Source organism: Epinephelus lanceolatus, chromosome 1, assembly GCF_041903045.1.
Source record: "Epinephelus lanceolatus isolate andai-2023 chromosome 1, ASM4190304v1, whole genome shotgun sequence".
Classification (NCBI taxonomy): Eukaryota; Metazoa; Chordata; class Actinopteri; order Perciformes; family Serranidae; genus Epinephelus; species Epinephelus lanceolatus.
The window spans coordinates 20,607,985-20,664,537 of record NC_135734.1 but is presented as its reverse complement, the minus strand read 5'-3'; the positions used below and the strand labels follow the sequence as shown (position 1 = coordinate 20,664,537).

Here is a 56,553-nt window from a genome sequence, read left to right as displayed (position 1 = left end):
TATGACAGAGCAGGCTAACAAAATGCTTTACAGGCGATCTGTAATTTGTGTTCATGGGTCAGCCCCTATTTGACATGAATCCTCATGTACATCAGCATCATATCAACAGACCTGTCCCCCCTCAACGATATAGGCTAAATACATTTTATTTGACTATTAGGTTAATGTTTTCAGAGGAAAAAATACAAGACAACAGCTTTCATTAAAGATCAGTCACTGACCACCAGTCTCTGTGATGTGACAGTCCAATTGCTCAAAAACACTTAAATCAGCACATCAGATCTTAATAAACAAATTACTCAAGTGTAAAATCTTTACTGATGTACATTGTATAGTTCATTGAGAACAAAATGACATAACAATGGTCAATGGAAACCAAAATCATCAACCCAGTGAGGACTGGATTCAAAGTTGCACTGAAAATCCAAGAATGGTGCCCGTGTGTTTGTATGCACTCCTGACAATGAATGGGCATGCTCCTGATGAGTTGGCGGATGGTGTCCTGGGGGATCTCCTCCCAGACCTGGATCAGGGCATCAGTGAACTCCTGGATAATCTGTGGGGGTACTTACTTGGTGGCATCACATGTACCAATACATGACATCCCATAGATGCTCAGTTGGATTAAGGTCAGAGGGATGAGAGGGCCAGTCGATGGCATCAGTGCCTTTGTCTTCCAGGAACTGCCTACACACTCTGGCCACATGAAGCCAGGCATTGTCCTGCACCAGGAGGAGCCCAGGGCCCACTGCCCCAGCGTAAGGTCTGACAGTCGCTCTAAGGATTTCATCCTGGTACCTAACAGCAGTCAGGGTACCGTTGGCTATGACATGGAGGTCTGTGTGACCCTCCAAGGATATGCTTCGACAGACCATCACTGACCCACCACCAAACCTGTCATTCTGGATGATGTAACAGGCAGCATAACGTTCACCACGGTGCCTCCAGACTCTTTCACGCCTGTCACAAGCGCTCAGTGTGAACCTGTTCTCATCTGTGAAGAGAATTAGGCACCTGTGGCAGACCTGTCAATTCTGGTGTTCTCTGGCCAACGCCAATCCAGCTGCATGGTGCTGGGCTGTGAGCACACGTCTCCCACTACAGGACGTCAGGCCCTCATGCCACCCTCATGGAGTCTGTTTCTGACAGTTTGGTCAGAAACATGCACACCAGTAGCCTGCTAGAGGTCATTTTGTAGGGCTCTGGCGGACTATCCTCCATGAACCACACGTATGGATGTGCCATCCTGGAGGACTACCTGTGCAACCTGATTGGGCTGCAGGTACCGCCTCATGCTACCAGTAGTGACAAGGACACTGGCAGAACACAAAACTAGACAAGACCATTAAAACCATTCCCTTTTTAGGGGTTGTCTTGTTTTCGCCTCTCTGCATCTGTTGTCACTTTCATTTTTATTGTATTTTATTACTTTTTATTTACATACCTCTATTTCATACTCTTATTCCTATTTGTATAATTCTCTATTCTTTACATCAGAGCGATTGTAGTGAATCACTATTTCCCCTTGGGGATCAATAAAGTATTGCTGGTTCGGAAATACTGAGCAGCTTATAAACATAAGAGTGAAAAACGAGAAGATGTTTACAAAAGTAAAAGACAAGAAATGTCATAGATAAATCTCGGGGATAAGTTTTATTCCCTGTTTACGTATTATTTATCTATTTATTAACTTATGTATTTATCTAATCATTTATTAATTGTAATGACAAAAGGAATGCTTGATGTAGGTTCAGTTGTGAAGGAGTACTACAAACAGAGTGACACTCCCTGATGGAGTGGGAGTGGGTAGATTCCAGTTCTGGAAACCAGTACCACTACAAACAGGCAACAAAACCAACAAGGGAACGGCAATAAACAGGCAGCAGGTACAGCAACTCGTGACAGCTTTAACAAACTAGCAAAGAGTGTGTGGAAAAGGGCCGGTTATAAACTGCAGGGCTGATCAGGGGAAGTGGATACAGGTGAGAGAGTAGGCGGGGGAATCAGGTGAGTGCAGTGATGATGGGGGAAAACTGAGCATGTGTACAGATGAGTGGGGCAGTCAGGTGACGGGACAAGGAGGTTAGTTATTGCGATATGCTCAGCCCTTACAACCTTAATATTTTAAGTGAGACTTATGTATGTTCGCTTCAAAGCCAGATTCTAAACCTGAGGCTTTGTAGTGAAAATGTAAAAATGTAACTTAATGTTTTTATAGAGGCATTTAACTAATGTGTTTCCTTCACACCTTACACGCAACAAAGAATAATATATAGCGAGAAAACTGTATAGTTATGCCGCCGCTTGCTCACAGAACATCAGATGATGGGGTGCACATTCGAACACACAGGATCCAGGAAGCCGTTTTAACATTTTATTGCTTGAACAGTTCTATGCTTTTGTCTGTTAACTTCAAATAATACATACAGGATTAACAAAGGAAAACATTTTAAAAGTGAAAAGTCCATATGCACATACATCAGTCTTCTCTTTGTTTTACCTGGCATGTTTGGAGGAAAAAAGAGAGTCACAGGCCTGAAGGGTGGAGTTTGTAACCTTGGGGTTAGTGGTCTAGTCAGGAGTGCAGGTGGTGTGGAGACCAAATATTACGTTGATGTCTCTCAACGTTCTGTGTTGTTAGATCTTTTAAATAAAGTTCTTGTGAGGGAACTAGTTAGACCTGCACCTTTCCTCATCCCTCCAACACGTCAGTGAAGCTGAATACGTCAATTATGTGCTCAGAGCACAGACTGTATAAAAATAGGCTCAGAGCAAACATGTCTGCCACAGACTGATTGAGAGGCAGCTTTTGTGGGTTCATACATGATGCTGTCTTCAAACAACCAAAAACAAAACTCTACTACTTAACAAAACAAACCTGCTCTTTTTTGCTCCGTCACTGTATATACTGTATACATATGTGGCATGCCATTCAGGAAATAAGAATACTGAATGAAAAAGTGAGAATATCAAGTACATGTCTAGAATAATTTATGAAACATGAGCTAAATTAATGGAAAGGCTCAAAAAAGTTAACGAGACGTTGATTTAAAATCTAATAATACACCAAGAGCTGCTTTTTTAAACTTTAACTAAGAGGAATGGCTATGTCAAAAACATAAAAATCTTCAAAAGAAATTTAAAGAATATAATAAATCAGCAACTTCTTCTTCCAGGAGTCTGGTTTTAAGGTTTTCACTGTGGCTGTGTTGTGTTGAAGTTGTATATGTTCATACTGAATTCAGTCAGCAGCATGCGAGCCTTTGACAGGCGCTTGAGGCGATTCTGAAGGTGTTTTCTCTTGGTTTTTATGCCAGAGTCCTCTTGAAGCAGGGACTCTGTTTTCTCCTTGTCCTGAAGCATCTGCAGCATCTCCCGCCGCAGCTGGACAGCAGACTCCTGCAACATCTGGTAGCGGATCACCAGCGGGATCTGGTCAGCCAGACGCTGGCCAGCAATCTGTGGTTTGGAAAGGAGAGAGAGCTGTAACACAAAGCTACTATCTGTATCTGTCTGTGTCACAAAAGTATCTTTATTCATATCTGTGTTCAGATTATACCATAAATGGACGTGGTTTTTGCTGGAAGTTGTGAGAATTATCTACTTTGCTTCATTTTCTGTATTCAGTTGTTTCCTACTGCCATTTAAACTCCTCATTCATATATCTACATGTTTAGCTGCCAACAAAACACTGGTTTAACCTAGAGTTGCTCCGATACCAATGCCAATGTCGCAAATGCCTCGGATACTGCCTTAAATGCTGGATCTGGTATCAGGGAGTATGCAAGTCTATGCACTGATCCAATATCACATAATTTATGTATATACTTTAAAGTAGTTTTACACCCACATAAAATGGCAGTTTTCCCAGAAATCAATTCTTCTTTGCTGCCCTAAAACAGCAGTCTACACAGCAAGTCCATCTGTGCAACCACTGGCAACCACTGTTTAAGAGTGGCGAAGAAGAACTGATATCTGGTAGATAGTGTAACGTTAGCTGTAAGCAAAATGTGAATGTAGTGTCACTCTGTTAAGTTTTAATCCTGGGAACACCTAGCGGACTGGTCCTGATGGCCTAAGGTGTCTAGAGGGTCCTTAGTGAGGAAGCAAGTCAGAGATGTGCTTAAACCTTAAACCATTTATTGATTTATAGACAAGGAACAATAGTCTGAAGTCTTGAGACACTGATAGCCAATGCAGAGATCTGAGAACTGGTGTAATATGCTCAGCTTTGTCTGGAGTTGACAAAAAAAAAAGAAAGAAACTGGTGTGCAGTCGGAGTTTGTCCAGATTAAAAATCAATATTTTTAAGGTATCTAAAATATTTGTGATATATTGAATGCCTTGAGGCACAAAAATAACAGCCCAACACCTGCCAGAAAAAATGTTAGCATTTTACATTCCTGCAAACCACAGATTTTTTTCATTTGCACATCATAAGTAGCGGCTACGTTGAAAACTTCAACATGCTTCAACAACGCTGTGGTTAACATGTGGTTAGGTTTAGGCATAAACATCACTTGGCTATGGTTAGGAAAGATCATGTTTTGGCTTAATATACTGGTCTTGGAGAAACAATCCCTGCTGGGAAAGTAAAAATCTGGGGGAAAAAACAATCGCTTTTTGTGCCAGTATATCAGCAGGAAACGCAGAGATGTTTCATTAATAAACAACTGCTTTCTGTGGCGCTGGAAAAACAGTAACAGTTCCCTGAAAACAAACACACATTTGGGGGCTAAAAAGCCACTGAAAACACAGCAATGACTCGCTAAGAATTAGTCTGCAGCTTGGCAGGCATCTTGCCCATGTGTTACGCCATCCATCATCCCCTCCACCTCCAAATAACAAAGTCAGCTCATATACTATGTCACTTTAGAAGCACTGACATGATACAATGTGCAAATGTAACATTGTCATGGTTTGCAGAAACGTACAATGCCAACGCTTTCTTCTGGTGACGGGGCTGGAAATATGCACAGCGTGTAAATTACACTTACTTGGTAATAGGATTTAAGGTGTTTAATCATCTCTTTCAGGGTGGCCCCGCTGCTATTATTGCTCACAGTGCTACTGGTGCTTGTCTTCACTGGTGTACCATTAAAGACAGTCAAACAAAGCTGTTCCTCTTCCCTCTTCCGCTTCCCTAACTTCTTGCTGTATGTGCCGTCCTGAGTGTAAATAATCAGCTCCATCTTAAACTGAGTCCGCAGCATGGAGTCTGCGGCAGTCTCCTTCTCCTGTGTGATTTCTTCGATCTTCATCTGAAGGACATAAAAAAACTTGTCAGTAAATAGCGCAGTCATATGTGTATAGTAGCAATGGGCAATGAAATGATACCTTAGCTGTTTGGATGAGGTAAGGGAATCCAACAAGGCTGCTCTGTGCCAACCCAAACAGCTCTTTCTTCACAATTTCTAAAAAAGAAAATACAAATCACACAAAACAAAATTTAATAATAACTTGAAGGTCTAATGTATTCAGATGTCTTTCAGTCAGTGTAGTATCATGATCAGACATACCTGCTACTTCCTTGAGTTTCTGGATCGCAGGCCCTTCCAGCTGTTTGATCTGCTCCTTGACCATTCCCTCAAAGGTCTTGTAGTTGATGAACCCCGGCAGTTCTCGTCCACGGTACTTTCGTTCAAACTGAGCCACCTCTTTCTCAATATTCCAGTTGACTGCGATAGAAATGAATGTGTGAAAGCAAAAGTATAAAGAAGATCAACGCTTAGTTAGTACAGCAGTCTGGAGCAAAACTTGCATTTTTCACAGTGAGAAGGGAAAAAACAAAAAAACAACAACAATATTTTACTACCTTGCTGAATAGTTTACAGTTTTGTAGTATGGAAACCACAGCAAAGACAGCAAAAAGAGGTGTAAAGATCACATTGCTAATGGACTTACAATTGACTCCAGAGCGCTCTATGATCTCTTTCCATGCCGCAAACTCTTTTCTAAGACTGGCAAAGATGTTGACCCTGCCTCCAAAGTGGAGTTCCTCCCCTGTGGTGAGGCTGATGGCATCCTGAGTAAACGCCGACACTCTCTGAAATATAACAGGTAAAAAAATAAATTAAAAAAAGAGCAGGTTGTTTTCAGACGCTCAAATCGAGGAGATGCAGTGGTCTGTAGGCATCAGCTGGTAAACTCACATCAATGAGGTAACCCAGTCTCTCAGTGGCGTCACATGGGGGTCCATTGCCATATCTCTCCAGCTCTGCCTGAGTCTGCTCCAGTTTCTTTGCTATCTGCTCTCCCAGTTGAGGCAGAGATTGCTGCAAAATAAGAAGAAAATAAGAAAATCCAGGCAGAGGGCAGAGTCTCTGCAGATAAACACACCACAACACACTTCTAGTGGGTCATAAGTGATGGTTGAGAGGGATTACTTCTGTATGACTCTATACATTGTTTTCAAGGAAAATCCCGCACAGAATACCTTTAAGGTGAAACACTATGAAGTATTCACCTTTATGTGATGCACCAGCTCAAGGGTGAGTCTTTCCGCCAGCTCAGGAACAGTGGCATGGCCTTCATCGTAGAGAATCCTATAGCAAAAACAAAATGTTACTGAGTAAACGCCTCACGGCCTTTCAAACTGCAAATCACTGTTTGCATATCACCTAAAAGGAATGAACTTACTGGAAATATGCATTGTCTTTGAAGAAGGCTTTCTCTCTTTCTAATGCTTCATTAAGAGACACCTTATCTGTGATCTCCTGCTGACCTCTGCACCTGACAATCATGTAGCCCTTCTTCAGGGGGATGACTTCATTATGGACAACTTTAACCACTGTCTCTTCTGTGCCTTTGTCCACCAGGTCGGGCTTAGTCAAGATACCTGAAAGAGAGTCCACTTTGAACTACAACAGCACAAAAGTATTAAAGTATTTAAGTATTTATTTTGAGTTACTAAAGATCCTGGTGACCTTTCATAAAAATCCAAACTATTTACCCAGAGTCCTCTCTCCATCAGGATCCACCTCCTGTGCCATCTTCAAAGCTTCTGTGGTTGCTATGTCAACGTTGCATGGAACAACCACCAAGCTGATGGTTTCTTGTTTTCTGATGAATTTCTGGATCAGGGCCTTTATCTGAGAGTAGTGATTCATATTATATCAAGTATAAATACAAAGTTATGAACTGTATAACTATTAAAGCACCCTTGTGTTTAGGACTGTTATTAGTTGTTGTTATTATGAAATCAAGAACAAATACATCATAACAAGACTTAAAATCTATAGCCACGCCCAGTGAGGTTGTATTAAAGACAGAAATGCTCTCCTCTTATCTATCTAACAGAACAGAATGCTTTTTTGTCATTACACATAGTGCAATAAAATTAAAGTGCCACATCTGATCAGTGCAAATTTACATACCCATACACACACCCACTTAAGAAGCAACATATAAAATCATATAAAAACCTATAAAATCACAGATCTACTAAAAAACACTTAATAAATAATTAGAGTTATAAAAAATGGGCACTGTGGCAGAATATTGCACCTATTAGCTAATGTGAGGTGGTTCAGCTTGGGAGCATTCACAGTTCTAATGGCCCAGGGGAAGAAGCTGTTTTTGAGTCTGTTAGTCCGGCTTTTGAGGCTTGCATAGCACCTTCCAGAGGGCAGCAGTGACATTTCCAGTTGTCTCTCTGTTACGGTGCTTTTTTCTAGCTCTTTTGATTGTGTGTGCAGTTTATGGAGTGAGTGCTGAATCGTGTTGCCAAGCGAGATACGTCTAACAGATCTCAAGTAGTTAAAATCAATCAAGTATCATCTCCCCCTCTAGCTTGTCATATGGGAGTTCCACATGGCAGCATTTTGGGCCCTCTATTTTTTCTCTTTTATATCAATAGCCTTCCGAACGTGTGCAAATATTCTAATTGTTTACTATATGCCGAATTTTTCTTTCTGATCCAAACCCTGACTTCTTCAGTGTGTTTTGGGGACACTTAACGAGCATACTGTACCTGGTCTCCAATGTTCTCTGGTTGTCCCTGTACAGCCACCCTGGCGATGCCAGGCAGGTCAATGAGTGTCAGGTCTGGAACATCAGGAGAGGCAATGTCCAGGGTGATGAGGTCACTACTGATCCCCGACCCCTTCCCAGCAATTTTATTCTGGGCTGAACAGAGAGAGGACATGATGCGTGATGACTACAAAGGATGGGTGTGCTTCCTTTAACCTCCTCCAACACTTGGCCTTCTGTTAGTGACATTTAAGAGTGCCATAAACTGTACCTGCTCTAATCTTTTTCTCCACATGTGCAGGGTCTTCTATCTCTTCCTTAAAGTTCTGGTAGCTTATCTTCCCGCACCACTTCTCTCCTTCTTTCTCTCTCTTCATCTTCAGTTCAAGAGGACATCTTGTCACAATGCCTGAATTACAAAAGAGTGAAAAGAGAAAGGAAGCTGGGAACCAGTGTACTTGATTACATCAACAGAAGCAGCAAGATATCTCAGATATCACAGAAATCACTTCCAACAAAAAGCTGGATGTCTCATTAAAATGTCTAAGCAACACCTTAAAGTTTGACAGGTGTGTCAAAGGGACAATTTAAATTAAATTAAAGTAAAAAAGCTGGCATATGCATTACATGACAGTCATATGAATGCCATTTATAATCTCCTTAATTCTATACTGTGTGAAAATATACCTGCAAATTATAAGGTCTAAAAAAAAAGATTATTGCTTGGGCCTTTAAATAATTACTGTAACTCCAGGCAGCAGGTTATGTTTTTATTATCCTCTGTGTTTATCTCTTCATATTATGGTGGACAGTTGCCATTGGCGAATGATCAGGATTTCACAACAATGCCAAACAGTTTTTATAAGTTCTCACGATATATTTGCACAAGTATGCCATTATTCCTTTGTTTGCGTTCGCCACTATGCTCATGATTTCATACGACACACCATCAAATCAATGTGTGATAAACAACAACTGTTTTTCCCTCTTTTGTTTTCTGGATTTAAGGAAATAACTGATGTTGGGAAATCAGTTTGTTTGTTTTTTTTGGCTTGACTGTGTTTTTAATGACCTTAATGAGACTTTGATTATCCTGTGCAAGTTATGTGAGAGTTTGTAAAAGGATGTTTTGATATAGTTTGCCACCGTTAAACATGGTCCCCAATGATTTCACTTAAATTTTTTGGTTTCTTCATTTACCCTGGAGGCATGCAAGAACACATGTGAAGTATTTTTTTTAAAGCTCTGATGGTGTTTTTTCCTTGTGGCGTAATTGCTGCCTGGCACTTTTTATTGGAGTCTACAAGTTGGGGTGTATTTATATCTACTATAAAACCAGTCAAGGTTTTGAGAATTACGTTTCCCAGTTAATAGGAGTCACCTTCACTGTTAAAATTACATTATAAAAACAGAAATGTGTCTTTCCAGAAACAATGTCCTAGTTACGGTTTTCACTGGAACTTCTGAAGGGTAGCTGTACACAGTTAACAAATTAGGGCGCTTCTGCCTCCAGTGTGAACCCAGCATTATGCCCCATGGCCAAAAATCAGTGAGTGCAGCTTTAAATATAAGCTGATATAGATAACAGATGGTAATCGTGGAGAAATAGTGTAATACTGCTATTACACTGTACAGACAAGCTGATTGAGTTGACAGACAGACAGACAGATAGACAGATAGATAGATAGAGAGATAGATAGATAGATAGATTTGTCTGTCTCAGTGACTACAACTTACCACTTCCTCTTGGCAGAGCCACCCCTGACAGCGCCTCCAACACGGAGCTCTTCCCGGAGCTCTGGTCTCCTATCACGGCGATAGCAGGTAGCGCCAGGTCCTTCTCTACACCCAGGGAGCGGAGACGGTCGATGAGGTCGATGCAGGGACGCACCTTCTCCTCATACTGTTGGTTCAGAGTGGCCATGATGATGATGACTTTTTTTCTCCTGTAAAAAAAAAAAGGAAATAAAATGTATCTGACTACAATTACTGCTCCTGTCACAGGTATGCCTAAGTCTACTGCACAATGGCACTATTTCTCAATGTGCAGGATGCAAATAGCACCGCCCACGGGACAACAAAACTTAATTTAAGTTTCGTTTCCTTGTCTTTCATTTCTCTCGCTGTGTTTTGGTAAGGTGCTGTCTTTGTACGTTATTTCATGAATGGACCACTTCCTCTTGTGTCAGATGTTTTGGTTTGGAGGTTTTGTGCATAAACCTAAACCCAGCTCAGGGTCAGTATCTGAGGTCCCTACTGAAAATGCAATTTACACACTTTTTCTAACGTCAAACACATAACAATCCCTACCATAACTGACTAAAAATTAATTTTAAAAAAAGGCAAAACTAACACAAAAAACAATCACCACTTTCTATCTTTACCTTATAGATACTGTGTGTTGATTTATAGATAGTGTATGTTGATAGTATTCATGTTGATCCAGTGTCCATAAAATAATTTTTTTTGTGTGATCATTAATAGTTATACAATAAATAATCAGTCCCCCTTCATTATAAGCCATCAATGTTACTAAGTTATTACTATAGTGCTTTTATCGATCAGTTAACAGTTACTAATAAGTTGTTCAGAGATGGATTGATATTGATCCAGATGCTGTAGAACAGCTGACCTAATTTCCCAGAAGGTCAGAGGTCATATGGTCCATTGAAGGAGTCTACATGATGAACTAAAGAGCTAAAGAGACAGAGCAGCTGCCCTGCAGATATAACCTGGAAACCCAAAAGTTGTTCAAATCAAAGTCTTAAATCTGATTTACAAAGCAATGTTAAATTATTTATTTGCCTCTGATGAGGCCATGACAACATGCAAACCCTTTATAAGTGGTGACGCATTAGAAAGTCATATATTCAACTCACTTTTACCCATGACTGTGAGCTGTGATTGTTGAATGTTCAAACACACGCTCAGTTGCACCTGTAATGTCTAAATAACAGTATGAGGAACAGAGTAATTATATGGAGGTGGGTAATGTAGCTCCATCAGTAGGGTTTTGAATCTGTTCTTACTATATGTGATTCAATGACCAAATCAAAGACAACAAGGGCGTAAACATCCAGGTATTTTTGTTTATTATAGTAAATACCAACTTTTCAAAAGGCATCGTAACATCCTGTTAAAGGTGTAGTGATTATCTACCATCTCCTCAGTGACGGTCCTAATCTAAACACTCTACATCCCAATGTCCTCAAACAAGATGACAATAAAGTCCCAATATCCTCAAACAAGATAATAAAGTCCCAATGTCCTCAAACAAGATAATAAAGTCCCAGTGTCCTCAAACGAGATGATAATAAAGTCCCACTGTCCTCAAACGAGACTACACGCCAATGTCCTCAAACAAAATGACAATAAAGTCCCAATGTCCTCAAACAAGATAATAAAGTCCCAGTGTCCTCAAACGAGATGATAATAAAGTCCCACTGTCCTCAAACGAGACTACACCCTAATGTCCTCAAACAAGATAATAAAGTCCCAATGTCCTCAAACAAGATAATAAAGTCCCAGTGTCCTCAAATGAGACGATAATAAAGTCCCAATGTCTTCAAACAAGATAATAAAGTCCCAATGTCCTCAAACGAGATAATAAAGTCCCAGTGTCCTCAAACAAGACGATAATAAAGTCCCATTGTCCTCAAACGAGATAATAAAGTCCCAGTGTCCTCAAACGAGACGACAATTAAGTCCCAATGTCCTCAAACGAGATATTAAAGTCCCAGTGTCCTCAAACGAGACGATAATAAAGTCCCAGTGCCCTCAAACGAGATGATAATAAAGTCCCAGTGTCCTCAAACAAGACAATAATAAAGTCCCAGTGTCCTCAAACGGGATGATAATTAAGTCCCACTGTCCTCAAACGAGACTACACCCCAATGTCCTCAAACAAGATAATAAAGTCCCAATGTCCTCAAACAAGATAATAAAGTCCCAGTGCCCTCAAACGAGATAATAAAGTCCCACTGTACTCAAACAAGATAATAAAGTCCCAGTGTCCTCAAACGAGATAATAAAGTCCCACTGTACTCAAACAAGATAATAAAGTCCCAATGTCCTCAAACAAGACAATAATAAAGTCCCAGTGTCCTGAAACGAGATAATAAAGTCCCACTGTACTCAAACAAGATAATAAAGTCCCAGTGTCCTGAAATGAGATAATAAAGTCCCACTGTACTCAAACAAGATAATAAAGTCCCAGTGTCCTCAAACGAGATAATAAAGTCTCACTGTACTCAAACAAGATAATAAAGTCCCGGTGTCCTCAAATGAGATAATAAAGTCCCAATGTCCTCAAACAAGACAATAATAAAGTCCCAGTGTCCTGAAACTAGATAATAAAGTCCCACTGTACTCAAACAAGATAATAAAGTCCCAGTGTACTCAAACAAGACTACACCCCAATGTCCTCAAACAAGATAATAAAGTCCCAATGTACTCAAACAAGATAATAAAGTCCCAGTGTCCTCACACGAGATGATAATAAAGTCCCAATGTCCTCAAACAAGATAATAAAGTCCCACTGTCCTCAAACGAGATAATAAAGTCCCAATGTCCTCAAACAAGACGATAATAAAGTCCCAGTGTCCTCAAACAAGACGATAATAAAGTCCCAATGTCCTCAAACAAGATAATAAAGTCCCAGTGTCCTCAAACGAGATAATAAAGTCCCACTGTACTCAAACAAGATAATAAAGTCCCAATGTCCTCAAACAAGAAAATAATAAAGTCCCAGTGTCCTGAAACGAGATAATAAAGTCCCACTGTACTCAAACAAGATAATAAAGTCCCAGTGTCCTCAAACGACATAATAAAGTCCCACTGTACTCAAACAAGATAATAAAGTCCCGGTGTCCTCAAACGAGATAATAAAGTCCCAATGCCCTCAAACAAGACAATAATAAAGTCCCAGTGTCCTGAAACGAGATAATAAAGTCCCACTGTACTCAAACAAGATAATAAAGTCCCAATGTCCTCAAACAAGATAATAAAGTCCCAGTGTACTCAAACAAGACTACACCCCAATGTCCTCAAACAAGATAATAAAGTCCCAATGTCCTCAAACAAGATAATAAAGTCCCACTGCCCTCAAACGAGATAATAAAGTCCCAATGTCCTCAAACAAGACGATAATAAAGTCCCAGTGTCCTCAAACAAGACGATAATAAAGTCCCAATGTCCTCAAACAAGACGATAATAAAGTCCCAGTGTCCTCAAACGAGATGATAATAAAGTCCCACTGTCCTCAAACGAAACTACACCCCAATGTCCTCAAACAAGATGACAATAAAGTCCCAATGCCTTTCAACGAGTACTTCCTACTTTACAGTGTCTTAGCTTGTTACTGTTGCTAAAATTGGTAAAAAAAAAAATTGTTGACATATCAAACTACAAACATTATTAATCATAAATAACCAAGCATCAACAATAAAATGTGATCAGGTTTTGGACCTTTTCCACTTTTGTGTCAGGATCAGCTGCAGACGGACTTGGCAGGGATAGCTGCCATCTTGTTTTTACATGGATTAGTGTATTGTGCTCTTACTACCACTAGATGGCACAAAAAAGAGTCCATGAATGAGGTCTAAGTTAAGCAGAATGAAGTATAAGGTGCAGTAAACCCAAAAATGTGATGTCATTATATGAGGACCCAGGTCTCAGGAGGATACTGTCGCCTGGGAGGTGCACCACAAATATACAGCTAAGATATACTTATTTTGTGTAGTATTTGCCAGTACCTGTGTGCACTATTGTGAACACCAATGCTCAGTGTTGCAGCTGGTCATTGCGGTGCTAAAATCTACCATCTTAGGTGGAGATGTATGTGTGCGGAAATCTTCTCTACCAGTTTGGACTCACTGATGTTTCCAGCACCTTGCCTAGATAATGCCGGTGGAGCTGTGGTTGTCCTACATATATGCTGACAATAACATGACACTAGTCATCAGCCTCATATGAAATAAAAAAGAAAAAAGTCAAGAAAGAAAAGTCAATACACCCAAAACACAATTTAATGAGAAGAACCAAGCTTTCATAATGAGCATTAGAAAACAAAAGAACAAAACTAATGTTTACATTGTCTCAAATGTATTTTACTGGCAAAGTTTGTGGAAGTGAATTTAAACATCATCAGAGATCATAAAATCATCATTTCAGATAAATGTTTCTTCATGATGTCTCCTGGGGAAAAGTATTATGAACTGAGCAAACATCCTAATATTATGTTTGATAATCCTTGTTTTCCAGAGCGTAACTATCTGGATGATACATACAGTATTTCAACAGTCACAATGGCTGTGCATAATCCATTCTGTCCTCTGCATGGATCTTTAGATGTGTGTTTAAGTTGCTCTTCCTTTTGAAGCTTTTCCCACACATCATGCACAGATGGGGTCTTTCCCCTGTGTGTGTCACCCTGTGAGTCTCCATGTCACCTTTTCTATTGAAGCGCCGACCACAGTCGGTGCACTGGTATGGCCGCTCCCCCGTGTGGATTCTCATGTGCAGAGTCAAAGCTCCACTCTGTCTGAAGTTCATGCCACATTCCTTACACTGGTACGGCTTCTCTCCTGTGTGGATCCTCACATGATCCTTCAAGTGGCCCGACTCCTTAAAGCGTTTGGCACAGATGGGACAAGTGTGTCTCCTCTCCCTGGTGAGATCATTTACGTTTTCTTCCACTCCGATGTCGTCTCTGTCCTTGCTGCACAAGTTGGAGTTGTGCCTTTTCCCTTGCCTTGTTCTTGTTGGTGTAAGTGCCTTAATCCATTCTCCATTTACCACACCATCTGTATTCTCAGCATATTCGCTCTGAGCTGCAGGATGGTCTAGAGTCACAGAGTAGAAGGGCTGACAAACTTTGGTCAGTCCATATAGCTCACAGCCTTCTCCTTCAACACCTCGCCTCTTTTCTTCTGCTGTGTAAAATGTTTTGTTGCTCAGAGTCTGGTGGTGGCAGGGGCTTGAACAATGAGGCTCATCATAAATACTTCTCTCTGACTGACGAGGGAGTTCATAGTGTTCAGTATCTTCCTGAGGACAAGATGATGTAAACTTTTCCTCTTTGATCTGAGGGGGATCAGGGTCCTTGTGATCCTGACAGAGGCTCCAGTCTTGGTCAGCGTTCTGCTGCTCATCAGACCCATCCTGCTCGTGATGAGCGATCTCAAGATGATCTACAAGAACAAAGGTGTGAAAAGAAACAGTCAGTCACAACATTAAGAAAAACCCTGACAGATGACACGATTAACATTGATCATCTCACTACAATGCAATGTTTGATGGAAAATATTGTGTCCAGGCATTCATGTGGATACCACTTGACACACATCACCCACCCAAACACTGTGGCAGACCAAGTACCCCCCTCTCATGGTAAGGGCGCTCCCTGATTGCAGTGGCCCCCACACAGCAGAATGATGCACCATGCCACACTGCAACAACTGCTCAGGAATACCAGAGGAACGTGACAGGGAGCTCAAGGTGTCAACTTGGCCTCCAAAGCCAAGGGGCATACTTGGTCTGCAGTGGTGTTTGGGTGGGTGGTGCATGCAAGGCTCCCACACATTTTCAGCTAGTGGGCACATGAAGGAAGAGTTGGACTGTGCGGAAAAAAATACATGTACGTGATGGTCAACAAAACATTGTCATACATCAAGGCATATTAGAACTAAAATCAGCTACAGAAAATACATTTGCTGTTGTGTTACATTAAATGGAGGGTTATCCACAGAAGATTACTGTAACACAAGGTCCTCATCAATTTCCGATTCGATTCGATTTGATTCAATTCAATTGGGAAGAAGAATGTGAAAGAGATTCTCAGAGAACTACGACTGTAAATTTAATAAGAAATTGGTTTTTTTTAAATTATAAATTCAGAACAAGATTAAAACTGAGTATTTTATAACAAAATGTTGTTTGAGCAGCAACAGTAATATTAAAAAGGCAGAGTCACAATATAAACTCAATATCACTGAAAACAAATCTAAAATGTCAATAAAATAAATCATAATCCTGACATCACTGTGCTGAGTGAAGTTTAGAATAAGTTAAGAATAAAGAACACAGATATCAGTCAGTATCAGTTCTGCTGTAACCTAACAGTTATAGTAATTTTATTTTACAGCTTAACAAATCCTGGCAAAAATCATTTATTCAAAGATCAGTCTTGGATTTTGTGAATCCATATCAGGTCATTCCAGTGAAGATCGATTTGAATCAGATGAATTGATTATTTAAACCCAGCCCTAAAAATAAAATTCAGTGATTTTTACTAATGCCATGATTTTTTTCAGGCCTGGAAAATGTGATTGTGAAATTCCATGACTTTTCCAGGTTCTCTATGACCGTGGGACCCCTGTGCGTGTCAAGTGGCATTCACATGAATGTCAAGGCTTGAATATTCCCAGCAGAACATTGCGTTGTAATGAAATGATCAGTGTTGTCTGGTTTTAATGTTGTGGCTTATCAGTGTATACTAAATTTTGTTGTATACATATATGACTCCTTTTACCTTTTGTTAGTTTGGATTTGAAGGTGTTTCACCTCGCTGTTTTTTTTGTTTTTGTTTTTATTTATAAGGATCCCCATTAGCTGTGCCCTAAAGCGGAGCTAGTCTTCCTGGGGTCCACTGTTGATGGAATATAGTGAAAAAAATCATCAACTGATCACATGCGTATATATTTTCTTATGAAAATATCATTTAATGTGATGTAGTTTAGTTTTAGTTTTTGTGTCAAATGGACATGCAACCCAACAAACCCAGTAGAAATGTCTCAATATGTAGAGCGTTTTTAGTGTTTCTCCAGCACACACGAGTGCATATAATAAAATAATCAGTTTTAATTTTTCTAGCCTTTGTTCACCTCACCTTTCAGGGTTTCTCGCTGGAGCCCAGGGGACTCTGGATCTACTCCCCTGGTGGCCTCATCCTCCATGGGTGATGGGGATGTTATTAGCTCAACACCATCGGGCTCAGCCTTGACATCTGCTGTCTGTTCAACAGTTAATATTCTGTAGAGGTGTGAGGGCGGCTCCTCGTGACCTTCTCTTTTCACATTCTGGGGACACACTGTGGTATCGCACTGGTGCCTACAGGACGATCCTCGCTGACCAGCCCTGTGGTCGTGCTCCTCTTTAATATGTAGAGGACTGGGGTGCTCCAGGCTCACATCTGGGGCCCACTCCTCCTTGTGGCAGCACTCGGGAGAAGCCTCCTTATCACAGCGAGGAGGACTGACCTGATGAGATGCTGAGTGACATGAGAGTGCATCAAGGGGTGAGACCAGAGATAAACTTACTTTAAATAGTCATGTATACATTGTTGTAAGTCTTCAAGGTCAATACATGCAATGTCATCTGAAATAGTTACATTTATTTATAAGACATCCTCATGAAAACAGGATAATTTTGCATTGAGGCACCATTTGAAACCCAAATCTCAAAAACTAAAGCCGCACCATGTTTTCTACAAATACCTCGTCTTATAAAACCCCAAATAAAGACTGAATCTGTATCATTGAGTGATTCAATCCACACACCTGATCTGTGTAATCTGACTTGCGGCCAGAGCAGCAGTGTCCTCAGGTGATCTGTCTCCTGTTTGAACCGGTTGATTTCTCCCTGGTACTCAGTCAACGTTTTCTCCACCGCCCCGAAAATCTCCACAGCCGCCGCTGCCAGCCGCTCAGATATGAAAGCGTTTAGATACTGCAGAGTGGCCATGTCTGCTCGGATGCTGTCGGTCCTGACACATGACCATATATCGGGATGTGACTTCCTTGTTGTGAACAGTTTGTGGGAGGCCGCTGTCGCCTCCTGCTGGTCACTCCGGAGCATGTCCCTATGAAAGTGAAAACAGCGCACAGTAGGCCTACTGCCATTGTTTCATGTATCCTGCAGATGACTTACAGACAGTGGTGGGATGTAACAAAGAACATTAACTCAGTTAAACCTAGGTACAAATTTGAGGTACTTGAACTTTACTTGAGTACTTCTGACTGTAACACGGGGGTGTAGCACCAAGTTCTGGGCCCTATGCATCAGCAGTCTCTGTGTATCTTCTCTTGATCCATGTTCCATTGATCCATCCATCTCAAATTGCATGAATCAGAAACAAGACAGAACCATGAAACCCATGATGCGTTTGGTCTGTGATGATCCTTCTCCGCCTGCCAAAGGACAAACTGATGTGTCATACTATTTTCTACCAAGACTCATTTTTAGTGTTTAAATATTTTTTTTTGTCTACAGTATTTTCCTTGTACTGTCTTAAGCCTTAATGTCAATGAATTTAAATTTGTCTAGTTGTGATATCTTTGTCATATTTAGTGGCATTGTCCAGTCGCTAAATCTTTTGCATCTCACTGATGACACAGGGTCTATGAATCACAAGTTGTCTTAGCTTTAAATACTGACATATTGGCTGAAAATGAACATATTTCTCAAGTATTATTTTTGATTTGTAATAGTAGCCTAATACTGAAACTCAGTGGTAATGAAATTCCGATTCATAACCTGACTTGAGACATTTAATTTGTACACATTTTATACAAGGGGCATTTATCAACATCTCAAATTGTACCCATCAGAAACGAGACAGAACCATGAAACTCTGCAGGAGCTCTGAGGTAAGGTAAGGTTACTTTATTTGTACCTGTAGGTAGATTTGGTTTGCAGTGAAAGGAGGCCTGATATTATTAATTACTGTTTTAATCAAACTGGAATTACATTTTTAGATGGATATTAAATTAAACTATAGCTTTATTGTTGCGAGTTTCTGGGGGTCTTTGGTATTTACATGAAGGTATTACGTGTGTTGTTACAGCCCATAAGCTGTAACGTGGGGGCAGATGTAACATTTGACTTATAGTATTTTAATCGTAACTCTAACATTTCTTGTAAAAACATTTGATGACTGTTAACAAGAAGAACACAGATACAATTATCTAAAATAAAAACTGTATCCAAATAGTTGAAGAGGTTTTTGGTAAATGACATCAAAACCTAAATGTAATGTAGCTAGTAAGGTTTATTTCTCCAGTATGACTGGATTTGTATAATTTAGCATTAGTTAAATGTCGATGGATGGATTCCCCACAAAATGTATATTTTTCAATAAGTAACAGCTAGGGGAAGTTTGCAGTCTTGGTAGCCTAAATTTAGTTTAGCTTTAGCTTGGCTGGCTTTAGCTCAGGTGGCAGCTTCACCAGCTCACAGACATTTTCCACTGATATTAAACCAATTTATTATTTTTATAATTATTATTTTGGTTGATAGTGTAGATACAAGTTCAGTCAAGCCTTTAGCTTACCCAGTCTACCCTAGTCAATTCTACAGGTTAAGAAGGGTTTGCTCTTCCACAGATGGCTTCATGGTAAAAATCAGTCGAGATGAATAGGTTTTTACAAAGAGGGTACTCACCAGATTGTGTGGATGGGGCACACAATTTGGCATTCAACAAACCTCGCTCAGAGTTATTACAGAAAAGTAATAGAAAAGAAAAAGTTTTCAGTCACGTGTGACCACTTTTTCCTCTAATTCTTTTGCCATTAAATCCATTTTTAAAAAACATTGGCATATTTTAAGATCTGACCATGAATTGGCACCTCTTTTTAAAGATCCCCTCCTATAATCTTTTAGACATGGCAGAAACCTCAGCGACCATCTGATACATACCAACTTCCAGTCTCAATCCACATACAGGCAAGAAGTTCAGTATTAAAAGCACTACTACATGTGCTTCTACCTATGTTATATACTTGTTAAGTTGTCCATGTGGTTTAGCATATGTAAATAAAACTTCTAGACAACTGAAACAGAGAATCAGTGAACACAAAAGCACCATCCGCAGAAATGATCGCAATTACCCTGTGGCTGTGCATTTTAATGATTTCAATCATGACATTTCTTCCTTTCGTTTCATTGGTATAGAACAGATCCATCTTCCAAAGAGAGGGGGTGATCATGAGCTTCTACTAAAGCAACGTGAAGCTTATTGGATTCATACATTACAAACACTTTCCCCCAAAGGTCTAAATGATGAGTTGATGCTAAATGAAATGCTGTGACTGTTGTATCTACTTTTCTCCACCAAGTGTCACTGTGGGACCATTATAGGCCCTTCATCTAGTTCACTGCTCCATTGGGGTGTGTTCATTTACTAATTGTCACAAGCTCTTTCTGGTAATGACACATGCTAAACTGTGATTGGTCAACTCTGATCTACTTCCTATATTTAAGTAAGTCATTTCGACTACTGCTTCTTGCTTGATAAAGGTCCAGAGGACTGAAACATTGCTTCATTAAAAGCCATTGCAGTCTAAGTGCAGGTCAGTCTGCGGGCAATCCTTCTTTCCATGTTAAGCCTTTAGCTCTGTCATTAGCAAGACAAAAGATATATATGTGAGGGTTCTCTATTTTTCTGCACTCTCTCACACAGAACCCAAAAGTTCAGCATTCTTTGTTGCAGCTTTTCTAAGCAAACAAAATAAAATTACTGTATCAGTTGATGTTGGTGTTGCCTATCAAGAGAACAAAATCTAACAGATAAGAGCGAGTTCAGCCTACAGCTGGCTTTCCACATTTAAGTGGGGCTTTCATTAAAAATATTCAGGTTTAAAAAACATTTATACAAATTCTTGAGGAAAATATTAATTTTAGTAGATTAAATTTAACACAGAATATAGCCGTAACAGTACGATAGACGATGTGAGGGTATGTCCACAGGGGCACCACTGGTATGTGCTTTGTTATCTACCACTGTCCAAATACTGTTGCATGATCACTTTAGCGGACACCAATAACATAGTGCATTCCTCACAAGATGGCGCCCCCGTCCAAAAACATTTTACACAGCATGATGTCAACTTCATTTTCTATAACCAATAGCAGGTCTAACATAATAGGTTCACTTATAAGTTTAGTAGAGACACTGTTACCTGTAGATAAGAATAATATACAGCAAAGGAAAAGTACGATCATGCAGCCTTCAGTAAGTTTGTAATTAACTCACTGTCGACTATCACCCACTGTATAAGTGTCTAGGGACGGTCAAGCCCCGAGTATATGAGCTGAAACATGTGAGACATGCTCAATAAATATCAATAGCTTGAGTTGAAGAACCACATAATAAACATGAAAGATGTTAAAAAAAATTGAGGCACTGACAGCGCCACCTATTGTTAAAGTAACCCTAGGACTTCACACAAGGCTACACAGGTTCTTATAAAATCAGGGGTGAGCAGAGTTAAAAACAACAACAACAACTGATGGTGCAATTAAAAAGATTTATTTCATAAAATCGCCAATAAAAAGATTTTCTCTCCAGTGTCTGTAAGTTCCGAATCTTACAATAAGTTTCAACACAAAGTTAAAACATTAAGTTCCACCCAGGTCTGGTGGCTCTGTCAGGGACGTGGATGCCCTGACAGAGTCTGACGGAGCCTCGGTGTAGTGTGCTCATGCATGACCACACTACAGATCCACGAGTCAGCCACCGTCTGAACTGAAAACTATGTAAGGCAAAACAAAAAGACAAAAACATTAAAGCATCTTCAGACAGAAGCTCAAGTCATACAACTTTGTGTGGAAAAAAAGACATCAATGTACATGCAGGTGATCATAAACAACAGAACACATTTATTGAGTATAGTCCGGTATGTTTTGATGTAATTTTTACTCGGAGACATAGGCGTTTCTAGCTCATTTTTGGGGGTGCTGAAGCACCCCTAAACTGAATCCCAGCACCCCTAAAATTTGAGAGATTTTTTTTTACTGTATGTCCTTTTTTAACAAGCTAGAAAAGTGTCAAAACCATACAGTATTTGGTTGAAACGTAATATTTTAACAACAAAAAGAGAGCAGCAGCATTTTTCATCTAGCTGAATACAATCTATTTGTGTATGATTGTCCAAAGAGGGAGAGATGAAAAAGGGAAAGGAGAGGAGAGAGTGCAAGATCAGGAAGAACCAGGTAAGAAAACAAACAGAGAATAGTGGCACGCAAAACAGCAACTGTTAAGCTGACAAAGAAAAACATTCCATTCACAATATAATTTTACATATACGTCATGGAAGTTATGTGTTCTCCCCACATTAAATGCTTTCCAGAAGCACACGTACACTTAACATATATCAGTGGACTTCATTCTAAACAGGGCATCTTCATTACATTTTCCTAATTAACTATATGCTTTACTATTTGCTTAATTTCACTATACAAGGAGGAGAAGAACAGGGAGCGACTCTGGGAGATGAGAGAGAGCAGACCAGGAAAAGAGATGAAGAGACGCAGAGAGAGCAGCATACCAGCCATCAAGCCAAAGCAGTAGGATCTCAAGATATTTCTTTTGATTTAGGGGATAAGACTACTGGTCCTAAACAGTTAAAACTGTCAGTACCCACTCACTCAATTTGGCACACAAAAAAGAGCCTTTCAAGAAAACTGGTTCAAAAACTTTAAATGGTTAGAATATTCTTCTCAAAAAAATGCTGCTTTCTGCTTCGCTTGTCGGGTATTTGGCAAAAGTCTCAGATATGATGCATTAGTGAATAAGGGAGTCAGTAACTGGCAAAAGGCATTGAGCAAGTTTCAAAAACATGAAACCACTCAGTCACACAAGGACAGTGTAGTTTGTTGGAACAGCTACAAAGCAAGTCTGTCACAAGCAATGTTGCAGAGCAGATAGAGGCAACGAGTGCCACTGACATTAGTGAAAGAAGGGAGTACCTGGAACGTATTGTGGCAGTGACCTGCTTCTTGGGGAAGCAAGGAATATCATTTCGAGGTCATGATGAAACAGAAGAGAGCTACAATAAAGGGAATTTCCGAGAGTGCATAACACTTTTGGGAAAGTTTGATCCATTCTTGCAGAGGTATACACCCCCATCAAACACCACATACCTCTCTTGTAGCAGTCAGAATGAGATGATTGAATGTTGTTCACAAGAGGTAATGGCAATTATTGTTAGTGAGATGGGGGAATTGCAGATGTTTTCCATTATGGCTGATGAGGCCAGAGATGGAAAGATGGAACAGTTGGCACTCTGTGTGAGGTATATGTCTGTGGAAGGTGCAGTTAAAGAGAGGTTCCTAGCCCTGACAGAAATGCCACAGTTTGATGCTGCATCAATAACCGCTGCTATTGAGAATCAATTGCAAGAGAAGGGAATTGAGCAGTTGAAATGTGTGGCACAGACCTATGATGGAGCAGCTGTCATGAGCAGGGCAGTTGGGGGTGTGCAAGCCCATTTTCAAAAGCAGCACCCTGAGGCGATATACGTGCATTGCTGCACACATGAGTTGAATCTCGTCCTATGTCACACATGCAGAGCTGTTTCTGAAGCCACAGAGCTCTTCAACATGCTTGAAAGTGTCCATTCCTTCTTCAGTGTTTCACTTGTGAACTATCATAAGTTCGTGGACACTCAAAAGAAATTAGGATTGGAGCGAAGTGAACTTGTGCAGTTGTCAAACACACTCTGGGCATGCCAGGTTCGTTCAGTGACTGCAGTGCTTGACAATTTCCCTGCCATCATTGAGTGCCTCTCCACTATCAACACACCTATGGCCATGGGATTGAAGGCAAAACTCAATTAATTCTCCTCAATGTATTTGCTGATTGTTTTCAATGATCTCCTGTCTGTAACAGCAGGTTTACACTACAGAAGGAGACCATAGATATTGCCCAAGCACAGACATACAAAGATGCAGTGATTGACACTCTGAAGCAGAAACGCAGTGATGCCACTGCTGCAGATCTTCACGCAAGAACAAAGGCTATATGTGAGGCAAACCAGATAGCAGTCTTGGAGCTGTCTTCTGGACAGAGGCGGAAGACAAAGAGAATGGATGGATTTGTTGTTGAGTCAACTTGTGGGGCAGGTAGTGAAGTCTGTGGTTCTTCTGAGTCAGAAGAGCTCAAAAGGAAATTGTTGTTTCCTTGTCTGGACAGAATGATCTCTGAACTTGAGAAGTGTTTTTCTGGTGTGAATCAGGACTTGCTTATCAGAATTCAGGCGTGCAGTCCAACCTCAAACCAGTTCTTGTCTGAGCCTCATTTGTCAGCACTGGCACTGCATTACCATATTGAACCTAAGTCAGAGGAAGTGATGGTTGCCAAAAACTTTCTGAAGTGCAAGAGTGAGGCTGGTGACATTCAAGATATACTGACAATGTACAGTCTTCTGGTTTATGAGATGTTCCCTTCACTGAAAGCTCCAAGTTTCGGTTGAAATTCAGTTGAGGCGTCCAGTAAAATAACTTGAAAAATATATTTTAATAAAACTGTTATATTCCTACAGTCTCCATGATGAACCAGTCAACTCTTTTCAGGTGATTACTTGCTCAGTTTTTGTTTTTAGAAATCGTCGAGTGAAAGCTTCTCCTCCAATGTCTCAGAGTGAAATGATGAATTTCAGAAGTTTCTTGAATATATACAGTTTTGGTCGGACTCCATGGCAACCAGCTTCATACGTCAGCACCAAAAAACACTGCTTATTCTCACTGGACTGACTGCTTCTATTAATATTTTAATGAATTTTAATAAATGTATTGAAAATAAAATATTTTGCTAACACTATAGTAGCGTCCCAAAGTATAGATAACTATAACTATGTTTAGCATTAAAACGTAGTTAGCTAAATTGTTAGGTTGTGAAGTTAGCTGTAGCTAGCTCGGTTGTTAGCCCCCCCTGACTGTTAGGCATTGTGTTGGACCTATGTCACCTACTTCATGAACAAATATAATTTAAACGGTGTGTTACGTGAGCTAGCATACTTTGTGTCGCTCCTTGTAATAACACTTGGCTAAACTGGGTCAAAGAAACTCAAACTTCAATGTTAGCAAACAGAATATATAAAGCAGGTTTACCTGTAGCTATTTAAATGCAGCACATCTTCTATCACCCTCATCTCTACTTTGGTTTTGGATAGTATATCTCAGAAAGCACAAGACATCTAGCTGTTGCTCCGTCAAACATCTGGACAAAGCCATAAAGCCCTTAGATGCGCTCGAGCTCTCATCATCACGTGACAGGTGCAGTGGTGTTTTTCAAATGGGCCTCAGCAGTAAAGGTTTCAAGCTGTGAGGAATAATGTAATGTTCTTAATGTGCCATTGTTTGAGATGCTTTGGTTGCTGTTAATTCAGAGTAATGTAACAAATGTATCCTCCACAATCTGTTGTGTTAATGAAGCTTTTATTCCCTGTGTGATCAATTTCTATTACATTGCCTGTATAACGTTACTATAGCATAATATATAAAATTATATAAAGTATATAATTAATAATGTTAAATGCCATGGAGGACCCCAGCAGGTCGTGGAATGGTTATAAAGCCCTGTATTGATTGATGTCTAGTTGATGCTTTATCATATTCGGTACAAATGCACATGGGGGCGCTCATGTACCAAAATAAATTACAAACAAAAGAAGAAGAATTTTCAAAACGGAAGTTCTTATATTCAAGTTCCGGTTGATTTCCGCCCTTAAAGGATTCGCGCGCGTTGGTAGTCGTCGAGGAGAAGTTAAACTCAGAACATTTTTTTTTAATCAAACATTATTGTTCAAGATGTCGGACGTTAAACTACAGAAGTTTCGGGGCTTTTTAACTGAACGGTTTACCGCCGTGGCTGTGGAGATATTTGGAGAATTTGAAACTATTGTGGAGGCGTACTACGAGGAAAACAAACATCTGAGGAATGTACTGCACATGGTGCTCAGCCCCGAGATAAAGATACCGAAGATAGGTTTGTCTGCTTTGGTTACTTTACAGATCTGACAACTTACTAACGCTAGTTACTACAACTTAACTCGAATAGTTGAAATAATGAACCTTAAGTTGATATGCATCAGCCTGAAAATGAGCTAACTTCGCTAACGTTAGCTCAACTCCATAGTGAAACGTCGCAGTAAACAATGTAACGCGAGGAGGCTAACTTAGCTGATGTTGCTATGGTCATGGTGTAGCTTTGTCTGAAGTAACGTTACTTTTTGCACGCTAGCTGAGAGAGGGATATTGTTTGTATAAGTTATGCATCCACAGCAGTCCATCCAACACGATGCTGTCAGATGTTAATGTTTAAACTTTTGTTGTGGTTTGTAAGTGAGCTTTACATTTGATTTGTGCTGTGATCTTGAATCAACACTTTATAAGTGCTTAACAAGCCCACTTTTTCTCAAGTCATTTGCCCTTCCTTCAATCTAACTGTAAAAATATCCCTCAAATGAAACACTTTTTACTCAGGGCCAGGGTATATAAACCAACAAAACATCAGTAAAAAAACAAAAGCACAGAGAAAATAAAAAAAAAACATCCAAAGTGTATGGGTGCATCCAAATCTGAGTTCTCCAATTGTCTCCAATTTTCATCTGCCCTACAACTTTGTTTTTTGGTGTGTTAGAAGAATTACAGCTTTGAAGGAAAGACATTGAAGCAAGAGATGGATAGGTTATAAGTACTAATGTTGTCTCTCTTTCCACAACAGATGCAAACCACTACACTGGGGCAGCCACAGATGTCACAGATCCTCCCCCTGAGCTGAACACTAGGGTGGACTTGGGAATATCCGAACCGTTGCCCAAAAAACCCAAAGAAGAGCAAACTGAATATGACATAAGCTGGGGATCAGGACAACAACAACAAGGGCCGGGGGAGGCTGATAACTTTATTACCCCAGATTGTGTGAAAAACGACCCAAAAGAAGAAGAAGAAGCAGTAGACACAAGCATGCCCTACATCAAGGACTCATTTCATATCAAAGTGGTTGAGTCCAACCCTGACTCTTCGGCCACAGTCTCAGCTGATGAAGATGAGTTCAGCTCCACATCGGACTCAGATGCAGGAGTCACAGTTGTCCCACAGCCATCCCGGAATAAAGAAAGCACAAGTCAAACATCCGAACATCACAAACATGACACAAAATCAGCGAATAGCTTAAAGGTAAGTTTGTTTCGATACCTTAGAACCCCATTGATCAAACACAATTGAGGTATAAATCTGAATGTGACAGGCTGGAGAGGTTTTCTAATGCAGTTTAAAAAAAAAACAACAACAACATAAAAGGTAAATATATAGATGATAATTGCCTTATATCAATGTGGGTCACTAGTCAGTCAATTAATTCTGCCACTTCCTTGATTTTGGAGCACTTTGTTAGCAGACTAGATAGAACAAAAGCGTGCAGGTAATCAGTGCAGTCTGCCATTTTGCTACTGCTACTACTACCACTACTTTAATTGTGCGTTGTGCAACACCCTGTTTTAATGACGCATCCTCAATTACAATGGCTCTGCTCAAAACTGGTGGAAATGTAAGATGATTTCCTCGATGGTACCAAGGTTCAGAGAGCCCTGAACAGAACCAGTTCTTGAGTCAGAGCTAATTTGGTGGGAAATTGGTATACGTGAACTGTTGTAGTTGTTCCTGACCCCTTCGTTAATTTTTGTCCAGTGTTCTTAGACCAGCTGGCAGCTGAAATTAAGGGTAAAAGTTGTGGTGGCAAAACTACTATTTAATGAACAGTTTAAAGAAAAAGTCTTCGCACGTCGGCTGTCTTTCTTGAGTTTTAATAAGCATTCATGAATGGAGACACACAAACATACAACTGCATGAACAGTCAGTCAGTGAGCGAGTGCCTAGCAAGTCCTCTCGCCCTGCTATCTTTATAGTTCTCGTAACACATGCGCATCAACAGTCAAAATATGTGGCGCCTTGACATTCCTAAAACACAGCATCTCTTCAGACTAACAAGGACACTTGTTGTCCTCCCTGGCTCATAATCTTGGTGTCTGAGCCTCCCTGGCTTGTGACCTTGGTGTCTCTCACTGCTGTCACAGTAGGGGTTAAATGAGGAACCCATATCATTAGGTTAGAAGTTCAGTTTCATCAAAACAAGTAACCTTATACAACACATTATAGATTACATATGTTTAAAAACCAGAATTTTCCATCACAAAGTAAGAAGGAAATGATTGCGGATCGTATTTACAGTGTTACTTTGTAATAGTTTTCCATAGTTGTGGGCGGGGAGGGAGGCGTTTCTGTTAGATGCCTGCAGCTGCTTACAGTCTGGCACCTGGTTGCTACCTAGCCCGAGCTCACCTGGGTGCTGTGAGAGTACATGCTGAGAAACATCGTTTTCAGTTGTTTATTGGAAAAAATTGAGGTCTGCATTCATAAATATCATCATTGGTGTATTATTACCTCTACCAATAACCTGACTTATTCTCATGAAAGGAGAATTTCATATTTATTTGTACATTGTGTGAGCAAGTCGTTTGGGGGGTTCCATAACGTTCACCATCTTGAAAATACACCCACCAGCAAGGGACATATAGCACTACAAGGCCCGCCTTTGGCGTTTTCATTGAGAGCCAGGCCAGCGCTGCGTGACTGAGAAGCCAAAGGAGAGGAGCAAGAGGCGCTTCACTACTACCCTGGCACTACTGCAGCATAACAAAGTCCCACTCTTTGAGCAAAATGCAGGATCATGCACATGCAGCATCACGGGAGACGGAAAGAAAGCGCAAAAGGGAATCCAAAACGTGACCAGAGTGTCAGCATCAGAGTAGCCTTTCCCGGGTGGAAAAAGCTGCTGAAGGAGAGAGGTTTTAAAAGGGATGCTGTGATTGGCCTGCTGACCTGCCTGTCATTTTTTCCCTAACAGGCAGGCCAGACTGATACAATCACAGGCCAGCGCCGTTGTCAGTGGCGAGGGATGAGGTGTGTGAACTTGAGCCACTTGTAAGTTGTCAAAAGACAAGACGTGATTGGTTTGTTTCTATATACCCCCGCTCCAACAGTCCTACATTGTAAACACAGCCAGCATGGTGAGGAGGGGGTTTGTCAACTCGTGTCGTGTGTGTCTGTGTAGGAGCCTGAATGAATACTCCATCAAGTATCAGATGACATGGTTTCGTCAATGTTATCATAGCTTTTTGGTACACAGCGGCTACCGTTGTTGCAATACACGTTTGAAACAGTGAGGCACTAGAATGCGCTATCTGTTTGAACGCAATATATGAGTTCAACTTTAGATGGGAGAAATTCCTACACACTGTGTGTTCCTGTTAAAGAAAATCATGCATAGTCTACCTTTTTAAGCAAACTTAATTTCTTAAATTTGCACAAGCAGTTATCAAACCAGAAAATCTAGCTTGACTAACTATCTCAATATGACTATATAATTATATATACATTTTTAGCATAAACCGACCAAACTGTTACTCAGTCAAATGAGACTGCCACAAAAAGATGGATGTAATAATTTCTAGGTTCAGAAATTTGTTATATAACAACTGGTAAAAATTTTCAAATGCTTTGTCACCCATAATAACATCTCTCAGTTCGTGACTTTTACTAACATGGGTTTAATAATCATCTGGTGAATTATGAGGGGTGTGGGATGACAAGGAAAAAAAAAAGATCATTTATACCTAGAACCGTGGATGAGTCATTTTTATCCCCCACAGAAACTGCTGTATACTGTAACTGTAACTGAAATGCTAGCTGTTTTGACAGAAAGACAGACAGATAGAAAAGAGGAAAAGTGAGGGATTTGGATCGTGTAGCCTAATTATGAACTGGAGAAAATGGATGAATGTCAAACAAGTTCTGGTGATGCTTCAGGACATAAGTGACGGAGAGTCAGATGGGGGAGAGGTGATTGAGGGAGAGACGGACGGGGCAGACACAACGGTGGAAATGAGAGAAGAAGAACTCGACGAGGGAGAGACCGATGATCCGTCCTTTTCACCTGGCGAGGAGGAGTCATCTGAAGATGAGGAACCCGAGCCGGCATTCAGAAAAAGGCCCAGGCCTCCGGTGGTAAAGGCTCTGCCCGCTTCACCCTCACAATCACAGCAGCCCTCTGATGTTGTGACAGGCAAGCCCCCACTCTTACAACGCGTTTACCAATTATATATATAATAAAGATATATAAATATATGTGATTTTATATATATATATATATATATATATATACAGTACAGGCCAAAAGTTTGGACACACCTTCTCATTCAATGCGTTTTCTTTATTTTCATGACTATTTACATTGTAGATTCTCACTGAAGGCATCAAAACTATGAATGAACACATGTGGAGTTATGTACTTAACAAAAAAAGGTGAAATAACTGAAAACATGTTTTATATTCTAGTTTCTTCAAAATAGCCACCCTTTGCTCTGATTACTGCTTTGCACACTCTTGGCATTCTCTCCATGAGCTTCAAGAGGTAGTCACCTGAAATGGTTTTCCAACAGTCTTGAAGGAGTTCCCAGAGGTGTTTAGCACTTGTTGGCCCCTTTGCCTTCACTCTGCGGTCCAGCTCACCCCAAACCATCTGGATTGGGTTCAGGTCCGATGACTGTGGAGGCCAGGTCATCTGCCGCAGCACTCCATCACTCTCCTTCTTGGTCAAATAGCCCTTACACAGCCTGGAGGTGTGTTTGGGGTCATTGTCCTGTTGAAAAATAAATGATCGTCCAACTAAACGCAAACTGAATGGGATGGCATGTCGCTGCAGGATGCTGTGGTAGCCATGCTGGTTCAGTGTGCCTTCAATTTTGAATAAATCCCCAACAGTGTCACCAGCAAAACACCCCCACACCATCACACCTCCTCCTCCATGCTTCACAATGGGAACCAGGCATGTGGAATCCATCCGTTCACCTTTTCTGCGTCTCACAAAGACACGGCGGTTGGAACCAAAGATCTCAAATTTGGACTCATCAGACCAAAACACAGATTTCCACTGGTCTAATGTCCATTCCTTGTGTTTCTTGGCCCAAACAAATCTCCTCTGCTTGTTGCCTCTCCTTAGCAGTCAGCAGCTATTTGACCATGAAGGCCTGATTGGCGCAGTCTCCTCTTAACAGTTGTTCTAGAGATGGGTCTGCTGCTAGAACTCTGTGTGGCATTCATCTGGTCTCTGATCTGAGCTGCTGTTAACTTGCCATTTCTGAGGCTGGTGACTCAGATGAACTTATCCTCAGAAGCAGAGGTGACTCTTGGTCTTCCTTTCCTGGGTCGGTCCTCATGTGTGCCAGTTTCGTTGTAGCGCTTGATGGTTTTTGCGACTCCACTTGGGGACACATTTAAAGTTTTTGCAATTTTCCGGACTGACTGACCTTCATTTCTTAAAGTAATGATGGCCACTGTTTTTTCTTTAGTTAGCTGATTGGTTCTTGCCATAATATGAATTTTAACAGTTGTCCAATAGGGCTGTCGGCTGTGTATTAACCTGACTTCTGTACAACACAACTGATGGTCCCAACCCAATTGATAAAGCAAGAAATTCCACTAATTAACCCTGATAAGGCACACCTGTGAAGTGGAAACCATTTCAGGTGACTACCTCTTGAAGCTCATGGAGAGAATGCCAAGAGTGTGCAAAGCAGTAATCAGAGCAAAGGGTGGCTATTTTGAAGAAACTAGAATATAAAACATGTTTTCAGTTATTTCACCTTTTTTTGTTAAGTACATAACTCCACATGTGTTCATTCATAGTTTTGATGCCTTCAGTGAGAATCTACAATGTAAATAGTCATGAAAATAAAGAAAACGCATTGAATGAGAAGGTGTGTCCAAACTTTTGGCCTGAACTGTATATATATATATATATATATATATATATATATATATATATATATATATATATATATATATATATACTGTCGTTCAGTAGTTTCTAGCAAGATTACTGCACTAGCAAAACTAATTTTATTTTTTATATTATTTTTTTATAGTGTCGGATCAACCCGATATGTGTGAGGGCCATGCAACTGGAAATGATGGGACTGTGTGGAAGTTTATAAAGCCGGGATTACGCACTGAGAGAGCGCAGTCACAGAGCACCTTGACTGAAGCAGCTGGTCCAACTGCACATGCACGCTCTAACATTGATGACTATTTGAGTGCGTTCATGTGTTTGGTGGATCGTGTCATGCTGCAACACATCTGCGACTGTACGGTGGCAGAGGCCCGTCGGTGTGGATTAGACGGTTGGGAGTTGAGCCTGGCTGAGCTGAAAGCCTTCATTGCACTCCTGTTAGCCAGGGGAGTGCATTATGGGATGAATGCAGACGTGGACGATTTCTGGTCAAATGAATGGGGTCTCCCCTTCTTCAGCACCACCATGTCCAGGAACAGGTACAGGGAGATTATGCGCTACCTGCAGTTTGACCGCAAAGACACCAGGCACACCCGACTCTCAGGTGACAAGTTTGCCCTCATCAGTGAGGTGTGGGACAGACTGATTCAGAACAGCATCGCCTGTTATAATCCAGGGGCAGAAATCACTGTTGATGAACAGCTCTTCCCCACAAAGTCGCGCTGCCCATTTTCCCGGTATATGCCCAATAAACCAGACAAATTTGGCATAAAGTTTTGGCTCGCTGCTGATGTAGAGACAAAATACATGCTAAATGGCTTTCCTTATCTGGGGAAAGATACAAGTCGCCCCGCAACACAGAGCCTAGAGGAGAGTGTGGTGCTGAAACTGATGGAGCCTTTCGTAGGGAAGGGGAGAAATGTAACCACCCGTTGTACATCACTCTCCCTTGCCCACAAACTCCTGGCCAAAAACACCAGCCTTGTGGGCACCATCAACAAAGACAGACGGTCCCTGCCTCCTTCTGTGCACCAGAAAGCTGCACTGCACGACACAAAAGTGCTGCAGAATGACAGAGCCACACTCACTCTCTATCAGGGGGAAGACAAAAAGAATGTTTGCATCCTCAGCACCCTGCATTCATCAGTGGAGATATGCGATGATGCAGAAAAGAAGCCAGAGACAATCCATTATTACAATAGAACAAAGGTGGGAGTTGACATGCTGGACAAGATGCTGAGGCGATACTCGGCCCGAGCTGCAACAAGAAGATGGCCAGTCGCAGTATTTTATAATGTACTGGACATTGCCACACTGAATGCCTGGGTCCTGTACCGGCGCTGCGTGGTTGCCAACACGACCCGGCGACACTTCATTCTGGAGCTCTGCAAACAGCTGCGCAGTGAGCATGTCAGTGTGAGTCGTCTGTCTGCGCGAGCACACGCTACAGTGTCATCTCCCTTGCCGACCATCCCCGAGCAGAGGAGGAGGAATTGTACTGTGAAGCGCAAATGCACAAAAAACAAAACTACAAAAACATGCATGATGTGCTTCCGTGCAGTGTGTGGACAGTGCACCGTTAAAGTGTACAGTGTGTGTGCTGATTGTGAGTAGTGTGTGTGAGTGGGTAGGCTACTGTAAATAGTTTTTCTTGTTGCAAGTGTGTCTGTTGGAGCTTATCTGTGATTTTCCGGATATCTTCTCCAGGGTATATGCAGGAATCCTGAGGTTAATTTCAATACCTTTTTAAGACTTTTTTAAGACCTTCCAAAAAACTTTAAGACCTCATCGCCACTTCAAGCTGTCGTTAGCAGCAACGCATCTTTAACTTACTAAACAGTTGTAGTTTGCAGTTAAATCTATGGAGCACAAACATACAACAGAACTCAGATAAGATGAGAAGGAATACAGCTTGAAATAATAAATTAAACCAAAGACAGGTTTATTAAAATACACCTTAGGTCATAACAAGTAACACAACTCTACAGCTCAACATCAACTATTTAAGGCCAACTTGATGAAAACAACAACCTTATGGCTAGCCCCTTGCATGTGGGATTTAGGGCTGACCCAAAAAATTCAAAGCTTTGTTCGATGTTCGATGATTTTTTTTTTTTTTTTTTTTTACAATATTCAGCCTTTTTTTTCTCCCGTTTTTTGGGGGACCTTGAACGCAACACTAATCATGCCGTCTGTTTACAGTTGTTTTTTTCCCCTTTAGCCATATGTAAACTCAAAGAACGAGAAGCAATGTCTGTCTGTTAGGCATATAAGATTTCATGTTCCAGTTCCAATTTGTGTTTTTAATTGATTGATTGTTTTTGGTTGGTTGACAAATAAAGGCCGGCCCCATTAGGCCGGTAAAGAAGTCATCTGGTCTGATTGTTGCATGAATTGCCTAAAAAAGTTTCACAGTAAATCAGAGAACAGGGATATTATTGTTGCCACGGGTTATTTGAAATGGACAAAGGTATTCTTTACAGGTGAGTTAAGGGAGAAAAGCTATCATGTAATTAAAAAAGAAAACATCTCCGACAAGGAAATAGAAAGCCAGACGTGCAATGAATGGAGACCTGTTATCCTGATTGAACACAGACGACTAAATTCTTTCAACAATGTGACTCAAAATAATGATAAAATAGATTTTATTAATGTAAAATAATATGCTGATGGTGACATTTTCCACTGGTCCGCTGCACTGAGTCTGGTGTCAGTGACACATGCTGCTCTGAGTCGCGTATCTGTCTGCTTGCGCTGCAATGCGCGCTGAGGGTTTTAATTTTTAGTGTTAAAAATCAAAAGTTAAACACTACTTATCAGCAACCAGAAATGTTTTTTTGTTTGTAAATATTTTTATCTTAATTCTAGGGTTGCAAGAAACTACCTTTTTGCCATAATTTTTAAGTTATTAACTTTTTTGGACTTTTTTTAAAAATACTTTTTAAGACCCCGCAGACACCCTATTTTACTCGCTTCCTTCCTTGTTTTCATGTAAGATCAGTTTTATTGAATGTGCAGTTCATGTAGCATCTTTGATTTTGACATTTTGATGTTCAGGTTAGCTGTGTGGTTGCGCTGTATGTGAGAGGCAGAAAGACCAACAGAGAGAGAGACCGCACGCTCCGTTTCTTTGTGTAAAACAATATTGTTTATTTCTGTCTGACTATAACTTATTCAAATGTTAGGTTTTGTCATTGCTGTTCAAACTTTAATTTTAAAATGTACTTAATCGATTTTCAATCTGTAATGAAATAAAGCTACTGTAAAATCAATCAACGGCAAACTCTGTTTTATTTTTCATTCACAGTATTATTTAAAACATTTTTTAGCCTATGTCATATTCATTTAGATTTTAGTCTTTTTCTTCTACAATTTTTTAATTTAAATGCATGAATTATGTGGTTGTGTTTGTTATAGGTCTGTACAAAGAATTTTAAATGTACCCTATTTGACCTTTTTTTTTTTTTTTAAAGATATTTTTTGGCCATTTTTGGTTTGTAATGAAGTAGCCTAAAATAATTTTAAAATTACAAACCACATGAAACTAATTGAAAATAGCTATTTTATCAAGTCTCTCATAAAGGACAAAAATTAACAGCTTATCTGCTTCAAGAAATGACAGCTTTGTCATGGCTGATGCTGTTACAGAAGGGGGTGGGGGGGGGGGGTAAAAATGACTCCCTGTGGTGGTTCTATTGTTGAATTGCAATCCTGGTTTGTTTTTATCATCTAAAGCCTGAAGTAATGATTTTTTTCTCTTCTCGCTGCCCGGAAGACGCCAGTGTCGCCCCTGCAGAAAACCATGCTAGAATTACCTAGGTAAGTACAGTGAACTCTGTCTGCAGTTTTTAAATGTGTCATAATATTTGTGTGTATTTTTTTTTCTAATGATATCAACGTGTTTCGTACAGGAGGGTACCCTACCAGTCCTTCATTCCTAGCCCAAGTGAGTGCAAGTCCTTTTTGGCAAGGCTAACTGAAGCCTTCAAGGACTATCCAGAGGACAAGAAGCCTCTGATAACCAAAATGGGCCTCACAGAGAATGTGGAATATGTGGATTGTGCTTTTGGTAAAGTCCCCAAAGGGTGCCCCCTGTCCTACCAGCACCCTGTGCCGTCAGCTCGGGATCACATCATTTATGACAATGCTCCATCTCGACCGCCGCTTCCCCTCCGCCATCATGAACTGGGGCCAATGCCTTCTTTTCCTACCCTCAGTGTCAAGGAACAGGAACATGTGGACGTCATGCAGATTACCTGGGAAGCAGCACACAGTCTTGAGCAGTCCACACGTGGACGCAAGGAGGTAGTACAGGATCTGCGGAAACTGCGCTTGACCAGCCGTTTCAGGGAGATTTGCAAACTTAAACCCGGTCAGAGCAATGCGGACTACCTGATATACAAGATACAGAAAGGAACCCGAAGGTGCAAGACGGAACATATAGAGGAGGAAATGAAGGCCGATGCATTTCGGGAATACTGTCAGCATTTATGTGTCAACTGGTCCCCCTGCGGTTTGGTTGTCCATCCGGAAGCTCCGTGGCTGGGGGCACTGCCTGATGGGTTGGTGTATGACCCCAGTGAAACACACAGTTACGGGCTTATGCATGTCAAATGCATTGCGTTGCGAAGCTTCGTCGAATGCAAGTTCCTGTTCTGCCAGGATGGAGTCATGCAACTGAAGAGGTCCCACTCCTACTATTGGCACATCCAAGGAGAGATGATGGTGACGGGTATGGAGTGGTGCGATCTGTTGGTGTTCTCCAGAGAACACATGCTGATTCAACGCATCTACCGAGACAAAGCCATCATCAAGGTCATGAAGAAGAAGTTGGATGAATTCTTCTTCCGTTACTACCTGCCAAGTCTGTTATAAACTGATGTCGCAGCTTGAGCGTCATCACACTGCTGTCATAGACTATTTTTTGTTCTCTTCAGGTGGTGGGTTGAATGTAATCTTTTCTTTTATATTTGTCTCATTAGTTTGATTTAGTCATGAGGACGTTTGTGTTTTGTTTGTGTGATCTCTCTTTTGCGTATGTTTTCATTTAGCCATGAATACATTTTCAGATATTTTTTAATTTCCTTTTACTTTGAAATGACTGTTGCGACAGCCAGATCCTGTTTGCAGTGTGAAACTGAGGCTGCGTTTTCTTTGTCATGTTTACTCATCTTACTACTTTCCAAAGGTGCCCTGTTGTAAGGCTGCATCTACTGTAAATACTTTTGTATTTTTCATTAAGCTGCTGATCCTTCACTCAATTGTTGTTGTCATTTTGTCGACAAAATTTCAGACAATAGTGAAACACATCTACCTCAATTTCCCAGAACCCGAGCTTGCAGTGATTATGTATGATGCTTTCTGTTTATGATCATACAAGACTGACAGAAGCAGCAAATGGCATGTTCTCAAAAAAACAACATACATGGTTGATTACTAAAATTGGTGATGGATTTTTGTAATTCGATTTGTTAACTTGATTTTTCTCATGTTGGTTGTGTAATTTTTAATCACAGAAGCATTACAGGTTCAAATGTTGGCACAAATTGGACATTTTAAGTGACTACCAAAGCCCAGTGAATGTTAAATGTTGCATTAGAAATTACTTTAAAGGTCCAGTGTGTAGGATTTAGGGGGATATACTGGCATACATGGAATATTATATTCATAACTATGTCTTGATTAGTGTGTAATCACCTGAAACTAGCACTCAAGTGTTTTCGTCTCCTTAGAATGAGCTTTTTATATTTACATACAGAGTGGATCCTCTTCTTTGAAGTCCTCCATGTTGTTTCTATAGTAGCCCAAAGCAGACAAACTATCACTGGCTCTAGATGGGGCCATTTATATTTTTGCAGTCTGCAGCCTCACCCCCTTGATGTCACTTAATGCTACACACTGCATTTTAACACAAAGTTTGAATGTTCAAAAATAAAAATTCTTGCATAAAACCATAATAATTTCTCCTTTCAATGCTCACACTTTCTTTACACCTCAGCCCTCTCAGGTCTTAACCTTTGAACAACGCAACAAAACTAACTCATTAGTCAGTCCTTTTAGCTCCCACAACTTTCACTGTTCACACAATTTACTGCTCTCAGTACGTTTACACTTGACGACACATCTGACAATATTTTCAAGTCTTTTACTTGAACAGGCCAATGACCTCTTAACTGAAAAGAGAGTCAGAAAATTGAGTTGCATAGTAAACTGGGCCGACAATAATGTGTACAGCGGCCTGAAGTTCCAGTCCTAAACATAACATTTAATGGTGAACACTAAGCGATTAAAACTAATTATTAGCAGATTAATATACATCATGTTTTAATTCTAAATCATCACTATTCATCACACTAAAAACTCTTTGGATCGGTGGACCTTAATGGACCAAAGGGATATGAATAACTTAGCAGGTAATCAAGGCATGGACACACATTCTGACAGCTTCAGAGGAAGGAAGTCAATGCTTATTTATTTATCATACTGGTAAATCTGAATGAATTACGGTCTTCTCTGGTGCTCATGGTTTCAGTAAAATGAAATCAACAGAGCTAACGATGTGTAGCATCTCCATATTGACAATTTTAAACATTCAAGCATTCTAGCTAACATTAGCTCAGGTGGGTAGCCAACACTCCAGTTTTATAGGCTACATCCAAAGAACTTCTATAAAAATGAACTGCTTGGTAATAAGACCTGTGGTCTGTACTACAAAGCAGGATTTGGAGTTAGCGAGCTAACGTCAGGGTTAACTCAGGATTTTCAGCACTATGAAGCCTCAGGGTATCGGACCAGAGCCTGTCAACACCCTAACCTCTGACCAATGGGATCACTGAAGCAAAAGGTATCCATGGACAAAAATCCGGAGTCTCGGGTAAAAAGAGGAGCCTATATGCTGTTACGGGACTCTATTTCCACTGGTTTTAAAACAGAGCCTCTAACAAACAGAGATCGTTGACAACACTAAACGCATGATTTTAGCACTACTTGAAATCATGCAAAGTTTATTTTGGTCCGCAGTGACAGTGCTGCTACTTTTACGCTCTGATTCCATCACCACAGCTCAAAATAACATTAGACACCTGTGTGACGAGAACTAGGATTGAACAGATAATATTTTATTAGTTAAACAATCCACACACTGTTGATTAGCTCCCATTATTATAAATGCAACATTTCAGTTAACTACTTTTCCACACTTAACTTCAGCAGCAGAAACAGTTTGGTGTTACTTTAAAGTGTTTTATGTGACACATTCAGACGAGTTTCATCATCGTCCAACTAAACAGTAAAAAGTGCTCTATAAGTCTCTGCTGAGGCTGAATTTTTGGATCGTGTTTTTTTAAAGTTTCTAGATTTTCCGTTTTAAAATTACAGATTGTTGTTCACACTGACATTTTACTGTCTTGTAGTCGCAGACACTTTCTGTACTGTTTCATCACATGTTATATGAAGCAGCTTGCTTCATTCATGGTTCTGATGATGCCGCTCCAGTTTGAGTTGACTGAACTAGTTAATAACCAGCTTCGTAGAGCCAATTATACAGACAGACAATGTTAGGGTTAGTCAAACCAGATAACGAGATATCCTGGGTAAGTTGAACTGGCTTCGCAGTGCAGGCCTCTGGTGTCTAACTGAGACAGGCCTTTATTTGTCAAAACCTGTAGCCACGCCAGGCCAATAAAAGAGACTGGGCGTTTAATTGGGACTCAAAATAGAAGTTTTGCGGTATATCCATGTAAATGATAATTATTAATAAGAAAATCTGTTGTGTGTAGTTATTTTGTGAAGGCACCAATAGTCTACAGTATTGTCACAATATTGATATTGAAGTATTTGTTTAAAAAAAAACCATTTCATTTTCTCCACAGAGCTGACATGTCTTATGTGTCCTCTGCTCCTGCAGGGGGCGCTGTGTCCACCCTCACTGTGAGAGGTACATGGTTACAGGCTGAGCACGGTCTCTTTGGTTGGTATCAGATGACGTAGACTGAAGCAATGTTTTTTTTCTTGCAGCTGGACCAAAAAAAAAGAAAGACAAGAACTGATCAGAAACGCTTTGTCATGTTTCACACTTGCCCCGTGCGCCGTGTATAACAGCAGTCATTAGTCAGCAGGGCGCACGCGACTCGTCACATTTGGTCCTCTCGGGCTCGTTTGCGGTTTAACCGGATACAGTTGTTTTGAAATTACCAGCTCGCCGCTGCTTCACACACACACATTCACACACACGGTCCTCGTTTCGTCGAGCTCGTGCCCCTGCTCTCCCACCACCTCTGCTTCAGTGAAGATGGCGGTGAATAAAACATACATCAGTATCGGCTATGCCTCGTTTGGTATGCTCATGGGCTTTTCTGCTTTCCTGGCGTGGAACATCGCGTTCAAACAGCCGTGGACTGCAGCCATGGGAGGACTGTCAGGTAGAGTAAACACTATGTGTGTGTGTCGGACACTGTGTCTTTTCCTTTCAGTGTGTGAGAGTAAACCACAGTGTGTGTGTGTGTGGTTTTATTCGGCTCTAACACCATTGACCCTCCTCAGGCAGAAGGTGCCCTGTACCAAACCTGCAGGTTGTAAAATGAGCCTTCAGTTTGACAGAGATCACAGGGCTGACTTGTTTTTGAAGGACACACATGAAAATGAACAGTGTCATATAGGCAGGTTATAATGTATTGTTTAGTATCAGGGCAGCAGCAGATTTTTAATTCTTATCTGACTGGTTTCAGCTTGTCATTGTGTGCAAGGGTCAACTTTTGGACCACTTTAGTGATCATGGAAAAAATTATAGAAGCTAGTGAAAATATTGGAGATTAAAATCATTATGAAATGCAGAATTATTAAAACATGGACCAGACTGTATACAATTATGTAACAAAATAATGATATACAAAACGCCCCGGAAAATATTTAATCAGTGTCAGTATCAGTGTTTTGCATGTGTCATTCTACATATAAATTGCCTGTATCTGATATTATTTAACATGGTTTTTCAATGCATGTTCTAGTGTTGCACATTTTTTAAGAGGTTTTTACCCAAACTCTCAGGCAGCTATAAGTTCAAGTCTCCGCAAGTTCATTTTTGTTCATTGTAAAACTTCAATTAGTAGCCCGGGCTATTATATGCTATACAACAGGCCTATATTTGAGACAGGCCTTTAAACTGTTTCTCAGCAAAGCTCGGTGAATGCAATCAAATAGTTTATTTGAACCACTTACTTGTATAAAAATTAGGCTTTAGATAGTATATAAAAACTGAGTCATTCATTTGATCTATCTCGGACAGACAGCGCATCAGAAAGAGAGATTTAGGACACTCGAGTCCAGATCAGGCATCTAATTGAGACAGGTTTTTATTTGTCAAAATGTGTAGCTACACCAGGTTAGTAAAAGGGACTGGGCGATATGATGTCAATATTGCAGTGATATTGTTGGGTTGACTATTTGTGCTCTTACAAAATATGTACACAGTGAGATTTTGATAAATAATAGTTTAATAATGTGGGTGTAATGACTAAGTGGCTAAAGGCAAATAACAGAACAGCAAGAACAGTCTGGTAAGTTCAGAAAATGCTGTAATGCAGCCATTAATCAGGAGAAGACAACACTACAATATTTCGATATCCAAAATCTAGGATGATATCTAGTCTTGTATTGCGATATTAATAGAATATCGATATTTAGCCCGGCCCTATATTAATCTAGAGTAAATTTTAGTATGAAGCTTTGTGTCTTTAGTTCTGGTTTTACCCTGTGAGTGTTAAAATTAATGTGCACATGATGCTGGGCTCAGATTTGTGACTTATAAATGGCAATGTCAGAGCCCATTCAGTCTCCCAAAAGTTGGCTTTATGCAGTTATGCAATGGGTAATGTGAAGAGTTGTTTCCATGGTTATGACCTTTGAGTTACTGTTGAGGTTTGCAGGTCCATATCTGTAACCTCTGCCCTCATCTGTTCTCAGGATGTGCTGTAACCAGTGTTGTTAAACCATAATACAAGTTCCCAAAGATCAAACTGACTCACCTGGGCTCTTTTGTGATTTTTATTCAAGATCATAAAGTGTAGTATTGTCTATCTGTGGCACAGCTATGGTTAGTGACCTGCATACATGCAACCAACCCTCACTGGAAACACTGGAGCTGCTGTCAGGTTGCTACAGCCCAGTTCCCTCTGTTACACTGTCAGACTCAGCGAGGGTTGTCAGTCAGGTTAGCTGTTACATGTGGCAGAGATTCACAATCCTGCGGCTGTGAAAAGGGGAACATGAAGAAAGAAGTGTGATTCATTAACTCAGCACTTGGCAACATGCTGTGTCACGATGTGTCTGAAATGCACTCTGACCCCTCGTACCACCAGAAGTTCATGACCGTCCAAACACTGGTCAATGTCTGTGACATGTGAGGAGTTAATTTTAGGGGTGTAAGAAAAAAATGATACAATTAAGTATTGCAATAGCATCTTTTGTGATGCAGTATCAATTCTCAAAAACATTATCAACTTTAATTGTTTACAATTTTTTATTTATTTGTTTACATAAAGAATCCTGCAAGCACTTTTAATGTCATTTTATTTTATTTTTTTTTTACTGATGTAGGCAAATTTTAATTCCTTTACTCAGATGGCACAAAAAGTATTGCTGTTATATGGGATGTTACAGTGACTGTGATAAATACTAATACAGAAGTTACCGTTCTGAATGCTTTAAAAAGCTAACTTTTTCATGCATATGGGGCTGTGTTCTTTTAACAATGACAGTTTTCATAAAATTAGATTTTGTGATTTTATCACAATATATCACCTTGCTAACAGTATTGCAATTTATCACAATACATACAACCATAACCCCTGTATCGTGATATGTATTCTATTTTTGCCAATACACAGCCCCAGTTAATGTCAGCTGTGAGTGTGTTTGCTTTAAACACTGTGTTGTAGCTCACTGTACACTTATATTACACTCGGTGTTTGAGAAGCATACCATCAGATTTTAGATTTAGATGCTGCGGCTGGAATGTATGTCCGGGTAAATCATCAGCAGAGAGCGTTTTTAAAATCTTTTCTGTGTTGGTGCATTCAAGGAAACTACAACATCACGGCTTTGACAGTCAGTTGCTTACTTTTTAAAGGAAGAAACAAACATTCACATTATTATTTTCATGGCTTCCATTTTTTAAAAATTATTACTAGTCTTAAAGGTCAGCGATTCTAATCCAGTATGCTCCTCACGGTCCGCTAGCTGTTTGTTCTGTGTGTGTGCTAAAAATAAAATGCAGTGTTAATAGGAAACAAACACAGCACAATTCCAGCCAAACAACAGGGGGCTTTAATACCATTCACAGGATGGGACAAAGGAAAAATCTTGGTGGTATGTAAAGAAAGGCAGCGGGAGCGACATGCTGAAACTCCAAAGTGCATAGGAGTGCCTTGATATTATTGTACCTGCATCACCGTGTGACACTAACATCATGGCTCCAAAAAGATAAAAATTAGCCTAAAACATTACTGTTAGTTTGTTCTTACATCATATTGGGATGACATGGAAACAAAATATATTGTCAAAAATGAATTTGTAGTTATTAGATTAATACAGCATCCTTTCTAAAAAGCAATAAGCTCACGTGTCGTGTTGTTGTGTTTGTCCCTCAGGTGTGCTGGCACTTTGGACCCTCATCACTCACGTCATGTACCTGCAGGACTACTGGAGGACTTGGCTGAAGGGCCTCAAGTTCTTCTTCTTCATGGGGGTCTTCTTCTCTGTTTTAGCAGTCGTGGCCTTCATCACTTTCCTGTCTGTTGCCATCAGCAACAAGGAGTGTAAGTACTTCTTCATCGCTTGACTGTCTCACACAGTTGTTCCTCTCCAAATGTGCTGATGTAGTGTGGTAATGAACACACACAGCTAAGTGCCCCATCATACAAAATGTTAGTGTATGTTTGAATACGTAATTGAAATGTTTTGGTGGCGACCCACTGTGGCTCCCAACGAAAGGATTTTTATGTCACAGCTGACCACTATAAACAGATACAAAAAGATGCAGGGAAACAAAATTACTGAAATTACCTGGATAACCTGATGACTGAGAGCTCCACCTGAACGTGACTCTTATGTTTACTACATGTGCACATTTTCCACAGTTCTCAGAATGCCCATTTGACAGTCCTGAGGGAGACTGGTGGGGCAAGTTTCTCCAGTTCAGAAACTGCCAGAAAGCGTCATTCCTCTTACACAAAATGCAAAGTACAGTGCATTTTCATTCCTCAAGACTACAGTTAATGGAAAAATTGCTGTTTCAACTTCATCCTTTTTAACATTCTATTTGGCTTTTCATGGTTTGGGCCGTGACGTAAATGAAAGATTAAAGTAAAGAAAGTAATGTAAGAATAAAAGCTATTTTAAGGTAAGTTAAATTCCTTTACATTTAAGAGAGCTTCAGGGTCTGTAGTCACAAAGCTTCCTAGTACAAAGAGTTGATCCTACTGACAAAATTTCAAGGAAGCATGTTTTTTAAGCATGTTAAGACTAGATTCTGGTAAAGATAAAAATAATTCATAAAGCATCTTATCCCTTAAGAGAGCTCCTAAGGTGAAAAACTGTTTGGAGTATGGAGAAGGACTTAAGAGTTTCTTCAGAAGAAGGGGAAATGGCAGAAAGACAAAGAGGTCGGAGAAATATTCTTCAAACGCTGGAAGACAGTGAGTAATGAAATGCTACAGATCAGATCGTGCAGGGATAATGTTTGTGGTCGATTTCATCTGAGATGCGCTCACATCTCCCACCAAGCGCAGTAATGTCAGAAATATAGTGATCACAACTATAAGATATTTGGCAACTGGCAAAATGCAACAGTGCAGCAGTGATGACTTTGGTCCATTTCAAACCACCTCAGCAGAGTGATCACACAAACAATCACAGCACCTCCATGGTCGCATAATGTGACACAGTTACTTTCATGTCCACTGGGTGTCCATGGTCCATAAAAAAGGACAACCAATCACATCTGTTAAAAGAATGCATCATACCTAACAACAGGGTCAACCACACCTCCTCACTAAGGTCAAAGTTTCTGTTCCTTTCTTGCTCAGAGTTGCTCTGAGCACTTTCCTAATTCACAAGTACTACACTAGTACTCCTTGCTACAAAATGTTAGGTTTTTAGGTTTAAAGTTAGGAGCTTTGTGAATATGACCCCAGGTGTCTTGGTGGTAGAAGAAATACTCCATTACTAGTCCTGAATCCAAAATGTTACTTAAAGGAGCAGTGTGTTGGATATAGTGGCATCTAGCAGCAGTGAGGACTGCAGATTGCAACCAGATGAAACTTCTCCCTGTGTGCCAAGCATAAACTCCCGGTTAGGATTCTCTGAGTGTTCATTGTTCAGGATGTTTTTCCTTGGAGCTGAATTATCTGTGGAGGTCTCTTCTTCTCCAGCACAAAAAACTAGGTGATTAAAACTGGTAAAATATACTGTTTAGGCAGTTTCATGTTACCAATCAGTGTTTCTCTGTCACTGTTTGGGTTGTTTGCTAGCCCAGGACCTGCTAATATGTGCACACCTGTTTTCTCTGATAACTTAAGAGTCAGACGTTCAGGAGGTTTTTACAGGGAGCTGAATTATCAGTAAAAGTCTCTTCCTCTTCAAAACAAACAGACCCCGAGATTTAAACAGGTAGAAACACTGACGAAAGCAATTGTACGTTAAAAAAAAATCAGTTTTTTTGCAGCGCTGTTTGGCTCATCATGAAGGGGCCAGCTATGGTAACTGACACTGAAAAATAAAAATATACAAATGGCCCTATCAATTGCTGGTGTTGTTTTTTTTGTTTTTTTTTTTTTTGGTATTTATTACGTTTATGATGCGTTCAAACGAGTACAAAGCTGGTAGTAATTTTCTCTTGATTTTTCACTCTCATTTCATTTCTTTGCTGCTCCTGTTGGTTTACTTTTTGTTTCCATTGCAGAAAATTTCCTTTTGTTTTAACTCCTAAATTCACAGGTTGATGCTACTGTAGACATTAAGTATGTCACACAAAAACTGAACTTAAAAAACTTTAAAGCACACGTGTATTTGCAGAATATTATATTGTATGACTGTTTTAAAAGACTGGCTACTGTGGCATAGTAGCGTAAATCCTTATCTCTGACATAATCAGAGAATTCATGTGATCGCCTGAGAGTTGCTCTCAAAGGTTACTCACTTTGCAGTAACTAGGTCGCTCAATAAATCTTACTCATCACTTTCAGGGAGAACATTTTCACACCTGAGTTGGATCTATTAAGATTTCATAAGTGTAATTCTCAAAAGTTTATCTAAGTATAGGTCCTGGGGTTATCACCCAATGTCAGTGGCCGACCTCACTGACACGTGGCTGAATGGGAGTGCAGCCAGGTTACAACATCTTGAGGAAAGTCAGCTGTTAAATCAGCAGGTTAATGGTCATGGTGTGTGTCTCTCGCCCCCACAGCCCTGACTAACCCTCGGAGTCTCTACCTGTCCTGTGTGTGGAGCTTCATGAGCCTCAAGTGGTCCTTCCTGCTCACCTTGTCAGCTCACCGCTACCGCAAAGAGTTCGCCGACATCAGCATCCTCAGTGACTTCTAAGGGTACTTAAACATCTCGCTCTGACCACACAGACTTTGGAGACACACTCTCTGTGCTGGCTTCCCAGCCTGAGAGTCCATGTGATGGAGGACATTTAAGGAGGAATCAGAGGAGAGGATGAAATACTTTGTGTGGCGGATGAGCACCCTGATCCTGGTTACTCATTTGCCTCCTCCTCCTCCTTTTTTTATGTGTGCAGGGTTTGTTGCTAACTTGGCCACTTTACAGAAACAAAACCCAGTTCCTGTTTTATATGATCCTTGATAGATTTTACATTTTCACTTCCTCAGCGCCCTGCCTAGTCATGCATCTGCACAATTTCCTCATGACTAAATAAATCCAAAATATGCTTATTTCAAAACCATGACTCAGTGAAGGGAATTGCCGCATTACAACACACTCCTCAGTGGTGACTACCAGCTGCAGTGTCATGCTGTAGCCAGTAGAGGGTGCCATTGTTCCAAGAGTTAAACACCATGTACAGACCGTGTGCTGCTCTGACTTACGTCTTCATATTATATTTAATTTTTTTCCAGTACATTGAATGATGAAGAGTCGAACAAGTTGCACATGCAACAGTCAAATGAAATCTGCGTATCAGAAAGCATCAATCCTATGGTGAATATATGATGTACATCCACGGCTTTAACAGAGCGTGTCGGGGTCTCGCAGAGGGCAGGTCACCCAAAATCCTGCAGCATCAACATGAACGCTTTCATGTAATAAGCACCACAGTTTGATACATTTGTGAGCCATGAAGGGGCATTTTTAATGTAAAGAGTGGTTTTTTTTTTTGTATTATTTTTATCAGTGTGACAAAGGAAAGTACGTGTAAGTGTGACATTAGGCCTCAGTTATGGCTTTAACTCACCACTAATGTGCATGCATGTCGCTTGATGTTATGTTATCCTCATCTGAACCATTCATGACATTTATATTGTTGCTTATTGAGATTATTATTTCCTTTATCTCTGTACATTACCATGTTAGAAATGAAGAAGGGCGTTGTGTATCCACGTTTATCACTTGACTGAATGTAGGAGCGTGTGTTTGTGTGAGTGTGTGTGAGAGTCACATTAATAAAAATGTGTTTTTTGACATCCGCCGTGCAGCCGTGTGTTTTTGCAATGAAATCTGGAAATAGACATGTCAGGAGCTTATAGCTGTTCCTCTTTTTCTAAGAAGGAATGTGGGTTTTTTTAAAGTTTCTGTTCCTCCAAAGCATTTTATTCCTTTGTACTTTGTGAAGGAGTTACAGCAGCAAAAAGACAATTTATTATTTTCTTCATAAGCATTTGGACTTTGATGTAACACGAGAAAGTGTCACAGAGGCAGATTGAAGGTGTTACACATCCTTCTTCCTGCTAAGCTCGGGTCAGGAGGGTCAGTGTTGGGCATTAGAGTGGGATTTGCGCCATGAGTGGAATGAACCACTTTTCCCACCCACCCAAGCCACATTTATGAAGAAGAAGAATAAAAAAAACCACACCCCACAGCATTGCGATCGCAACAGTAAATGCAGGTCAATAAGCTGCACTTTGAAGTCAGGCAATTATTCCATCCATCCACATTTTTATTTTGCCCCTCAAAGGGAAAGTTTGGGGGGAGTGGGGGTGTGGAGAATTTTTGAGTGTATGATTTTGTGAAGGCAGCCGTCTGATAGCAGGACTTTGAAGTTGATGTGAAAAATGTGTGAGTGAAATATTACAGCGGCCATCAGTGTTTGGTGCGTTATAAGTCATTTAGTTATTCATGTACTGGACAATATCTGGTGGAGAAATGTGTCTCTTGAATCCTGCAGCTGTGAGGAGAAAGTAAAGTGAATCTGGCGTTGTGTTTTAATATTTATTTATCAGTAACTTTGATCCTTAAGAGGCCACTATCATTATTTCACTCTTTGTTGCCTTCCTGCATCCTTGCTCCGTGTTTTAAGGACATTTTTTGGTGGTACTTATATCTTAATTGCATTACACTGGTTTGCTTGTAAGCCCCCAGAGTCTCATTGCATCAAGGTAATTGCGATGTTGTGGTTAAATCACCATGGCAACATTTTTTATCTGGCCGTTATAAACTTCGACATTAAGAAACTGAAAAACAATCCGGCTCACTTTCCACTGAGCAAGCTGGGGGCTTTGGAACCAAATACGTCCTATTAAGTTTATACACCAGCCTGTAAAACGTGTGTGTGTGTGTGTGTGTGTGTGTACGCGTTTGTGTGGTATGTAAAGAGAGGGAGGGGTCTCGTTTTATTCAATTATGGGACTCCTTTCTACTCAAATCAAGGAAGGAAGTTGTCTCAAGTGTTGACTGGCAGTCTGGCAGAGTGCGGTGAGACTGGAAACAAAAGTTTATACTTTCAAATAACAATACTATCCTAAACATCCTGTATAATTACATACTACAGAGCGGCAGCAGCTGAATCCAGATCTATAACAAACAATCTACAGGGGAAACGATTCCTTTGTACTGCACATGTGCGCACCTTTGCAGCAGATGATGTCAGAAAAGGACACAAACGCATTGTATCTCAGTGAGCATCCACCCATCTGCTCTCAGACCTGTTTATGTGCTCTCGCTTACACGTCATAATCAGTAATTACAGCAGATTTCATTCTCTTTTTTCAGGGTTGCGTATTTGCCAACAAGTGGCAGAAATAAACTCAACACATTTATCCAAATACCCTACGTAAGAACAATTTAATGCATGAAAAGGTGCTTTACTTTGGTATTTCTATGTAGTCCTGCTTCACTTCTTCTCCACAGCCAACTAAGTGTAACATCAAAGTACTTATATATTGATGCCTAAATAATAATATATATGAATAATATTGCCACACTGATTAGGGTTTTTCTGTACATTTTATTGCTAATATTTTTGACTTAACTCAAATAAAATTTTGAATTCAGGACTTTCAAAAATAAATGGAGTCCTCTCTGTGGTGTTTCTAATAATAGTTATAATAATATAATATACTCATAAAGTGATTTTCAAGGCACTCAAAGACACTTTGCAAATTCAGGGATAAAAAAAAAATTAGAAAAAAAAAACAGACAAGCAAGAGAACAAATAAGGGATGAGGAGTGATTGTAAGCAGTGTTGAACAGGTGAGTCTTGGGTGATTTTTTTAATATGGAGAGAGAGGGGGAGTCTCAGATGGGTTTGGGGAGTGAGTTCCAGAGGGTGGGAGCAGCGCTGGAGAAGGCCCTGTCCCCCCAGGATTTGTGCTAGGTCCGGGTGGGGTGGGGTGGGACAGGAGGTTGGCATCGGCAGAGTGGAGTGTGCAGGTGAGAGTGTGATGATGGAGCTCACACAGGTAGGGTGGGGCCTGGTTATTGAGGGCTTTGTATGTGATGAAAACTTGAACTTAACCTTGAGACGGCTTATTCCCAGCAAATGTTTTGTTTCTTGCAGTCAGTGTGCTCTGTCAAATTAAAGCTGTGTGTTTGTCTTTTCAAAGAAAAACACAACCAGCCATTCTGACGAACACTGAATCACCTAACACATGTGTATGCGGATACATGACGCATTAAAATGGGATTGTTGTGAAACTACCAGTATCAGTCTATGCGTGTCAGATAATTAGTTACTTTAACTGTAAAATAAGAAACCGAAGTGTGTAAGTACGAAACTCCTTCACTCTCATATTGACGTAGTTTTCAACCAGCCTGTAGACTTCAACAACACAATCAAATCCCTCAGAGTTATGGCTTTTGGTTTTGGTGTGCCACCCCAAGATTTTCAGTGGTCCCATTTGGCCACCCTATGAAAAATCTCTGGGGGCACCGCTGCCATCACTCCTGTCAGCGTTACTAGTGTTTGCAGTTTGTCATCGGTTTATCAAAGACAGAGGCGAAGGAAGTACTGAGATCTTGAAGTGAACGTATCAGTATCACACTTTAAAACTTCTCCATCAAAAGTAAAAGTTGTGCTCTCGTAATTTCACTTCATTGGAAGCACAAGCGTACAAACAACAGAGTGTATTAATAGTATCAAAGGGAAAAGTAGAATCAGGCAGCAGGATGGTTCATATCAGAGTGGCATATTATAATACTGGGTTATTATTACGATATTTACACAGCACTTCAATGTTGGTTGGCATGAAGTTACTCTAACTAGTCTATATAGCGTTGGGTAGTTCCCTAACAGTGCATCATCATATTTTTATGTAAAATGTTGATCTTAAAAGTATAAACGAGGTGGAGTAAAAGTTTAATATTTCCTCTGGAGGTGAGTTAGAAGTACAAAGTCGCATAAAATGGAAATATTTTGAGGTACACGTACTTCAGAACTGTACTTGAGTGAAAGTACTTAGTTACTTTCCACCAGTAACAAAAGGTGAACAAGGATCCACAGCTTTATTTTGTGTCTGTGATGCGTGCTGGCTAACATCTCCATCCTGAAATGTGAACATTGGTATTAATGATTCACAAAAAATGGAGCATTTGATCTAAAAAAAGAAGCGTCAGGAGGAAAAACGCTAAATGAAAAGCAAACATCTTGAATTGGTCGAGAACCAGATGGCCTCTTTGACATTAAGAAGCCGCTTTGGCATTTTAAGAAGGCAGTCCCAGAATGATTTCCGAGGAACTTCCGCAAAGCGAGGTACAAAGCCCACAGATATTTAAGCAATATCCATAGCAATTTACTGTTTTATTTACAAACTGAAACATATGTTTCCAGACCTTTGCAGCCCTCCTCCCCTCCTGTCCCTCCTTATTACCACACTGATTTACTGCTGCAGGATTTCTCCCACACTATCTGCTTTTTGGTTTCCTCTCTTTGTCCCTGTATTATCTTTATCGTCTTTTCTCATCACTCAGTCATTCAGACTGTCCCTGCAGACCCGCATGTTAACAACACATGCCCTACCTTTACACTCAGCTATTGTGCTTTTCCTCCTCTGACTCCCCTGTTTTCTGTGTGCGATGCTGTCTGTGCCTCTGGGACCACTGCGAGCTCGCATCTGAAACATTTTAGAGAGACACATATTTGCTGTTTTAGAGCACAAAGGGATATGCCATGGCAGAGGCTGTTTGAAGTGGCTTCACAGGGGGAACCAGAACCAGAGCGAGGGATTTGAGAAACCATAAAGAAACGTTAGCGCAATGTAACTTTGGTGAATTCATCTAATCTAATGGAAGTGGGGATTGATTCAATGTGAAGGCGCGCCCCTTTGAAGCTGGCCCTGTTGATGTTTCTAATGCAATAGCTCTGTTGTAGAAACGCAGCATTCCTCTCTACCTTGCAGACAGTGCTTCACTCTGAGGTTGACAGGAGTGGATGCGTGATAGTGCCTAATCCCGGTGATCTCAGGTTGACACTGCTTCCAGTAACCAGTATTTGAAGTGTGAGATTGGAGTCAAACGCCGCTGTCTCCAATCTCACACTTCCAGTAACCAGTATTTGAAGTGTGAGATTGGAGACAGCGGCGTTTGACTCCCTGACTGGCTTCTTATCTAGAGACATTATGGTCAGAGTGATTTGTGGGGTGGGTTTTTTGGTTTTCGAACAAGGAGCTTAGTTTGTAGAGAGTCCAAAGAGGTGTTTCATTATTGAGATATTCGTCAAAACAAGGGATGTTTTGAACAGAGAGAGAATCTTAAAGGAATACTTCCTCCACAAAATGATCATTTGTATATCCATTGTTCAGCCTGTGTTACGTTGAATTTGTGAAGAATCTTGATGGATTGGAGTAAACACGCTGCTCTCACAGCAAAAACAGCTGCATAGGTCGACTGTACAAGCAGCTTATTATGACCTGTAATTACGTTTATAGAAAGGTGGAGCCCTCTAGTGGCCATGGTAATTATTACGGAAGCAGAGGAGGAAGTGAGGTGACGTAGTCTTCAAAGCGAGAAAGTTAATGTTGGAGGGGTGGAGGTATGAGTCAAACCAACCTGGTCTCACTACGAAGTCATCAAAGTCAGGCGCTTGGGCAGTGATTTTCCAGCGGCAGACACCGTCGATAAAAGCAGTCCTTTAATGTCAGCGTGATACGTAGCCAGTCGCCATTATAGTTTAACATCAGAGCAAACAAACACCGAACAAGCGAACAAATGCGGCGAACAAACACTGGAAATGCGGTGTTTGCGTCCCGTAAGATTTTGTTGTTTAGTTTTTGTTGTCTAAACCTAACCACGTGTGTTAATTGTTGAAGGAAAAAAAAAAAAAAACTCAATTTGCATTGTTGTACTGATATACTGCATTTGTTTTGAAACTGTATGTAAATGGTCAATTTCCTGAGAAAACAAAGTGTATTTTGAAAGAAGACAATGCATGTAACAGGCACAACTTGACACAGCGTCCCAAAACATCAACAACCAACGCACCCAGGGTACCTTGCACGTCATATGTGGACATGGAAAGTCCATGACCAGACATCAATATGTGACGAGGTCGGAGTGAGAATGTGTTGGTCAAACAAGCACAGGACTTTTACCTAGGAGAAGAGTGTCTGTGGCCCAAAGTCAATGTTGGCTTCTTTGAATAACAATGTAGCATAGTATGCTAGTATGTGTAGCATACAACTCTAGTGATGTATGTGGTGTTGCCTATGTGACCTACATGACATTACATTAGCAAGAAAAGTACTAAATCATGTTGTTTTTCTAACACTAACCATCTAGTTTTGTTGCCTAAACCTAACCATGCAGTTTTATAGTTGTTTATCTGTGCTAAAACCTTACTATTTAAAACACCTCTGCAAAAACAGTCTCACACACAGATGAGTTGGTTGGAGATGGTGTCTGTAAATGCTTGTGTTTGGGAAGTACTGAGCATACGACTGGATAAATGAAACTTTGAGCTTGTGTTTGTAAACAGATATTTTAATATAGTTTTGCCTTTTTTTTTAACTCGGCCCCCCTTTACTCCAATTCATCAAGAATTTTTGCGGTTTTTGGATAATTCGTTTACCATGAGGGCATATGAACAATTAGATTTTCCTCACGAATTTAGTGTAACACAAGGTGAATGACTTATAAACAAATGTTCATTTGGGGGGTGAAGTTCCTTTAAACATGTTACATGTCATCTAATGTGTGATTTTGATTTCCTCTTCATTCATGGCCTTTTGTTGCATTGGTCTGAATACACATGTTTTATATCTTTCATCATCAGGCCTCTCATGATGAACCTCTGTTCTGTTGCGTTCAGGTGCACATGTTTTTGTAGGATGTTCTCCTGGAATCAGCAGTTTTGTGGCTCGATAAGGTTGTTTCTGAAGTTTACGCTGAAACTTGATTTTCCAACCCGAGCGGCGATGTGGTCAACTCTGATCTGCTGACTCATTAACTTATTATTGTTTACAAAGAAAGTGAACCTAAAACATTGGATTGCTGACTCAGCTGCAAAAATGACTTTCATGTGATGATTTGCTAAATATAGTGCTCGATCATGTCTGCCTGGCTAATTAGAGTCAGCATTATTAGCTGAAATAAGGACGGGGTTTTTTGTTCTGTTTGTTGTGTATGGTGACGTGTTTGATACAAGTGGAAAAATCGACTCCTTCTTATCCACATAGACGTGACTGTCCAGCCGTCCTTCCCTTTGTGTTTCCCCTGTAGCACATTATCACATGCACACAGAGATCTTATGACCTGCTGCCTGCACATATGGACATGATGTGATGCAACATTCAAGCAACATTCCCCCCCCCCACAGTCACACACACACACACACACACACACACGCACACACTAATGGACCATATGACCACTTACATTATGGGAAAACCTACATTTATAACTGCATTATTACCAACTGGAAATGTTTTTCACAACCTGGCAACCCCACATCTGTTCTCATGAATGAATTATAACTTTCATTGATGAAGCTTTTGCAGCTTTAAAGCCATTTATGAAGTGTCTTGTTGGGAAGTGGTATTGAAATGTGTCTCAGCTACACACTGTGAATGTCTGCTCATAACCATCATGCACTGCTTCTTCCCTGGATGTCCCAGAATAAGCCACACGAGGCTTTCTCCAGCCTGACCTGCTGCTCAGCGTACACCAGCCCAGCATGCCGTATCCCCAGCTCAGCTGTGAGCTCCACTGGGACTGTTTGTAATGTGCCATGGACGAACCCCAGAACTTAAACACTGTAATCAGAGCCAGAGCAGGATATTGGCTAAATTACACATGAAAGCAGGGACATTTGAAGGAAGCTTGAGCGCTAAATATTATGATAAATTATGGTCTAATACGAGAAGATAAGTCACAGCTAAACAAGAATAACACAGGCTTGCACGCAGCGCGGGAGGGACGTGTTTTTAATGCACGATTGCACTTTGATATTTAAAAAACACATATGTTGAAGGTATCCATAAAAATCTGACAACACAGTCTCACCTTAAGGTCCATTTAGTTGCTGTTTTGGAGCTTTCAGGCACATCACATGATCTTCATTAGCAGAGGAAGGTTGCCAGTTGTTATTGAACTGTAGATTTGATAACAACTAATTTTGTTCTGAGCACTTTAAAGCCCCTAAAAACCTAAAGTACAACTCATGCATATTTTTCTATAACATTAAATGTCCATGAGTGAATAAGCAGCAGTAAAATTTAAAAATAAAAGAAAACAAAAAACATATTATTAAGAGTTTAACACTCTTAATCAGGACTGTGTAGGTGTGTGCTTTGATCAGATTTGACTGACAGTGGCCTGGAAGCTGTCACATTGTGCTTCAAATATTGTGAATTGTACAAAGACATAATTCATTTTTTCAACATGAGCCGAGAGAAACGCAGCTAAAAAGTGCGCAGACAGAAATCTCTCATGTGAAATAACCAAATCTGCTCCAACCTTAACCTTAATTTCAGTTCATTCATAGTGAGAACCTGGAATAGAAAATTGGTTTTCAGGGCCTTCTCATCCATGTTTGATGCTCCTTTCACTGTGCAATAAAATGCATTTTGGTTGATTGATATCAGATGTCAATGTGGACACTGGAGACATTTATTAATAGCAGATGTAAATGTAATCGGGTTATATCATATCTAGATATAATCTTGATACAAGACGCATTTTAATGCAAGGCATACAGAGGCTCTTAGTATATCTTATCATCTCCATAAACACGTTTCTGTGCTTTTCTTACAAACTCTGCTGTGTAGCTATATGATATCTTTATGAATTGGATTTGTCATTTGAAACCTCAAACTCTATTTAACCATTTGACTTTCTGGGAAATTTTCTTTCTGGGACACTTTTTGGCTTTCTTGCCGCAAGGTAGATGAGAAGATTGACACCACGCTCATTTTTGTATGGTAAACGCATAGCTGTAGCCAGCAGGCCGTTAGCTTAGCTTAGCACAAAGACTGTAAACAAATGGAAACAGCTAGCCTGTCAGTTTGATACTCTTTGTGAGGATTAAACAAACATGGAAACACCTCCTTATGTAATTTTTCTGGTGTGTCACGTTCGATGGCACAAACTCACAGGAAAACATACTGTAAATGGAAGAAAGCAGCATGGAGGCCAGTAAAATGTTACAGTGGTTACTTCTTTTTTGTAACTCTTACTTATTCAGTCTCTCTTTCAGTCTCAATGCAGATTGATTTGGATTGATGTTCTAGCACTGCTTGGATGGAGAAGGAAGGACTTTGTGTCTGAGGTGACAAAGAGTCACAAAACTTACTGATGCTTGTGCTAGAAAAGGGCCGAAAATTAGCATGTCCACCGGGTTGTCATGTTTCCATCACTGCTGATCAAAGCAGTTCGTAGCTGGATTGATAAATACTTGTGACTACTGCAGAGTTGTTTGTGCTGGGAATAAATGCCAATTCTAACCTTTCTCACCGAGGACAAAAGCCAGATGTTAGTGGGGGGTTTTTTGTCCAGTGGGAAATGGGCTATAGTGAGATTTAGATGTCCAGACTAACTTTGTACCTCAGGAAGGAGCCAGGCTAGCAGTTTCCCTCTGTTTACAGTCTGTATGCTAAGCTAAGCTAACCAGCTACTGACTCCAGCTTTGTATTTAATGGACAGATGTGAGAGTGACATCAATCTTCTCATCCTACTCTTGACAAAAAAAAGTGCATATGCGTATTTCCCAATATGTTGAACTACTCCTTTAATTCATGTGATCATCAGCCACAAAAGGCAAGTGAAACTTTAATGATTTAACCTTCACTTCAAAATCTACATTTTCACACAATTTGCATTAGATTTAATCACGATCCACACCTCACGTCCCCTTGTGATTAGTTTGCACCCCCCCCCCCCCCCCCCCCGAGACACTGACTCCACCCAGTCCCATCACCACCATCCCCCACATACCATGCACCTTCACCCCTTCAACCCCCCCACCCCTCTCCTCTCGAACCCCTCTAAGTGGATACCCCACAGGAAGGGCTTCT

The 56,553-nt window shown here is 40.4% G+C and overlaps 4 protein-coding genes across 5 annotated transcripts; 2 read left to right on the top strand and 2 right to left on the bottom strand.

Moving 5' to 3' along the window:
- Window positions 1–2,360: 2,360 nt before the first annotated feature.
- LOC117256291 (interferon-induced GTP-binding protein Mx-like) lies at window positions 2,361–10,022 on the bottom strand. The gene is made up of 12 exons (XM_033625615.2): window positions 9,709–10,022; window positions 8,243–8,380; window positions 7,973–8,127; window positions 6,953–7,091; window positions 6,640–6,838; window positions 6,467–6,545; window positions 6,153–6,275; window positions 5,905–6,046; window positions 5,520–5,678; window positions 5,338–5,414; window positions 4,998–5,261; window positions 2,361–3,459 (listed from the first exon to the last, which is right to left on the bottom strand). Exons 1-12 carry the CDS (start codon window positions 9,893–9,895, stop codon window positions 3,196–3,198), a joined length of 1,926 nt encoding a protein of 641 aa, XP_033481506.1. The 5' UTR covers window positions 9,896–10,022; the 3' UTR covers window positions 2,361–3,195.
- Window positions 10,023–13,978: 3,956 nt separating this feature from the next.
- On the bottom strand, window positions 13,979–17,751 carry LOC117256724 (uncharacterized). The gene is made up of 3 exons (XM_033626330.2): window positions 17,529–17,751; window positions 16,859–17,239; window positions 13,979–15,161 (listed from the first exon to the last, which is right to left on the bottom strand). Exons 1-3 carry the CDS (start codon window positions 17,710–17,712, stop codon window positions 14,272–14,274), a joined length of 1,455 nt encoding a protein of 484 aa, XP_033482221.2. The 5' UTR covers window positions 17,713–17,751; the 3' UTR covers window positions 13,979–14,271.
- A 7,715-nt stretch (window positions 17,752–25,466) lies between these two features.
- LOC117257395 (uncharacterized) lies at window positions 25,467–37,554 on the top strand. 2 transcript variants are annotated; one of them, XM_033627561.1, is made up of 4 exons: window positions 25,467–25,735; window positions 26,474–26,928; window positions 35,373–35,416; window positions 35,509–37,554. In XM_033627561.1, exons 1-4 carry the CDS (start codon window positions 25,558–25,560, stop codon window positions 36,470–36,472), a joined length of 1,641 nt encoding a protein of 546 aa, XP_033483452.1. In that variant the 5' UTR covers window positions 25,467–25,557; the 3' UTR covers window positions 36,473–37,554. The 2 variants fall into 2 exon arrangements, with proteins under 2 accessions (XP_033483452.1, XP_078023319.1); XM_078167193.1 differs by lacking the exons at window positions 35,373–35,416; window positions 35,509–37,554 and adding exons at window positions 29,617–29,872; window positions 31,734–34,869.
- A 2,030-nt stretch (window positions 37,555–39,584) lies between these two features.
- On the top strand, window positions 39,585–47,295 carry slc48a1b (solute carrier family 48 member 1b). Its single transcript, XM_033625613.2, has 3 exons — window positions 39,585–40,017; window positions 43,243–43,410; window positions 46,059–47,295. Exons 1-3 carry the CDS (start codon window positions 39,888–39,890, stop codon window positions 46,193–46,195), a joined length of 435 nt encoding a protein of 144 aa, XP_033481504.1. The 5' UTR covers window positions 39,585–39,887; the 3' UTR covers window positions 46,196–47,295.
- The last annotated feature ends 9,258 nt before the right edge of the window (window positions 47,296–56,553 follow it).

Coding starts and splice junctions, on each gene's coding strand:
- LOC117256291 (XM_033625615.2), bottom strand. CDS start 9,895: ATGGCCACTCTGAACCAACAGTATGAGGAGAAGGTGCGTCCCTGCATC. Junction 5,679..5,904: donor AGAGCGCTCTGGAGTCAATT/GTAAGTCCATTA, acceptor TTTCTATCGCAG/TCAACTGGAATATTGAGAAA. Junction 5,415..5,519: donor GAAACTCAAGGAAGTAGCAG/GTATGTCTGATC, acceptor TTTCTTTTTTAG/AAATTGTGAAGAAAGAGCTG.
- slc48a1b (XM_033625613.2), top strand. CDS start 39,888: ATGGCGGTGAATAAAACATACATCAGTATCGGCTATGCCTCGTTTGGT. Junction 40,018..43,242: donor AGCCATGGGAGGACTGTCAG/GTAGAGTAAACA, acceptor TTTGTCCCTCAG/GTGTGCTGGCACTTTGGACC. Junction 43,411..46,058: donor TGCCATCAGCAACAAGGAGT/GTAAGTACTTCT, acceptor TCGCCCCCACAG/CCCTGACTAACCCTCGGAGT.
- LOC117256724 (XM_033626330.2), bottom strand. CDS start 17,712: ATGGCCACTCTGCAGTATCTAAACGCTTTCATATCTGAGCGGCTGGCA. Junction 17,240..17,528: donor AGTCAGATTACACAGATCAG/GTGTGTGGATTG, acceptor CATGTCACTCAG/CATCTCATCAGGTCAGTCCT. Junction 15,162..16,858: donor CCAGCGAGAAACCCTGAAAG/GTGAGGTGAACA, acceptor TTGTTCTTGTAG/ATCATCTTGAGATCGCTCAT.
- LOC117257395 (XM_078167193.1), top strand. CDS start 25,558: ATGTCGGACGTTAAACTACAGAAGTTTCGGGGCTTTTTAACTGAACGG. Junction 25,736..26,473: donor GATAAAGATACCGAAGATAG/GTTTGTCTGCTT, acceptor TTTCCACAACAG/ATGCAAACCACTACACTGGG. Junction 26,929..29,616: donor AATCAGCGAATAGCTTAAAG/GTAAGTTTGTTT, acceptor GTGATGCTTCAG/GACATAAGTGACGGAGAGTC.